Raw genomic sequence first — 72,089 nt, forward strand, 5'->3', positions numbered from 1 at the left:
GATGTTGTGGTCTGACTTGTTTGACCCCGGCGCAGCTCAAGGATGTGCTGATCACCTTTCTGATATTATTGATTTTCTCAGAGAAGAAGTTTGCTAACTCACTACATTTGCTGTCTGAGAGCATTTCACTTGGAATGTGACTTGGGGGGTTGTTAGTCTCTCTATAGTAGCAAAAAGAGTGCGTGTGTTATTTATGTTGTTGTTTATAATATTTGAAAAGAAAGTCTGTCTAGCTTTGCCTAGTTCCACACTGAAAGCACGAAGGCTGTCTTTATAGATATTATAATGGACTACAAGTTTTGTCTTCCGCCACATGCACTCAGCTTTTCTGCATTATCTCTTCATATTCTGCACCTCAGTTGAGTTTCTCCAAGGGGATTTTTGCCTGCCATTCTTCTTCCTGACTTTTACAGGAGCAATATCATCAATTGCACTCTTAACTTTCGAATTAAAGGAATCAAGGAGAAAATCAACAGAGTCCGCAGATATGCTTGGTGTTAAAGATATAGCCTTCATAAATAGCACACTAATGTTCTCATTTAAACATCTCTTTTTGACAGACACAGATCTAGTTTCAATAGTAGGAGAGATTAATATATCAAAGAAAATACAGAAATGATCAGACAGTGCTACATCCTTAATAACAGTTGATGAAATGTTTACACCCTTACTGATAATTAAATCTAAATGTGTCCACGATTGTGTGTGGGTCCATGTACATGTTGAGTCAGATCAAAAGTATTTAAAACAGCTGTGACATCTTTTGCCATAATTCTTTCTGGCTTATCTATGTGAATGTTAAAATCTCCAACAATAGCAAAACAGTCAAACTCTGAGGAAATCGTTGATAACAGTTCTGTAAAGTTCTCAACAAATGCTGGAGATTATTTTGGGGGCCTGTAAATAATGATAAATAGAATGCGTGGAGTACCTTTCAACACAATACCTAGATATTCAAAAGACGGGTAATTCCCAAATGACACTTGCTTCCATTGATAGACATCTTTAAAAAGAGCAGCTACACCTCCACCTCTCCTAGCAGTTCTGCAGGCCCTCATAAAAGTAAAGTTAGGAAGGGGCTTTTTCATTAAGGACTGTTGCACTTACCATTAGCCATTTCCACTAACCTTCCGTCGCCGCCAGTCCGTGTGGAGTTTTGAATGGATTTGATAGGGACTGCAGACGTAAGACCGGCAGTGACGTCACGGCGAGTGCATGGAAGAATCGTTTACCGGCGGCGACGTGACGACGGCGCATGTTCGAAATGTACAAAAAAATTACGTGTACTAAGTACGTCTGAACTATGTACGTCGCCGTACAACACGTCTGATACATACGTCGCCACTAAGCACGTCTGATAACCACGTCATCTCTAAGCACGTCTGATAACCACGTCGTCTCTAAGCACGTCTGATAACCACGTTGTCGCCAAATAACTACGTGTGTTTGTAACGAGTTTTACTGTTATAGGCCGATCTGATTGAACTTTATTTCCAGTAACAAATGGACACTTAATACAAATGTGAACAATAATCGGGGGTGAGTAACCTACTGAATTTAATTTCTTTAACTTTTCCGTGCAGTTCAGAACTGGTTTGAAAGTTGGCAGATTTGCTAATAGTAGTTAAAGCCACTTTTAGCTTCTGGTAGCTTTTTTTGGTAGACCACAACTGTGTTGATCCATTATTCTAGAAAGAAACATGAATGTAAAAGTTTAACAGATCTGCTGTCTTTATTTGTAATATTTTTTGTTTTTATTTATATAGCCTAATCACAGTAATTTAACTGTTCCTGTTATATTGTTTTACTGACTACTGTGGTAAATGTAGTTTGTAATCATTCAATGTGTTGTATGTACTATTATAGTACTCTTTGACCCAGTTTATCCCAAGAAGTTTGTTTCATGACTGTGTACACCTTTCATGCGTTTCAGACATTTCTCCTTACTCAACAGTGATTGTTTTCTCTGTTTATTAATTCAGTGAAGTGGAGGTATTTAACAGACGGTTTACTAGTTCACCTGCCCATTTATTCTTGATAATTACACTGCGTTCCAAATTATTATGAACATGCCATTTTTGTTTATTTTTCCAATATAGTCAATAAGTTTACAAATTCTATTTTCCCCTCAACGCTTATATGACAGTGTGGATGTTATTATATTTATGTGAAATAAAAATGTCAAAAGATGCTTTAATACTTAGAATATGCAAAATATGCTGTTCCAAATTATTATGCAGAATGCACTTTAACCATATTTATAATGATATAATCGATTAAAATGATCCAAAAACAGATATCTGTTAAATGTGCTGCATGGACACAAAACAAACATTGTCCACAAAAAAACAAACACTATGTAAAATAAATAATGTATTTAATGTTACATAATAATATATGAACATATCTTTGACATGACTTTAACTCTCCCCTTCATTAAACTTGTAAGTAAACAAGTATAGTCTTTATTCCACTTAAAGACGCTAACAGTGCATCCCTAAGTTGATGTTTTGAATTGATTCATTGTTAATGAAAGTTGATGTTTTGTTCTGTCCACCTCACAAATCTTTCATATAATGATGCACCACAGGCTCTTAAATATGACTCAGGATGATGGTGGTAATACCTTGATTTCTTTCTTATTGTATGCCCATATGAATTAAAATAGTCAGTGATGTTTTTTGCAGCATGGGATGGTGTATTATCCTTCATGAAAGTAAATTTATTTCAAAAGACGTGATGCCCTTTATATCACATTGTGAAAAAAACATATTTTTAGGAACTCTGCATATCTTCTACACTGTAAAAAAAATCTGTAAATTAACAGTGAAATTACTGTCAATTTTAACAGAAAATGTCCGTACTATTTGTGTTACGGGAGTTTTTCCGTTTATATACATTTTCGAATTGCATTATGGGACTGTGATTGCGGCTTTTGGTGGCCACGGACGTGTAACTCAACAGTTGGTGGACATGGACGTATAACTCAACATTTTAACAATTGTTTTCACTGGTAAGTACTTTTTATTTAAAAACATCACACAAAATTTCAACTAAATTATTAGCACAGAATTCGTTGAATTCGTTGTTTTAAACAATACATTGTTTGAATTTACCGTGTAAAATACAACAGTGAATTTCGTTTAATATTGTTAACACTAACCAATGTTTTTTATGTACAAACTGAACTATAAGTGATTATTTGTAATACAAATAAGCCATTCTGTGCTATTTACTTGTTTATGCCATCTCCTCATGCTCTCTGTTAATTTACAGTTTATTTGTTAGTATTTCTGACATCGGCGGGAAGTAACGTCCCCTCCCTCGCTGCACTGTGTGTGTGACAGACATTGCTGTGAACTTCTGCTCCGCTGTGTGTGTAACAGGTAATTATTTGATGGAAAATAAAATTATTATTTTCTTTGTACTATGCAATTATCATGGATTAGTGTTTAAGGGAAGTGATATTGTATACTTTCGTTTATATTATTGTATAGTTACGGTTATTCTGCTTAGACAGCTAAGGTTAGTTGCTGCAGTATCATGAGTTAGAAAACTGTGTTCGAAATAATGATAAAAAAATTACTGGCTTATTGGTGAATTTGTATGGGTAGAGAAGGCAGATTGACACATGAACTGTTTCGTCAGATACTGTCACATTAACGTTACGAGCTGCTTACGGAGAGTCGTGCAGTTCAAACTTCATATTATATGATACGTGTGTCTATAATATTGATGTTTGAGCGATGAGGCGCTGCAAGTTCTGTGATTGCCTGTTTGAACACCTCCCTCAGGGCAAAAAAAAACCATTTCCGAATGCATTTTCATAATAAATGACTTGTTCTATGTTTAACAATTTAAGCTGCAGCAAACTGTATTTGCCGCTAATGGTATTTGAAGGCGTACCCAACCGGTTGTGACTAGAAGGGATACAGCTACGGCCAAAATTCTGTGAAAGAGCGCTGTTTTCCTCACAGTCGCGACCTACCCCTACCCAACATTTTACGGGATTCAGACAGTAGCTGTATCCTATCTATCTAGAACATCTGTTTTCATATCCTACCCCAATCCTAACCCAAACATGTCGCGAGATTTGGCCGTAGATGTATCTCCTCTAGCCAGAACCTAGACGGGACACAACCATCCACGTCTTCTTTGGCGCTTGCGATGATACTGCCAGCAACATGCCCGTGGACACTGCCTCCTAGCGGTCCATAGACCTTTTGCGAGTAGAATGTGGTGGCAGAAAAACAGTGGAAAGAGCAAGACAACTCACTAGAAAAATGTCATGTTGTTCGTTTTCATCACGTTACATTTATAATTTATTTAGAAAGATTAAAGATTTAAATGGGTTATGCTGAAAAAGCAATAATATCACATATTCTATAATACCATTTATAAAATATTTTTCTATTATTTCTTTTTAACTTATATCTTATAGCCTATGTCTTCTTCCTTTCTGTCCCTACTGTTTGTTCTAAAATTATTATGTTAACATACTTACAAAATATATAAATATAGCACACACACGCACGCACGCACAAAAGCACGCACGCGCACACATACACTATAAAGTGTTGTTAATATATAGACAGGCCTATGCATATTAATTTGTATGTAAACATAATAGTTTTATAATTATTTTAGAACAAACACATAAACACGTAAGCTATAAATATAAGGAGGAAATATTATAAAACAGAACAATTATGAAATATTTAATAATGGTATTATATATAATACACAATAGTATTGCTGTTATATGTACTTTAGCTATTCATACTGTAAAAATAATTGATTTACCAATAAAGAACCATACATATACATTACATACATGCACCCATCTCAGTAGCCAAGACATTTAAACTAAACAAGAAACATAGGGGGAACAGACTTCGACAGAACACCGAATCCATAACAATCACACTAACACTGCACACCGCTACTGCAGAGCTGTCACTTTTTGCCACCAGTTGGGCTCACAAAAAATTGCCCCCACAAAAAACGTCATCTCTGTTTGCCTACACGCAAAAGGTCTATAGACAATAAAACCAGTCAATTTTTTTCATTCTCATGAGGTGAGGAATAGATGATATTGAGAGTGACAGGTAATGTCTATGATCAACTATTGTGATTGCCAAATAGAGTAGGGGGAGGCTGCAGACCTGGAGCAAGGCAGATTTATGGCCTTAGGCCATACGTCACTGTTGTTCATGGTGCATCCAGTACAGTGAGTTTGCATCATCAGATCATACTTAGCAGACCAAGTTTTAGATTGACCATAGACTATAAAAAAGATCACGATATAAGATAAACAGTGTAATGGTTCACACCATATATTAAAATGTAGATATTCACTGTTGATTCATACACAGCATACAGGAGACAATTTAACTCCAGTGGAATTTAGTGTTTTAGTGAATTTAACAATTAATAACAAACATTATTATCCACTATACTTCTCTTACCATTAACCATGGTTTTATTGTGGTAAAAGTGTAGTTATCATGTTTTTTGTGTATTGATTACTATCAGCAAAACCATGGTTTTACTACACTAGCCAAGATTTAACTATGGTTTTTAAAATTGTGGTTACCATGGTTTTACTACAGTAACCATGTCTTTTTTGTGTTAACTGGAGTAAAGCAATGGTTAATTTTCGTAAGGGCTAAGTTATGTTCATTAAAGCAATAAGCCCCAAGAAGCAGTGGGTTAGCAGTGCATTTTATAAAATCTAAGGGGCGTTGTTAGGCACGATGGGGTATTTTATCACGGCTTACAACACGTTTCAACCAATCAGAATAAAGGACCAGATTCTATAATATCGGTTGTCATAGTAATATTCAAATTTACTGTAATTTTAAATATGAAAACCTATAATGAATACACTGTAAATTCTAACAAGTTCAGTTTACTTAAAAAAAAACTAAGGAAACCGATTGCCTCATTTTTCCAAAGCAAACTTAAAAGCAAAATCAAGGTTAACTTAGTAATTAGCTATTAGTAATTATAACAAACATTTTCTGAGTAAATTTATTAATACATATCAATATAGTTTAATATGTAATTTTAAGTTAATATACTTATCAATGGTTACTAATGTTACATAAAAATTTCTATTAAGATTACCGTATTAATTCAATTAAACTAACAAGGTTTTATTTAGTACTGCTAACATTCTAAATACTAGTGCTCTGAACATGGATTTAATTAACAATTTTAAGCTATGTCAACTTAAAAAACTATGTGCAATCGGTTTCCAAAGTTTTTTTTTAAGTAAAATGAACATATTTTTTTTAAGTACAACTGATAGAGAAAACACTCAACACACATATGAAATTCTGAACTGTTTATTTTTGTAATAAACAGCTAAAAAGCTTTTCAGTGAACACATGGACACTTCTGTTCAAACAGTATCAGTCTTTCTGACTAACTTGCCTTTTTCTGTCATTCACAACAAAATTCTAAAAAGCTTTTCTGTAAGAAAAGGCACTTTAGAGAACAAAATAGGCATGTATCTGCAGAAATTTGGCTTTGTAAACAACAATTTGGAATTTTGTATAATTACAAATATTCCTTAAATACTGACTGGCTTTGGAAATGGTATGTTACTAAAAAAAAAAAAAAAGATTGTTACAAATGGTGAAACCGAGGCACACTTAGTGCAATACAAAACATGTCTAATGTTTTTTGAGTAACAGATGCTTTCAAAAGCAACACTAAAACCAAGGCACACTAAGTGCAATACAAAACATGCCTAAAATACATGAGAGCTAACTTTGGAAAGGGTCTGCTACTTAAACAACAACAAAAAACATAACTGATCCCCTTGTTACAAGAGGGCGAAACCAAGGTACACTTAGTGCAATTACAAAACATGCCTGAAATACAGACAACTGACTTAGGAAAGGGTGTTACTTAAAGAAAAAACTCTTCCCCTTGTTACAAGAGGGCGAAACCAAGGTACACTAAGTGCAATTACAAACATGCCTGAAATAACTGACTTAGGAAAGGGTGTTACTTAAAGAAAAAGCTCTTCCCCTTGTTACAAGAGGTAAAACCAAGGCACACTTAGTCCAAGTACAAAACATGAAAGGAAAGGGACAGTTACTTAAAAAACACAACTGATCCCTTTTTAACAAGTGAAGTCAAGGCACATGTGAAAAAAGTGCCATTACTAAACATGCCTAAACACATTTAAAGAGTTAACATTTTCTTAATTTTTTCATCAACCAGTTAAAGTAATATTCACCCAAAAAATTGAAAATTCTGTCATCATTTACTCACTTTCATGTTGTTACAAACCCACCTAAATTTCTTTGTTTTGATGAACACAAATGAAGATATTTTGAGAAGTGATTGTAACCAAACCATTCATGGACCCTGTTTACTTCCATAGTATTCTTTTATCCTACTATGGAAGTCAATGGGGTCCATGAACAGTTTGGTTGCAAACATTTCTCAAAATATCTTCAATTTAGCAGACCTGCCAACCTTGGAAAATTTTTTTGAGTACAGTAGCATCGGCCGAAAGGACAGAACACGGGTTTTTAACATATAATTTAACACATGCAAGCGCACATGCACGCACACACACCTCTTGGTAACTTTCAAGGTAACATGCTGCACATTGCACTTTTTTCCCCATCCTGCCATAATCTGCTTTAAAAATAATTATAAATGTGAATAAAATCATGTTTAACTAAATTTGCCATACATGGTGATTAATAACATTATTAATGTTAAATACTGTATTCTCCAAAGTTTAGCATGTCTGCACAAACACTGTTAAAGTGATATCACTGTTAAATAGTGGGAGATGGTTAACCCACAAATGACATTCTGTTATCATTTACTCAACCTCATATTGTGTCTAACCTTCATGATTTCTTTCTTGAGTGAAACACACACAAAAAAAATTTAGAATTTTTTTTTTGTTTTTCCCTGACTAGCAAAAAATACAATGAAGTGGGGACCAGACACTGTGGTTATCAACACTCTTTAAAATAACTTGTGTATCACACAATAAAGAAACTCATAAATGTTTGGATGGTCTGTTCTGTTATGTAAACTATGACTGAATTACATGTTTTAAGTTAACTATACCTTTAAGACAGTATTTTAGAGTTAACACTGCTTTAAATTCAACCATAACTGTGACAGTAGTGCTGTTAACTGTATGTCTGTCTGTAATTTATTGTAGCTTTGTTTACAGTACAGTACAGTACGGCATAGGCACCTATCACGTGGTCGCTCGAGACACGAGATATTTTCCATTTATAAAACTTTATTTGATGTGGTTTGTATATGACGTTTTATTTTATTGACAATTATCAAGAGCGCGTTATTTCAGAACGCATTTAATCCGCTTCACTCGGTTGTCAGGTGGATTCCCTTCACTGAGAGTGAACTTTCAGTTTTTATTTGACTAAAACTGGATGCTCTCCCAATGGTAAAATCAATGTACTTTTTCGTAAGCGCTCAATTATAAATGATGCTCATTTAGAAATCAGAAGTAATGTTAGCGCATCTTGCGGTCAAGTGCACGTTATGAAACGGAGCCCGCGCGACCGTCGACTTCAAAGGATTAAAGGTATAGCGGAAGATTTTCGTTTTCCGGGTGGATCACCACTGTTATTGGTCATCCCAGATGTCAATCAATCCCCCCGATTATATGTTGACGTATAACCGTCGCACGTGCTCGCCTCTACGTTCGCTTTCTGCACATGCGCACTTTCACGTGTATGTGTGTTGTGCTACGGTTTCAACCATTCATTGAAAGTCGCCTTCTCACTGTGTTTTTGTCAAAATGTCTGAGGGTCGCAAGAGAAAAAGTGTCTACGAATTGTATGACAAGAAGAGAAAGGACTATAAAGAAAGAAACAAGACCAAAATGTTTATGGGAGACTATTTCACACGCTGGCGTGAGCTAAAAGGACAGGTTGGGCTTCCCACGCGAAGTTTCTACTGGAAAGGTACATTTTGTCATGCTATTTGGAGAAATCCATTTAAAATCACTGCTGGTAAAAGTTGATGTAAGCTATGATTAGCGATGCTAGCCCTGGCACAAGTCACGAACCGCACAGACACGGTAAACATGCCGACAGAAACTTGTAAACAGAGCGAAGAGAAGAACTGAGCTCCTGCACGCTCTCTCTCTGTCTCGTGCACGCGTTTAACAGGCGTTCCCTCTCGGGAGCATTTTTTTAAAAATATCGAGGGGCTGTTCTTTTAAATAATTCGTGAAAATCTTCCGCTATACCTTTAAGCTAATGCATTATTTCATTATTTGCACATCCACCCTGACCAGTTTACCTTAGCGGGTCAGACGTCTTGACTCTCCGTTGAAAAAGATGGTCAGAAACTGCGGGTGGAGGAAGGAGATCACGCTGGATTTGGGATTCCATCGATAGCAGACTCTTGTTACTGATTGGCCATACGACTTGTCAATCATCCCCACTTTCTATGTGGTGGATGAGCCCAGTGCTATGATTGGACATATTTTTCTTTTTTCTGTTGCTTCTTTTGAGTACTTCGTGCGGCAAAGGGCGTCATCAGGTTTTTGCGTAATTTAGAGTGACAAATCGTACCACCGTACTTTGAGGTCAAAATGAGTACCTGCTATGCAAAATGCATACAGGTTGGCAGGTCTGATTTAGGCGGGTTTGTAACAACATGAAAGTGAGTAAATGATGACAGAATTTTCATTTTTGGTTGAATTATACCTTTAACGGTTAGCACCCAAGGCCAAAAGAAAAGACATTAGGTTAAAAGCTGATTTTTTAGAGTTTGGAGTTTGGGTTTCAGGTTCTTACCTCCTAAAGATAGAAATACCCTCTGAATAAATTCAAATGTATTCCTCATTGTCTTTGGGTAGTCTAAATTTAGAGCATAGATTAAAGCAAAAAGGAGACATACAGCATGTGGCAAGCTTCGGACATCGTCCATGACAAATTTTCCCTCCAGAATGATTTCCCTTATTGCGTTAACGTTCAGTGCATGTGGAGTTCTGGCAGGCATGTCTTCAGGTAGAACTGTAAGCAGGCCAACGTCAATTTGGCTGAAGTCTGCATCTACATCAGAATCCTAAATAGAGAAAATAATAAGAATGAATGTCTTTAACTTAAAACATTGATTGTATAGAATTCATATTCAGCAAAATATAGACGGTTTCAGAGGTGACAACATAAACAAGCGGCTTTCGTGGTCAACGCGTAACTTCTGATAAACTTCGGTAAGAATAAATAACAACAAAGTCCTTTAATGTAGTTTATTTATATAATAAGCAAAATAAACAACACGTAGATTACATAGGAAACCAAAACATTGGTTATTTTCGACAAGGTATTTGTTCAAGAATTCAGTTTAGCAACTAGTCAGACCATTAAAAAAACCTGAAACTGGAAGTAAAGTTCGGACCAGACGCGTATCACGTCACCACACATGTGTCCGATGAAACAGTCTATAAAGAGTGTCCAAAAGCTGTTTAAAAAAAACGCAAATCTCTTCCTTCAGCTTGAAGCATTTTGTTCACCACAGTGCACTGTGTTGGTAAGATGCACAAGAAAGTGTAATCAAGCTTCATGGCAAACATGATTGCCAAAGACATCAATAAAATAAATTGTGCAAGTTACAAAATAGAAGGACTTCTTTTGCATTCTTCCTAATTATTAATCTCACAGAACTAAAGAGAATTAATAGTTCAGATAGTTGATATAATTATTAAAATATATTCATCATTTACTAATTCTCTATCACTTAGAACTAGGGCTGCACGAAAAATCGCATGTGATTGTCATGCCCATCTCCTCAGTGAGGCCCTGTTTACACATACATGGTTATTTTTAAAAACAGAGATTTACCTTCATTTGTGCCCCTCGTTTACACGCAAACCGAGAACTCGCCTCTGAAACCGATTGTTTCTAAAAACTCTGGCCAGAGTGGAGATCTGGAAAACCTTCGGTTGCAAGGTTGCATATAAACTGAGACAAACGAATGTTTAAGCAGGCAACGTTACAGAGTATGCGCCAGAGCTCGCACCTACATCAAAAGTGCGACCTATGTTTACATGTGACTGCTACTCTGAACACTTCCAAGATCACATTTATGTTCGTGCAAACTCGTTTTGTGTGTTTGTATTTGCAAATACAGCTGCTCCATTATGTTGAGGAGCAGAGACGAGTGCTTGGAGGTCAGCAATTTTACACGTGTTTGACTTCATGCGGCGCTGCAAGAACCGACAGACGGAAGATGTCAAAGTACAGCGAGAGCGATTCGAAATTACACCTCTACGTGTGATTCCTCAACTCGCTCTCGCGGTACTTTGACGTCATCGATCACCTACTGCAACAACTCCTCCCTCCAACATGAAGAACCAGTTTGCGTCACCACCAGCGCTTCCGGTGAGTGGCTTACGTGGGCTTGAGCTTCTCTTGACGGCATATATGCACGGGTACGTGTAAATAAACAGTTTTCTGAAAACTGACATGTGTGCACGATATAATTTTTGAATCTGGAGAGGCTGAAATGTCTGTTTATGAAAATAGCCGCCCACGTGTAAACATAGCCTAAAGCCGGTTCCTTGATTAGTAGTAAATTGGCACTTTACCTGCTTTCAGATGGAGCGGCATTTACTACACAAAGCCGTAGATCACTGACAATCGGGGCAATTTCGCATTAATTATCACAGACGTATTGCCTGCAATATGTATGCGATATGGCCCAGCTTGTCAGTGAACTAGCTTTGTGTGGTACATGCAGCTCCATCTAAAAGCAGGTGATAGCAATTTACTAATCAAGGAACCGGCTTTACTGAGGAGATGCGCGTAATATCGCATAGGATTTATTGTGCAGCCCTACTTAGAACCCCTATGACTTTCTTCGTGGTAAACAAATACCGGCGCGCAGGTCGTAGCAGCAAACACACTGTGCGGTGATCATGCCGAATTTCTGACACTGTCAGAAAACTACTGTAGGCTATCTTTCGACGCAAGACCCGGAAAATGGCCGTCTTTGAACCTCTCTCATTGTACGACAAAGGACCACCGATGGAGAGCCACGATCACAGAAATCGCGACGATTGTTTCACGATGGCAATCTTTCGTCTGGGACAGCCAATAATCGTGCAGTGTATACCGGACTTTAGTCTGTCTACTGTATACTCCTTCTCATAACCTGATCCATACAATTATGAAACAAAACTTAAAGCAGAAACACCAACATTACTTACAAAGCACGTCTTGAAAAACTCATCCGAGTCATCCCCCAGGAGAACTGGAAGTCCATGAAGTACAGCGGTACGCACACAAGATACATCAGATGACTAAAAAAACAGACAGAAAATAGAGTAAGAGGGTAAAATTCATTTCATGGTTTAACAATAACAACATTTAACAAAATAAAGGAGTACCTTTAAATCAACCTGACGTAAAATTTCATCAAGTGTTCTTCCTTGAGTTCCCCCTTTCTTCCGGAAAATTTCAAGGAAACGTGCAGAGTGTTTGTCCAGTGCTGCATAGAATTCAGATCGCAGATTCTTGCCAGATATACGATTGAATTCTGCAAAGATCTAAGCACAAGCACAGAATGGTTAATTACTTAAAAAGAAACAAATTAATAAAAAGCACTTTAGGTTGTGAAGAGGAAAAGAAAACAACCCTGGCTTTCTGTGAAAAGTGCTGGCCATTTTTCCAAGATCTCAGAAACAGGAGGTTCAGAGTGAATGATTTCCTTCAATCTCAGGGCAAATGTACTGTCCATCTTTTGGCCAATGAGGCTCATGTCTCGGCTCTTCTTTTTCATTTCTTCTACAAGTTCTTTTCTTAGGCGTTCTCGACTGTCTTCATTCTCCCCGTTAGGAAGATTTGGCAAAAAATTTACTTCAAATCGTCTAGGTTTTTTAATGCTTCTCCTGAAAGCACTGCCTGCTTCTGCACCTCTCTTTCCCTCAACAGCAACATCACTACAGCCACATTTACGCAGTTTTGTTCTGTAGTTGGCCATTTTAAATTTCAGGCTGTTTTTCCATCCAGCTGATCCTGTTGAAGAACCCGGTTCAGTCAAGCAGGGGTGTGCTCTGATAAGAGCAGTAGCAACTTGAGCAAAGTTTTCATCTGATGGATATGCCTTAAAAGTGTACATGGCACCCGCAAGTGATTCCAATATGTCATGTTTAATGTCTCTTCCAACATCAAGACTTGTACCATCTTTCATAAAAGCAAGGTTACCCTGACGGAGACGATACTCAACATTAACAGAAAATTTAGGGATTTCAAAATCCTCTGGCCACTCACTCTGGCGTTCAGCAGACAACTGCTCTGATGTATCCGAACCTGAGAGAAGTACAGTGTCGGCCTGACTTGAGGAGGGAGAAGTTGATAGAGGAATTATTTTCAAATGTTGCCTTATCTGGCAAATCCTTAATATCCCTTAGGTTGCATAATGCATGATTAAAGTCAGGGTCTTCAAATTGGACATTGAAAGAATATGTGACTTGCAACTTCTCTTGAAGCACACGTTTCAAGGCATCAACATCAGCTGGTTTTTCTGAAATCACAACCTTTCGGATGTCACTGTCGTGCACAATAACGCGAAACATCATTGACATGGCTGGCTGAAATTCTAAAATAAAAAGAAAAATAAGTCAACAACACAAACGATAATAAAATAAAATACAATAAGGTCACTTAGCAGCAGATGTGATGCTTCAATGTGACAAAGAACTGGCCTCGGATATTATAGGCTGCCAAAGGGAAAGGGTCATTTAGTTCAGAAGGCAGAATTACTTGCAGTGAATGCAAACTATACAATTCATAAGAGCGCAAATGCTCGATGTACCAGGCAGTCTGGGGTTTACAGAGGAACATTATGTCAGTGTTGATTGCCATGATTTGTTTAATCTGCATGAATTCTGGCAAACCTGAACAAGATCCAACTGAAACCATCATGTCTGGGCAATACTTAATACCATCAATGGTAACACTGGATGACACTAGCACTGTACTGCAATTAGGGCTCCTTAGATGCAGATATTCCTGCACATTGTCAGGAAAGGCTGTTACAAGTGAACTACAGACCCTATCCATTTGTATTCCTGGCTTGAAAAACCCCCCTGCATCCATGTGATAGGCCATTGTCATTTGATGCTTCTTAGCCAGCATTAGGGGGACATTTTTGAAGTTTTGTGCATCACGGATCACTTTCTTAAAGAACTTATGTTTGCCCTCGAATCTCATTGTCCAAAGATTTCTCAGTGGTCCATACATTCTGATTAACTGAGGATAATGCTCTATGTAGTGATGCTTCGGACGCAGAACAAAGTTTGGGAAAACTTCTTGAAGCAAAGCTCTGTGTTCTGAGATCTTGCAATTCAAAAACTCCACAGTGTCATCAGCAAATTTGATAGACAAACTCAACTCCACAATATCTTTCAACAACATCAAAATCTCCCAGGTATGGTCATTCTCTGCTATGGTATGGCCTATCAAAAGTGGAAGGAGTCTCAATAGGGTCAAATTCTCATGGCCATTTCCCCCAATTGTTGTTTTTTTTGTGTATGATTGTGGAATAGGCTGTGGCTGATCAGTCCTGTCTGAAAACTTGTATGGAAATTGTTTAATGGCACTGTTTAAGGACTCCAGGGTAAAGTAACGTTTGCCAATTAAATTCTGTAAACACAATGCCATCTCTACAGGAACGACACCCTCCAACAGATCATGCAACAGATCTGGGGGGAAACCCCCAATGGCATGAAAGTGTTTCAAATTGTCACTCAAGGGACAGCTTCTCTTTACACCATACTGTACCACCAAAGTACTGTCCAGCAGAACATCTTGGACATGTTGTTGGTGTTTTTCTTTTGTTCTCATTTCAAACAAGCCTGACCTAACTTCCTTCACATTAATGTCCTCCCTTGTGGCAAGGCAAAATCTACATGGATGATTCACTCTAAAGCTCTCCTGAAAACCTGCTAGTGAATGGGCACCCAGATTATCTGCCATGACATGAAGAACAGATCCCCTTACACATGATCCCAACTGCTCAACAAATACTCCTTGCTGTTCAAGACATTTCAGGTCTTCAATTAGTGGATGAAGTATTTTCGAGTAGCCATGCTGCCTAACTACATTTGTTTTACAAAGAAGAGCTAGCTGAATGGTATGCAAAGAAGACACATTTTTTGCAGGCAAGTTTGCAAGAACCCAGTAGACAGCACACAATTTGTGCTTTTTTCGTGATGTTCCGAGTGGATTGGCCACTTCGAAATCATTTATGTATAGACATATTTTGTAATCATTTTCGGCAAAAAATGAATTATCCCTATAATGTGTGCCATCCCTGTAACTGCTGTATCTCCCTGAGGTCTCACCTGAAGCTAGCACCTTGTCAAGAACTTCTCTTTTTTTCAGCAATTTCTGCAACATTTCAATAATTGGGATATAGACATAACACTGATCATCTCTATCAATTTTCTACTCAACAGGCATGACAACTGGAAATTCTCTCAAGAAATATGATGTTCTCCTGTTGGTTGTGGAAAGAGGACCTCCTTCTTTTGTACACTGTAACATCACATTGCTGTCTGTGACTGCCCTGACAAGCTCTTTTACAACTGAGCTGTTTGCCTCACCACAGTGCTTAACAATAATCTGCTGTATTGTGCTACTTAACAGCGATTCAGACAGCAAATTAATTTGATTCAGCTGTTGGATCATTTCTTGTGTTGCGCTATCTGAAATATGCAAGATTGTCTGCATTTTGAGAAACAGTGAAGCCAAATTGTGTTCAAGCTTTTGCCTTGTATCATCCAAATTGTCTCGTTCCTCTGGCAAATTACACTTATCTTCACTGTCTATGCTGTCAATTGGAGGTTGAGCTGGATTTTCCTCTGTGTGACTATCCTGAGTACTTGATATAATTCCCAATTTAAAATGCTCAGGGGCGGGGCGGTTGTGGTGATGTGCCTTACTTTTATGGGCGTTAAATGTGGAGTACACATTTGTTTCAAAAACACAGTCTTTTAAAGGACACTGAACTTTTTCATTGTTCCTCAAATGAGAACGCAAATGACCAAAATAATCTGACTCATTGCATGGCTCAGTAAAGTCACAAACATGACACTTGTAACATACTGGAACAGTACTAGATTTCACAATACTTTGTTGAGAATGGATTTTTGATAAATGTACTTTCAATGCATTAAATGACTTAAAGGTACATGGACAGTCTGAATGGAGACATGGTATCGGAGCAATGCGGGAATATGTTCCATGATTTATGCGATAGTGCTTAAGTTGTGCTCTCTTTTCAGATGTAAAAGTGCAAAACTTACATTTCCACTGCATGGCAGAAGGAAATCAGCAGGTTATCTAAAGAAAGACAAATGAAGATTCATTATTCCATTAGTCAAAATTAGAAGAAGTATACTACTTTTTTAAAACAGTGTTGGCCACTTCGGATATGCATATGGCCAATAGGGTAAAAAGAAAATTAAGTATTACTTTAAAACCTTAGTCATAAGTTGGCATAATAACTTTGTGTTCATGCTATGGCCTAACAAAAACATTTTACATTACCATTAACTAACTACCTTATTTAAAGATAAATAAATGCAAATCTGTCAAGATTAGTTTATATACAATAAACGTAAAATAACAAGCAATACACAATTCTACTTATATTAATAAATACAGCCCTCTCTCTCTCTCTCTCTCTCTCTCTCTCTCTCTGTGTGTGTGTGTGGAGGAGAAATGCATGGTAAACAATGCATGAAGAAATAAAGCAGTACACCTTTAAACCTTTAAGACAACTAGTTACATATGGTTTTATTTTACAATGGGTTTACCTGTTTGCATCTATTATCTTCTTTTTTCCGCGTTGTCCTCGACCGAGGATAAACGAGTAAAATTAGCGTCTCCCTCAAAACATTGCTTGAACGCGTCAAACCGGCGCGTTTAGGGTGACGTCGATTTGGCAAGCTTTTTACTGCGTCTTTGTTGTTGCTTGGCAGTCGTAATGTTGCGCGCGCACACACACAACTGTTAATGAAGAACTACGCACCATTGCTCCGTTCATTTTATCAATCCTTTCCAAGTATACGAAATCAAAGTTTCAGAAAAGAAATAATAAACCACCATTAGGCTTATCTATAAATGCTGACGCTTCTCTGGGGAGGGGCTTTATATACAGAGTAGCGAGGCGATTGCCAATTTTTGCGCATGCTCAGTATATACAACGAACTAGAAAAAAAGCCGTTTATACAAATATTATGGTACAGTTAATGTCAGGCTTAATTGTTGGTCGGAAATGTGTTGTGTTACGTTAATTGTGATATCAGCACGCGATTTTAGAGATGTCGTTTTTCCCCATTCAAGTATATAGGACTTAGTCTTGCATGACAGTTCTTAAATTACTGTAAAAGACTGCTTATTGTGCATCATTGCTTTATTATATCAAATATGCACGTTTGTTATTCATGAAAACCTCGCGTTTCTCTACAACACCGATGAAGCATTCAAAACGCATCTGTTTGGACATCGCACATGTGTGATTGGTTTTATGTATAACGTTGCAAAACCAATCTTTATTGCAAACATGAGCAGACTATCTTGTAATATATACTTAGTTTAATTATACATTTGGTTTTTTTGCCCCTTTATATTTACTTTAAGTAAAGATTTGTTCAAATTGGGTGTATTTTTGCGCCAATTGCCCCGGTAACGTTAAATGTAACTTAGGCCTAACATCGTAATAAATTCGTCAAAACAGCATGCATGCATATAATTGTGGAAAATGTGTCGACAATAAGGACAAGCAAACAAGAAAAATACAAAATGTTGTGTTAATTACCTTAAAGTTGCAGAGGGTAACGTTAAAACTTCCTTTGAGAATCTTCCTCACGAGTCACTCCATGTGCTTCGTCCAGGTGTGGGGAAATGTGCTAAAATGCGCCTGCTCAATAGAACGTCTTGGATCTTCTTCTTCTTCTGGTGTTTTATGGCGGTTTGGCAAACCAACGAAAAGGTGCATTACCGCCACCTACTGATCTGGAGTGTGGAGTGAGCATAGATTTGGAAGAAAGAAATGCAAAAAAAAAAAAAAAAAAAAAAAAAAAATTTTTTAAAACCTAAATTCTGTTTATTATTCCTATGTTTTTCAAATATTTAAATAACACTTCTTGAATTCTTGATTGCCTACCCTCTTTTCCTAACAATACTTTTAAAGAAAAATTTTCTACTCCCATACATCGTAATTCTTGTATTAATTGAAATCTCTCCCTTTCATATGCAGAACACTCATTAATAATATGTATTACTGTTTCTAATTCTCCACACTTGTCACATTCTCCCGATTCATGTTTACCTATTTTAAATAGACTATAGTTTAATGCTGTATGTCCAATTCTTAGTCTTGAGATAATGACATCACGGCTGCGTTCAGCCCCGACAAAACGTTGCATAACGTTTATTAAACAGAAACGGTGATGCATTGAACACCCTGTTGTGATGACGCAAGAGTTGCAACTACGGTAGCTGAGAGGCCATTCTTTGTGTTCTTTTTTAAATGTTTCTAAAGCCTGATGAAATCATTATAAATGTGTGTTTAATACTGTAAAATACCCTCGATGTTACAATCACTGACCTTGCTGTCCAAAATGAAAGACAACATTCCAACTTGAACCCATTGAGAGAGCTGTCTCTTTACTATCGCGTGGTTTTATACATCTTGCCGCTGATTGGGCTGACATTTCTGACACACCCACCAAACAAGAGAAAACGCTTCTAAAACCTGTTGCATTCCGTTGCACACCGTTTCCAGCAAACATGTCGTTCAACCCGGAAACCGTAGCAAAACGTTGCGCACCGGTGTGAGATTGAACATGCCCCACGTCTTGGATCTTCTTCTTCTTCTACTTTTTAATGGCGGATCATATCTTGACGATACATACCGCCATCTACTGGATAACTACACAGGAGTGTGTAAAATGGACTTTGGCAAAAGACACCTTAAATCATAAAATCATAAAACAATAATAAAACCAAACCCCCTCCCGGGAAAAAATAAATACATTTAATAATAATACTGTATAAACCAAATAACCTAAATTATTTTACTTAATCCAGTATCATTAAGATACATAATGAGGTATCTGCATCTTTGTCCCTGAATTCCTTGCTCCTGTAAAATATTATGAATGTAATTTTCTGCATCTGAGTCTTTCCATTTCTGTCTAAATTGGTCAAATTTCTTACATTTATATAAAATATGGGTGACATCTTCCAAGACTTTACATTCAGAGCATATGCCATTACTTTTATCTATTAAGGACAATGTGGAATTAAGGCCTGTGTGGCCCAACCTCAATCTGGTTATAATAACTTCTTCATGCCTATTAAGACCCAATGAGGTAATTCTTTTGAACGTCTTGGATATTTTGAGTAAGTTTACTTAAATTGCATTAGTTATGTGAACTTTGTAGTGTAACATTTAAAGAACAATTAACCGTTTTAAGTAAACTCAACAGTTTGGTTAAAAACAAGTAAACATACTAGCATTTTTATAGTAAGGATTACTATTTGCTTTTACAGTGTATGCTTATACAATGGATCATAATGTGTGTTATTAATTGTTTAATTCAGTAAAACACTAAATTCCATTGCAGTTCAATAGGGTATATGTGCAACTTACTACCGTATTCCTGTTAAACATAGTAGATTGCTTCCAGTTCTGTATGCTCTATGCGGACACGGTCCTGTTTTCATACATGAAGACTTCAGGAGCTACCAAACACGAGAATAACCATGTGTCCAGTGAATATGCTCATTAACATCTTAAACCTAAGTAAAAGAAAATGTACTAACTTTTTTATTATACTTTATATATTTTGATCTAGGTATTTTTTTCTGACATACATTCAGAACATAACATAAATAATACTACGAATAACAATAACTCGCTACAATAGCACAAACTGGCAACCGGAAGTGATCAACCCAGTTTTCCTGTATGGTCACGTGACGTTCGACAAATACTGCATTGTCTCCTGTTGCCTGTGTATAAATCAACAGTGAATATCTACATTTATACCATGGGTATGTTAAATGCTGTATTCTGATTGGCAGTTCAAATGTCTTAAAAATAGGCACCAGAGCATTGTTTGTTGTAACCATGGTATAAGAGGAATAATTGACTCCAGTCCTTTGAATTATTTGAAAATAATGCACATCCTCGGTGTAACAGCACTCCGCTTCACGTCGTGCCGCATTACCACCTTGGGTGTGCATTATTTTCTTATAATTCAATGGCCCATCATCAATTATTCCTTACTTATACCACGGGTCTGTTGAATGCTGTATTCTGATTGGCTGAGAAATGTTCCGTGGGTGTTGATTACTTTTCTGTAAACCGCACACCTAACTCTTAAAAATAGACACCAGAACAATGTTATTGGTAACCGTGGTATAAGCAGAATAATTGACTCTGGTCCTTTGAATTATTTGACAATAATGTACACCCACGTGTGTAACGGCACTCCGCCTTGCGTCGTGTGGCATAACCACATTGGGTGTGCAATGTGTATTATGTTCTTATAATTCTACGGCCCGTCGTCTATTATTCCTTACATATTTTAATCTTTGGTGTGGATCATTACTTACACTTTTCCACTAAAAATTAGCAAATGTCAGGAAATAAGAAAATATGTTCCATATGGCATATTTTATAACATGTAAAATAGTGTACTGTGCTGTCTTTTACTGTTATTTTCAGATTTATACCAGCACCAACTTTTGGATGCCCAGATGACACACACAGAAGCCATCCAGTCTTGCTTTCTGTTAAATCTTGCTCTGTTTAGTGCTTGCTGTCATGGCCCAGTTTCTTTCTCTCTCTTTCTCTACACTCTCACACACACACGCTCACACACACATTCATACACACACACACATTGCCCGCTCTCATTACTCTCAGCCGCAGCTGTTTCCACTCTCCCTCTCCACCTGTTCCTCATCTTCTCTCATTTACCCAGGCTTTATCTATCGTGCCCTGTCTTTGTCCTTTGTCAGATTGTTAAGCTATGCAGACGTGTTCGTTTCTGTACTGGAATTATATCTACCATTTCCTGTCCTGTCCTGTCTCGTGTGTGAGGATTAGCTGTTGGAATTACCCCCCTGCGTTTTGTCATACACAGAACTGTGGCTCGAGAGAGACTTGCATTGTACCTGTGTGGTGCTGCTGGCTGGCATCGGTCTCCTCTCGCTCTCTCCGGGTGCCTTGTGAACCCCGCTGCCCTTTTCGTTCTGCTCTGCCACAGAGGACTATTGAGTTATCATTCTCCAGCCACCTGGATATTTTTCTGTTCATCTGTGTCTGTGTTGGTGCCGTTATCTTTGCCTGTGGCCGCATTAATAAACTGTGACTTTTTTCCCGCTATCCTTGCATTTGAGTCCTTCATTCCCATAACACTTGCTTGCTTCCACTATGACATTTCATTGTGGTATTTGTGAGTTCACGAGTACCTCAGTTTCGGATTATGTAAAGCATTGCAGGAGCCATAGAAACATTAGCCGGGCAATTTTTCCTTGTGGTTTTCCAAACTGTGGTAGAAGATTTTTCTCTTACAATTCTTTTAATGTGCACTTGTACAGAATTCACAAAGAGGGAAGGAAGAGTGATTCTTATGTTCGTAAGATATTTGTGCAGTTAAAGTGTTCTTGGCAGTTTTGTGGAAAAGAGTGTGAAAGCGTTAAAGGTCTTGTAGCTCACCTTAAGCACCATTTGCAAGAGGGTCTTGAAGTGACATGTCCTTACAATGGATGTACAAAGACTTTTAAAGTTACATCCTCCTTTACATCTCATTTATCACGATATCACAAGCAGTGTGATGTACTGGATATTGCTCAAAATCACATTGTTGAGACCTGTTCAGACCCTGTACCTGCTCAGTCTGTTAACGTGTCAGACACAGATATTGACCAAACAGTGCAGCAAGAAGCACACCCTGACCCAGGGCCAGCCCAGGATAAATACACTGAAAACATGGCCCTTTTTTTTTTGGTTTGCAAGCAAAGCATCTTGTCCCTGCATCTACTATCACCACAATTGTGAGTGAAATGAGAGTACTACAGGACATGCAGCATGAGTTTACTATGAGCTTGTTTTCAAGAAGTCTCCAGGAGTATGGTGTGCCTGATGAAGCTTTACAAAATCTAGGGAACCGTGTATATGAGCAAAGCCCTATGCAGAGCACACTAAATGCAATAGGTGGTACCTTAACCACACACCACAAGAGACTTCATTACTACAAGAAAGAGTTTGGTTTGGTGGAACCAGTACAAATAACTTTAGGCCGTGATGACAAGGGCATGATGAGACAGTTTCATTATGTTCCCATTTTAGAAAGCTTAAAAGCTTTCTTACAACACAAAAATGTACAGCAGCAAATTCTAAATCCTATTAATGCAGACGAGAGCATGCTTAGTGATATTAGACATGGATGTGTCCTTAAATCCAATGATCCACAAGCCCTTCAGATTATGCTGTTTCAAGACAGTTTTGAAGTTGTTAACCCTCTGGGGTCCGCCAGGCAAAAACACAAAATTCTTGCTGTGTATTACACTTTAGGTAATGTTTATGCACACAACCGCTCCACTGTTGACTCAATACAGCTTGTACTTCTTTGTTTGGAGAAAGATTGTAAGCTATTTGGACCTGAAAGAGTTTTTGAAAATCTGATGGCAGACCTGTGTGACCTGGAGTCAACAGGCATTTGTGTTGAAGGAAAAACCTTCAAAGGAAGCATTGCTTGTGTTATTGGAGACAATCTTGGATCCCACTATCTTGGGGGATTTGCTGAAAACTTTAGTTGTGCAGAATATTTTTGCAGGTTCTGCCACATAAGAAAAAAGAAGAAATCCTCTTTCTACAGCCTCTGTAAGAACTCCAGCAAGTTACAGTGAGTCGTTGCTGGAGTTAAAAAAAGACCCAGATATTCGGATGCACAATGGTGTGAAGTCCAACAGTGTTTTAAACAAACTCAAATATTTTCATGTGTGTGCGCCAGGACTTCCACCTTGCCTTGCCCATGATTAATTTGAGGGCATAGTTGACTATGATTTGGCAATGTACTTGCAGTTTCTTGTTAAAACAAGGAAGTGGTTTAGCTATGACATCCTTAACAGCCGAATTATTTCTTTTCCTGGCGAGAGTCAGAACAAAGCTAATATTCTGCCTGTTAATGGGACAAACATTGGAGGGCATGCTGCCCAAAACTGGTGGCTACTTCGATTTCTACCAGTCTTGCTACATGACAGAGTAAGAAATCCGAAGGATGATGTATGGCAACTCATACTGCTACTTAGGCAGGTGGTTGAGCTTGTGTGTGCTCCAACAGTGTCAGAATCACAGGTTGCCTATATGAAAATCCTTATTGAGGAGTACATAGAAACAAGGCATTTTCTCTTTCCAATGACTAATCTTAGACCAAAACATCATTACCTCTTGCATTATGCAGATCTCACATTGCAGTTTGGGCCATTAATTCGCACATGTACAATGCGTTTTGAAAGCAAGAACAGCTACTTTAAGAGGTGTATTAGAGCAAGTAAAAACTTCAAAAACATCACAAAATCACTTTCAGAGAGGCATCAACTGCTACAGGCACACCAAAGTAGGGGCAATATGTTCTCCCCTGAGGTTTTCATGTCTGACTCTACAAGGTTTTACCCAGAGTTGTATGATAGTCAGTTGAAGGGTACGTTGAAAGCATTTGATGTCTCAGCATCAAATTCGGTTGTGACGGACAAAATTACTGTACGAGGCACATGTTATACAAATGACATGCTTGTCATCTTGAGCTGTGACGTTGGAGAACTAATTCTTGGACTGATTGCATGCATTGTAGTCAAAGAACCAAACATGGTGCTTCTTGTTCTGAGACAGAAAAGAACATGTCTTGATCCAGATCTTGGTGTTTATGAAGTAGATGGTGATAGTCGTACTTTTCTGTGCAAAAGACTTGATGAGCTTCTTGACTACATCCCACTTAGACACTACCATAACGGCGGCAGACTGCTGGTTGCTCTAAAGCACAGTCCACTATGGAGCATGTAAGAGGGAAGATCAGATGCACACTGCCTTCACTAAAAGAAGAGCAACTGGAAACCCTGATCACAAAGTTGATGGACCTGGGGGTTACAAATGTTGAGGACTGCACATTTCTAACAGCAGCAGACTTGGATGGGATTTTGCTACCAATACAGTCCAGACGGTTGATTAGTGCATTCTGCTCAGGTATGCAATGTCTCGCAAACATACTCTTTTTTTGTCACTCTTACACACACTTTCTGTTTTTCTCCCACACACTATTTTTCTCTCTCTTAAGGGCTCACTATAGCTATGTGTACGTCCTACAACATGGCCACAATGTCGTAGGCTACTCGTCGGTTTTCATATATACTGCTGCGTCGTTGTCTGCGTCGACATGCAAACACATGCAGACCGCTGGTAGGCAGTATCCACGCGTGTAAACCTAGCTCAACCACCAAAGATGAAGAAACTTGGCTAGAAAACCAGAAACAAAAAAGAAGCAGCTTCTTGTGTATGTTTTTAGAAGACCGGCAGTGATGGAGCTAAATAGCCAGCGAGTTTTGGTACAGTTTCAGATAAATCTCTCATCAACTTGGCCCATCTTTGTTCTGACCGTCGCAAACAGAAATACCTATGACGCAGTTTTTGTTACCTGACGGGAGGGGTTATAGTGGATCAATTACAGTGCTTGTGGTGTTGAAATTTTGGCGAAGTGCACGACAGGCTATGCAGATCTACACACAGGCTATGGATAACCTACGATGTAGCTATGGCGTAGACCAGGGGTCTTCAACACTCTTCTACTAGGGCCAGATTTAAAAAACTAATTATGATGCGGGCCAAACTTTTACTCCTATTTTTACCTTTTATATATTTGTTTATTTTTACCTATTATTTATAAATTATTATACATGTTATAACTTCTGTTGTTTTTGTTACTTTTTGTTATAGGTCATATATTAAAAACATGCATTTAAAAAAAACACTTCATAAACTTGGTTGGCACCCCACGCAGCCTCTTTCCAATCTCCTTCTGGTTTATTGGCCGTCGTTTGTCATGTATAATGGAAAAGTAAAAGTAACCACGCTTTTTTAAGTCAGATAAAGATGACCGGCGGGCTGGATAAAGATGATTGGAGGGCCGCGGGCCACCAGTTAACTTGCCATGGCGTAGACCTTATCCACAACTATAACTTAAGCTTTACATAAACTTTTTCTGCCTCTCACACAGTCACTCTCTTTCACACACACAGACACTTTCTCTGTCTCTCTCTCTCTCTCTCTCTCTCTCTCTCTCTCTCTCTCTCTCACACACACACACACTCACACACACACACACACATTCTGGTTTCCATGTTTTGTAAGGACATTCCATAGGCATTTATACTGTACAAACTGTATATTCTATTCACTTCCCCAAACCCTAAACCCAACCATCACAGAAACCTTTCTGCTACCTTAGATTTTCAATAAACATCATTCTGTTTGATTTATAAGACCTCAAAATATCCCCACAAGGTCACAAAAATACTGGGGACAATTTGTCCCCACAACTGTCACGGTAGGAAATCCACTGTTTCCTCCGTGCCATGTGTGTGTGTGTTTGTTTGTTCACTCACCCTCAGCCATGTGCTCGTTAGAGCGATCCCCTTCACCTGTGTGTTGATTGTCTCGCTCCAGCTGTTCATCATTACATCACCTCCATAAATACTCACCTGACTTTCTGTTCCCTGCCAGATTCTTTCATTGTGTTTCGGCTCTGTGTTGGTTGGTTGTCTCGTGTTGTTTGGATTACAGTTTCAGTTGGATGTGTATTGTCGTCGTCTTCGTGTGGATGTTCCCGTGTTCAGCCTGGATTTCACCACTGCTCACCACTCCACCAACATCGCACTCAATACCTTCATCACCAACTTCCACCGTAGTCTTCTCCACCATTGCCAACAACAACAACACCGGACTGTGTTTACTTCCGCATTGACTCTTGATACTCTCTCTGTGTTTATTATTAATAAACATTGTTAAATATTCACCTGCATTTGCTTCCGCTCATTACGTGTCATTACAGAAGAATCTGGCCAACATGGAAGCAGCGGGAGAACAACCCATATCCTCGTTGGAAGAGTTTCTCCAGCGATCGTTGGCTAGGATGGATCATCAGGATAAAGACATTGACGATATGCGGAAGGCCGTCCATGCAATGGTGGCGAATGTGTCCGAGCTCTCCCAGCGATCTCCACACACCACGCTACCCACTGCGCCACCCACGCCGCCCGCATCATCTTCACCTCCAGGGGGTAGTTCTTTTCCAGAACCCCGGTTACCCATCCCAGAAAAATACTCCGGTGAGCCCAAGTACTGCCGTACATTTCTCTCTCATTGCTCTCTTCACTTTGCTCAACAGCCCCGGTCATTCTTCCTCGAGGAAACTAAGGTCGCGTTCACGCTCTCACTCCTGACCGGCATGATGGAGCTAAATAGCCAGCGAGTTTTGGTACAGTTTCAGATAAATCTCTCATCAACTTGGCCCATCTTTGTTCTGACCGTCGCAAACAGAAATACCTATGACGCAGTTTTTGTTACCTGACGGGAGGGGTTATAGTGGATCAATTACAGTGCTTGTGGTGTTGAAATTTTGGCGAAGTGCACGACAGGCTATGCAGATCTACACACAGGCTATGGATAACCTACGATGTAGCTATGGCGTAGACCAGGGGTCTTCAACACTCTTCTACTAGGGCCAGATTTAAAAAACTAATTATGATGCGGGCCAAACTTTTACTCCTATTTTTACCTTTTATATATTTGTTTATTTTTACCTATTATTTATAAATTATTATACATGTTATAACTTCTGTTGTTTTTGTTACTTTTTGTTATAGGTCATATATTAAAAACATGCATTTAAAAAAAACACTTCATAAACTTGGTTGGCACCCCACGCAGCCTCTTTCCAATCTCCTTCTGGTTTATTGGCCGTCGTTTGTCATGTATAATGGAAAAGTAAAAGTAACCACGCTTTTTTAAGTCAGATAAAGATGACCGGCGGGCTGGATAAAGATGATTGGAGGGCCGCGGGCCACCAGTTAACTTGCCATGGCGTAGACCTTATCCACAACTATAACTTAAGCTTTACATAAACTTTTTCTGCCTCTCACACAGTCACTCTCTTTCACACACACAGACACTTTCTCTGTCTCTCTCTCTCTCTCTCTCTCTCTCTCTCTCTCTCTCTCTCTCTCTCTCTCTCACACACACACACACTCACACACACACACACACACATTCTGGTTTCCATGTTTTGTAAGGACATTCCATAGGCATTTATACTGTACAAACTGTATATTCTATTCACTTCCCCAAACCCTAAACCCAACCATCACAGAAACCTTTCTGCTACCTTAGATTTTCAATAAACATCATTCTGTTTGATTTATAAGACCTCAAAATATCCCCACAAGGTCACAAAAATACTGGGGACAATTTGTCCCCACAACTGTCACGGTAGGAAATCCACTGTTTCCTCCGTGCCATGTGTGTGTGTGTTTGTTTGTTCACTCACCCTCAGCCATGTGCTCGTTAGAGCGATCCCCTTCACCTGTGTGTTGATTGTCTCGCTCCAGCTGTTCATCATTACATCACCTCCATAAATACTCACCTGACTTTCTGTTCCCTGCCAGATTCTTTCATTGTGTTTCGGCTCTGTGTTGGTTGGTTGTCTCGTGTTGTTTGGATTACAGTTTCAGTTGGATGTGTATTGTCGTCGTCTTCGTGTGGATGTTCCCGTGTTCAGCCTGGATTTCACCACTGCTCACCACTCCACCAACATCGCACTCAATACCTTCATCACCAACTTCCACCGTAGTCTTCTCCACCATTGCCAACAACAACAACACCGGACTGTGTTTACTTCCGCATTGACTCTTGATACTCTCTCTGTGTTTATTATTAATAAACATTGTTAAATATTCACCTGCATTTGCTTCCGCTCATTACGTGTCATTACAGAAGAATCTGGCCAACATGGAAGCAGCGGGAGAACAACCCATATCCTCGTTGGAAGAGTTTCTCCAGCGATCGTTGGCTAGGATGGATCATCAGGATAAAGACATTGACGATATGCGGAAGGCCGTCCATGCAATGGTGGCGAATGTGTCCGAGCTCTCCCAGCGATCTCCACACACCACGCTACCCACTGCGCCACCCACGCCGCCCGCATCATCTTCACCTCCAGGGGGTAGTTCTTTTCCAGAACCCCGGTTACCCATCCCAGAAAAATACTCCGGTGAGCCCAAGTACTGCCGTACATTTCTCTCTCATTGCTCTCTTCACTTTGCTCAACAGCCCCGGTCATTCTTCCTCGAGGAAACTAAGGTCGCGTTCACGCTCTCACTCCTGACCGGCAAGGCTGCCCTCTGGGGGACGGCGGTGCGGGAGAACAAGGACATCTGCTGCTCCTCGTTCACCCTGCTATCCCAGGAGATGAAGAGGGTCTTCGATCGCTCCGTCGCCGGGAAGGAGGCCGCCCGTCTCCTCACGGAGCTTCGGCAGGGGGAGCGGTCGGTTTCGGACTATTCCATCGAGTTCCGGACCCTGGCGGCGGAGTGCAGGTGGAACGAGGAGGCGCAGTGGGATCATTTCCTGCATGGGTTGGCGGATCGGATCCAGCGAGAGATCGTCACGGCGGAGCTACCCACGACGCTCAACGGGCTGGTGGATTTGGCGATCCGGGTCGATGCTCGACTATCCATTGCCGCCCGTAGGAAGTCATCCGCCACATCCCAGCCACGTACCGAGGTTTCCCATCTGCCCAGCGAAATCTCCGCCGGCAGTCTCTCAGATCCGGAGCCCATGCAGGTGGGTCGAGCTCGGTTACCCCGGGAGGAGAGGAATCGGCGGAGATCCCTTGGATTATGCATGTACTGCGGTGAGCCGGGTCATCAGTGTCAGCAATGCCCGGTAAAACACCAAGCCCGGTAGTAAGTCGGAGGCTACTATCGGGCGGGATCTCTGCCAGCAAGACCTCGACAACATCTACTCTCCTTCAGGTGAGGCTACGGTGGTCCACCAAGTCTCACACTGGTCACGCACTTCTGGATTCGGGGGCGGAGGGCAACTTCATCGACAGCTCACTTGCACATAAGCTTCAGATACCCGTTATTCCTCTCACCCACCAGATTGCGCCCTTCGCCCTCAACGGACAGCAACTTCCCACTATCAAGCACACCACCGCACCCATCACTCTCATCACTTCTGGCAATCACACAGAGACAATTTCGTTTTTTATTACTGACACTGCTCTCTCCCCCATTGTTCTCGGACATCCTTGGCTCCATTCCCATAACTCCACTGTTGACTGGAAACTGGGTTCTGTTACCAGCTGGAGCGAGGAGTGTCATAAGTCCTGTCTTGTGTCTGCCTGTCTAACTGTTTCTGAGTCTGTGTTTCAGGGGGAAGCAGTGGATTTGTCTAACGTGCCCGCGGAGTACCACGACCTGAAGGCGGTGTTCAGTAAGGCTCGGGCTGATTCTCTTCCTCCGCATCGTCCCTATGACTGTGCGATAGAGTTATTGCCAGGTACGTTTCCGCCTAAGGGCAAGTTATACTCTCTGTCAGTTCCTGAGATGGAGGCCATGGAGAAATATATTTCTGATTCTCTGGCAACGGGGTTCATTCGCCCTTCCTCTTCTCCAGCGGGGGCGGGGTTCTTTTTTGTGGGTAAGAAGGACGGATCCTTGCGACCTTGTATTGACTACCGAGGGTTGAACAACATTAAGGTAAAGAATACCTATCCTTTGCCGTTAATGTCTTCTGCCTTCGAGAGGTTGCAGGGAGCGTCCGTCTTCACTAAATTGGACTTACGTAATGCATATCATTTGGTCCGTATTAGGAAGGGGGATGAATGGAAGACTGCTTTTAACACCCCTCGTGGCCATTTTGAGTACTGCGTGATGCCTTTCGGGCTCACGAACTCGCCAGCGGTCTTCCAAGCACTCGTTAATGACGTGTTGCGAGACATGATCGATCAGTTTATATATGTTTACCTGGATGACATACTGATCTTTTCCTCGTCTCTCCAGGAACATTTGCAACACGTACGACGAGTGCTTCTGCGGTTGCTAGAGAATGGGCTTTTTGTCAAGGCGGAAAAATGCGTTTTTCATGCACAGTCTGTTTCTTTTCTAGGACACATCATTTCGACTGAGGGTGTGCGCATGGATCCTGAGAAGGTTAAGGCTGTGGTGGATTGGCCATCCCCAGAGTCTCGCAAGGCCCTGCAGAGATTTCTGGGGTTCGCCAATTTTTACCGGCGCTTCATTCGCAATTTCAGCCAACTAGCCGCACCTCTGACCGCCTTGACTTCCCCTAGTTTGACGTTCAGGTGGTCAGACGCAGCCGAGGCTGCGTTTGCCAAACTGAAAAGCTGCTTTGTTTCAGCTCCCATTCTCGTCACCCCTGATCGCTCACGTCAATTCATAGTGGAGGTCGATGCGTCAGAGGTGGGGGTAGGAGCAGTGCTTTCCCAGCGCGCATCCTCAGACGAAAAGGTTCATCCTTGCGCGTATTTTTCTCACCGTTTATCTCCTGCGGAAGTTAATTATGACATTGGCAATCGAGGGTTGTTGGCTGTCAAGCTAGCACTGGAGGAATGGCGTCACTGGCTTGAGGGGTCGGGTGTACCCTTCATTGTTTGGACGGACCATAAGAATCTCGAGTACATTAGAACCGCCAAAAGACTTAACTCCAGGCAGGCTCGGTGGGCACTTTTTTTCGGACGTTTCGATTTTACATTATCTTACCGGCCGGGTTCCAAAAACATCAAACCCGATGCTTTATCCCGTCTTTTTGAGCGTTCCGATCGCACTGCTACTCCCGAGCCCATTTTACTGGAGACCATCATTATCTCCGCGCTCAGATGGGAGGTCGAATCGAAGGTTTTGACAGCCTTAGAAGGGGTAACGCCCCCGGCTCGGTGCCCACCGAATCGTTTGTTTGTGCCGGAGAAGTTACGGTCTGACGTCCTCCAGTGGGGTCATTCTTCCAGTGTTGCTTGTCACCCAGGGGTTAGTAGAACTAGGTTCCTAGTCAAGCAACGATTTTGGTGGCCTGGTATGGCTCGTGACGTCCACGACTTCGTCTTGGCTTGTTCGGTTTGTGCCACTGGTAAGACTTCCAATCGACCTCCTGATGGGTTACTCTTACCGTTGTCTGTCCCTTCGAGACCCTGGTCCCATATATCGCTAGATTTCATTACCGCCCTCCCACCCTCTAAGGGTAATACGGTGATTTTAACCGTAGTGGACCGGTTCTCGAAGGCGACTCATTTCATTCCCTTGCCCAAATTACCATCAGCCAAGGAAACAGCGGTAGCTGTCATTGACCACGTCTTCCGGATACATGGCCTCCCGACAGACGTGGTCTCTGACAGGGGTCTCCAATTTGTGTCCAAATTTTGGCGAGAATTTTGTAAACTGCTAGGAGCGACTGTTAGTCTTTCATCCGGGTTCCATCCCCAGAGCAATGGTCAAACCGAACGAGCCAACCAGGATGTCGAAAGGGTGTTACGATGTTTGGTTTCCAAGTATCCTTCGTCCTGGTGTCAGCAACTCTCAATTGTGGAGTACACACACAATTCTCTGCCAGTGTCATCTACGGGCATGTCTCCATTTAAGTGTAGTTTAGGGTACCAACCACCTAATTTTGTCAGTACGGAATCCGAGGTGTCGGTCCCCTCCGCACACGCACTAGTCCAGAGGTGTCACCGTACCTGGACCAGAGCTCGTAGAGCTTTGGCCGATTGCCACCGGTCAAAGCCTCCCCGTTACGTCGTCGGTCAAAGAGTGTGGCTTTCAACCCAGAATATTCCGATGCGTTCCGTTTCGAATAAGCTTGCTCCCAAATTTATTGGCCCGTTTTCTGTTACCAAAATCATTAATCCGGTAACAGTGCGTCTGAGCCTTCCACCGGCGTACAGGAGGGTTCATCCCGTCTTTCATGTTTCCAAAATTAAACCGGTGATTTCATCCCGTCTTAACCCGCCCACCCCGGTTCCCCCCCGCCTCGTATCGTTAATGGGGAGACCACTTATTCGGTTAACCGTATTCTGGACTCTAGACGGAGGGGACGCGGATTTCAGTATTTGGTGGATTGGGAAGGTTGCGGTCCGGAGGAGAGAAGGTGGGTTCCTGCTCGGGACATACTGGATCACCGCCTTATAATGGAATTCAATCTACAGGTAAAGCAGGCTGGGAACGTCAAGGGGCGTTCCTAGGGGAGGGGGTACTGTCACGGTAGGAAATCCAGTGTTTCCTCCGTGTCATGTGTGTGTGTGTTTGTTTGTTCACTCACCCTCAGCCATGTGCTCGTTAGAGCGATCCCCTTCACCTGTGTGTTGATTGTCTCGCTCCAGCTGTTCATCATTACATCACCTCCATAAACACTCACCTGACTTTCTGTTCCCTGCCAGATTCTTTCATTGTGTTTCGGCTCTGTGTTGGTTGGTTGTCTCGTGTTGTTTGGATTACAGTTTCAGTTGGATGTGTATTGTCGTCGTCTTCGTGTGGATGTTCCCGTGTTCAGCCTGGATTTCACCACTGCTCACCACTCCACCAACGTCGCACTCAATACCTTCATCACCAACTTGTTCCGGTGTTCATGGCCTGCCGTCTACGATCCTCGTGTTTTATAATTATTTTTGTGATTTTAGCTCTTTTTTCTCAACATGCCTTTTCACTACTTGTCTATGACAAAAAAACACTTTTGGATATTAGAGACGCAGTTGTTTTCGGATTAAAAACGGACCTAGGGGGGAAATTTTCCAGTTTTCCTCCCCCTCTATCTATCCCGGAAAACCCAGGTCAGTTACCTTGTGTCTTTACCGGGAGAAAACGACGTCGGAGGCGCGGAAAGCGAGGCGGCGTTCTCGTCAGATGGAAACTACACCTGGCGTCTCTGGCTGTGACTCATTGCTCGGGTTCCGCGCGGCGCTGCGGGTTTGATCGGGACTGCGGTCTGACCAGATGCACCACGGTACCACGGTGCCGCTGGCTTCGGCATGTTGTGCCCGCTTGTAACTCGGCCTCATCTCATATACACCTGCCGCGGTTTCGCAGTGGCGGTGTGGATTATTCAAATCTCCAGCCTTTACGACGTGTCTCTTGGTCGGCTTGCGATCCTACTGTGGTAAGGATGGGGCTTATAAATTCCAGATCAGCGGGAAACAAGGCTGTTATACTTAATGACTTTTTTATTTCACATGGATTGGACTTTCTATTTGTGACGGAGACGTGGCTAAATGTTGGGGATCTTAGTCCCTTTTCTGAACTGGTGCCACCAAACTGCTCCTTTTTAAACACTCCCCGTGTCACCGGCTGGGGTGGAGGCATTGCATCGGTCTTTAAGAATCTTTTTGGCTGCCGGTCACAATCGGCTGCTGCCTATTCCAGCTTTGAACTCCAGTTATTACAGTTCGACCAGGCAAACCCTGTGCTGTGTGCATTAGTCTACAGACCTCCAAAGTTCAACAAAGACTTTATACCTCATTTCACGGAATTTCTAGGTGGGATTATGACAAGGTATGACAGACTTTTAATTCTTGGGGATTTCAATATCCATGTGTGCTGTCCCACAAACTCATTAGTTAAGGAGTTTTTTAATTTAATGGATTCTTTTAACCTAATTCAGCACGTTACTGTCCCAACCCATAAACTCGGTCACACTTTGGATCTTGTTTTATCATATGGCCTTTCTGTATGTGACATTGAAATATCCGACACTGTGTTTTCCGACCATAAGTCAGTAGTATTTGATATTTCTCTACCCTCTATCACTGTTAAATCAACTGCTGCTGGTCGACGACTTCGTACAGTAAATGCAGATACGATAACAGATTTTTGCACTCTCTTTACGGATGCTGTTCCTAGTGTTTTGTATGTTGATGATCCATCTGCAACATTGGATGTGGAGGAGTTGCTGGTTCAGTTTAACTCCTCATGTACCAACATATTAGATTCTGTTGCTCCCTTGAAAGAAAAGCGTGCTAAATCAGCATCAAAACCCTGGTTAAATGACTCCACTCGTGTTCACCGTCAGGCTTGCAGGCGTGCGGAGCGCAGGTGGAGGAAGGACAAGCTCCAGATCTCACATGACATTTATAAGGACTCATTAGTCAATTACCAAAACTGTGTACTCCAAGCTAGGCCCACCTATCTCTCTGAGTTTATTGAGACAAACCGGCATAAACCCAGAGTTTTGTTTGACACACTAAATGCTGTGGTAAATCCTCCAGTCTCAAACTGTTTAGTTGCCACCACACAAAATTGTGAACATTTTTTAACTTATTTTATGGACAAAATTGATGTGATATGTAAGGGTCCAAATATGACCCCATCCATCCGTTTGGCCCAACGGCGGAATCCAAACGAGGATTATAGCGCGTTCTGTCTTTTCCGGCGCTTGCAGATGACGTTTTGGCATTATGCAATTTTGTATTATTATCTGACTCCAAGATAATGTTAATATAAATCGGATTGAGAATTACTTTTAACAGTTACAGAATTTGGGTGGATGTTTGGTCATTCTTGTTTAGCCCTACTTGTTATTGCATCCGTTCATTCGGCTACTCATGTCGCTTTGGACTCACGCACCGGCCGTTTATTAATATTTAATAATCATGCGGGCCCACGATCACAACCGAATCAGGCTTGGTCGCTGCTAGAGGTTAGACCATATGTTCAGAAGGCCGCTCTTACACGTGCTCATCTCTGAACATACTTTATTTAGTCCCCATAGAGGTGCAACTTAATTATTACAATATTTATTTCTAAACAGAGGCTCACGACCACTATCATAAAACAAACTGACCGTCTTCTCCAATGATAGCTTTGTATAATCGTGTCATAATTTAATATGCAACTTAGATAGATTAATATTGAAATAACCAGAGGCTGAGGCTCATCTGATTTAGAGTGGTCAGACAACATTTACTTGTTACTCTAAACAGGAAATTAGCCTCCACGCATCTAATTTAACTTAAACTAACGCCAAGTGCTAGTCGGATCTCCAAAATCCTCCGCTGATGTACTACTATGCCATCTAGTCTGGGATTTTGGTCCGTAATACTAGCCTGATTTTCAGACATTGCGGTAACAAGGATACATCGTAATTTACTAATCATGTCAATAACTTTCGTAGCAACACAGAATAATCCAAACACAATTTATTAACCAGGTAGGTAAAACATAATTCAGAAGCCAATTTACATTCCAATTCAAATACGAAACAAACGAAAAACCATTGCATACCTGGTAAGGAGATGAAGATCTGGTTACAGATTCCTCAAAGTAAAATAAAAATACATGATGCTGTGCCAGGACAGCATCATGGGGGTGCATTTCTCGATATTGAAAGTCCCGCCGAACCATTTTACATCATTCCCTTAAATATCCAGAGAGACAAAGCATATAGGAGTTTGCTACTGATTGGTTGTTGTAAAATTCAGGGGTGTTGCCTAATATACATACAGTGGGTGATTGGTCAACATCTCTAAGGTAGGAGTTGTCTCCCAACATTAGGTTACGTTTACTTGTTTATTGTCACAGATTAACATTGAATCCTGTTGTTGTATGGAGATGTGGTGTTTGAAAATCAAGTGTAACTCTCCAGGGAGTCTCCTGTATTCGAGATAAAGTTCTGGTTCCCGAGAGGGGTGTTTTGGGGGTCTTGGTCCCCTGCCGTGAGTCCTGGAGGAAAACTTGTTGTGTTGCAAAAAAGTTATCTTTTGATGTCCTTGCTGCCTCAGGCACCTACAGGGCACACACACTGCACTCTCGGGCATCCATGCTGTGTTCCCAGGAAGGGCTGACCTTTTGGTCAGGATCAATCAAAATTCTTACAGTATTTCCCCGCTTGGCCCCGCAGGTGAATTGTAATAGGGTACCTGCGGGGTCAGACAAAGCAAAGATTTTTTTTATTTTTTTTATTTTTTTATTTTTTTTTATTTAGAGTCTTTGGAACACCGATATCTGCAGTGGGGTGAGGGCACAGGTATCTGCAGTGGGGTGAGGACACAGGTATCTGCAGTGGGCTGAGGGCAAGGGCAGCGTGTGTGGATTCCTGTGTACATCAGAAAAGGTGCCTGATGTGCAGTACTGGAACATGGTGAAGGTGAAGATCAGGGCACTGCCAATGGCACACCCTCGGAACACCCAGTCCCACCAGGTGTATGTGTAAAAGGAGCAAGTGGTACGATAGGGTCAAATATATCTGATCTGTAAAATTACCATCATTCTTTCCCACTGTTGTATTTGGAGTTTAGCTGAATTAAAAAGGTACTTGGTCTCTGGATATTCAAGGAGAGGATGCAAAAGATCAGGTTAAAACAATAAAAACATAACATTAAGGTATGCATATTATAAAAATAAAACCCAGAATATTCTAAAATAACCTTCAAGTATGCATATTATAGATTATATGAAAATAAAAACAGAGATTGTTAAAATGATCTTCAGGTATGCATATTATAGATTGTATAAAAATAAAACCCAGAAAATGTTAAAATAACCTTCAGGTATGCATATATTGGGTCATGTGAAAATAAAAAACTGAAAATGTAAAATTTGGTTATGCATACTATAGGGTGTATCTATAACAGTGATAGTATTATACTGCTATAATAGATTTAGGTATGGACATTGTAGTCCATATATAATAATAATAATAATAATAGTAGACACATAGAGTTGTAATCATAACCTGCACACATCTATATTTAATTTTTCAAAAATACTCTTAATTTTCTCACATAAACAACTTGTAGGCCTAAGATAAACTTAGAATATGTTCAGAACATGTTGAGTTCATGAGTACAAGTGAAGATTCAGAATCTGTTAGATTTCTATGTGTATGTGTACAGGTATGTGCCTTTGTGTAGATGTATATGTATGCGTGTAATGTATAGGCATGTGTATAAGTATGTTTAGTCCATAAATTTAAAGATTCAGAATCTCGGACTTCTATGTGTTAATGTGTATGGGCAGGTGTAGAGATATGTAAATATGTGTATAGGTGTATGTGATCTGTTGACTAAGTCACATTTAAATATTTAGGAGTGGAGTAAATTGTTTGATTGATCAGTAGAAATGCCCGCACTTCAAGTTCAATCATTTTGACAATGTTTGTGCTGTTGTTAGTGATAGGTTGAAAATCATGGGCCCTGATTTACAAGTATCCCAACAACAGTAAGATTATTGTTTAGGTATTTGAGATTTTAATAGTAAGTATGTGTTGTGTGGTGTGTTGCATGGTGTTTAGGTCTGGATAGTCTTTACGTCTATACCAGATATGTTGCAAGATTGCGTTGGAAAATGTGTGTGTGTGTATATACGTATGCATGTATGTATGTGTGTGACTGTGTGACTGGGAGATGGGTGGATTTTATCTCTAACAATTAGTGTTGCAAATTTCGAGGCCATCGCTATTCATGATGGTATAGTGTAGTGAGGTGTAAAATGGCCTTTGAATTTTCTTCACACCCAGATCCCAGACTTTTAGGTTGTGTTTCTGCAAAGTTTGTTGTCCTTGATGTGGCCAGACATCTCTGGCCAGGATTTACAGCTTTCAACCTGATAAAGGACAAACAGAGAAGCAATTTAGTTTTTAACCCTTTATGCAATTTGCATTAAGACATGTGGTACAATTTCTCCTTTTGGTGATCAGTCATTAGGGAATAGATGTACCATTGTCATATTACTTTGCAAATTTATTTTCAGAGATTAAATTAGTTTTAAATCCTTTGGTCAGAGTTTTTTTTTATTGACTACTGCTATTGCAGTGTAGTCCGACAGCATATTACTTTAAGCTGTGATAGCATTTAAAACCCTTGCTGTCTGCTGTGAGCATTCAAACTCCATTTCTGCTGGAGAACTTTCCCATAAGCTCAAATGGCTTCATTTTAAGTTGCTCAGTTCAGTCAGACCTGTGGGCAATTCATCAGCTCATCACACCTTTGACTGCTTCAGATCTCTGACCCAAAAGGACTCTTTTGCTTGATGTGTTCAGCATTTATCATAGGTTTAGTTACCAAATGATTAAAATAGACCTCTGTATTGGATTAAAAAATGGGTTAAAGATTTCCAGTGAAGGAGTTTTGGTTCACTATCATGAGTGTCACATTAATTTTTTGTGTTAAAACATGGCAGCACGTGACAGCGTACTCCGCTCCTTGACAAACTGGGTGGTGGACCAATTCTGTGAGTTTGGCCAGTGCAAGTTACTCCATATAGTACATGTAATACACCACATTTTACCATCTGAGGCCTGTTTGGCCATGACAATATAATGGATATTGCAACTTGATCACAATGTAGATTATATTATATTAAAAACAGTATTAATTAAAAATACATTCGTTACTGATCTCTTAAGGATTACCAGACTGATGTTTGTGTGTCTGAATTTGCAAGATGTTCCTGTATCAATATATTTGAATGTGAAAAGGTGTCAGCCCTGGACAGACTGGTGTGAGGCACAGATTTTCATTGGTCCATGCTAATGTATTCCTACAACAGTTTCAAGACTAAAAATTGTGTGGCCTTTCACATCTCTATAAAGCTGTACAAAACTGTCTTTAAACAATTTTCACAGACTCATAGGGAAAGACTAAGCCAAGAACTTTTAACAGTCCTGGTTTTTATCAAGTTCTTAAAGAACACTGAGATTGATTTACAGAAGGAAAATATAGTTACAGACAATTGTCTCTCTTAAAAACAATGTGCTCTCTTGGGAACAATGGCCCGTTATCTGAGTGGGGGGTAAGCCCTTTCATCTCAGTTGGGTGTCTCACAGTGAGAGATAAGACCATTTGTGTTGGCCTAGAAAAACATTATATTTTCCTGCAACAATTTTAGGTTTTGCTTAATTGTATCTCATCAATGGAGGAATACTACATTGAATTAGAGGTTTGTAATTGTAATATGACTTACTGAGTCCATTCTATTCTCATTCAGTCCAGAGTGATCTTTTAGAAGGCTCACTCACAACAACTCATTTAAAATCATTTCCCTACTTGCTTAATGTCCAGCATTCAGTTACATTTCTCTATGCATTGGGGATTTTTAAATCCAACAAAACGCTGCCTTCAATCATTCATACATTTCCTTCATTTCCTTAATTCTCCAGCTTGATTACAATATTACCTTAATTCATCAAATATAGATTGTACACTGATGTTTGCAGCATTTAAAAATCTTACTATCTGTGTGCTTTTCACATATCAATTGTCCAAGTCCTCCCTTCACATGCAAACACATTCATTGCATTGTAGTTTAAATCATCCAACATCATTTTTCAATTGTTAATGTTTTTTAGCTGTTTTCCAGGTTGTGCATTTACTGTCACAACATAAACAATTGTGTAAAATTTGGTGATTTAAATTTAGATTCTAGATGTTTTCCTTGTTTGAGAATCAGAACAAATTTTGTATGATTTAACTCCAATGTGAGACGATCTTTTGTTTTCCGTAGGCACGTAAACAAAAGATCTTAACAGAGCAAAGCAATTCATTCTTCATTTAACATCACACAGCATTTCCTAATAATGTGGTTTCATTTCATTCTTAAAGCCCCACCGGATTTGATTTCCAGTCTAACATTAGGTATATTTACAACCTATTTCATAAATGTGGGATGTTCAAAACATTCCCTTAAACATTTTTAAAAGGCAAAGAAAAGATTGACTTACCACATCAGCTGAAGAAATAGAAGAAGTTCAAACCTTTAGCTCCATGAAAAGACTCTTATTCTCCAGGGATCGAATCAGTCGTACTTTGTACATTTTGATAAGATTTCCACTGGTTGAATATCACGTCCCGGGAATCACCACTTTGTAAGGGAGGTGAATTTTATATCCCCCATCCATCCGTTTGGCCCAACGGCGGAATCCAAACGAGGATTATAGCGCGTTCTGTCTTTTCCGGCGCTTGCAGATGACGTTTTGGCATTATGCAATTTTGTATTATTATCTGACTCCAAGATAATGTTAATATAAATCGGATTGAGAATTACTTTTAACAGTTACAGAATTTGGGTGGATGTTTGGTCATTCTTGTTTAGCCCTACTTGTTATTGCATCCGTTCATTCGGCTACTCATGTCGCTTTGGACTCACGCACCGGCCGTTTATTAATATTTAATAATCATGCGGGCCCACGATCACAACCGAATCAGGCTTGGTCGCTGCTAGAGGTTAGACCATATGTTCAGAAGGCCGCTCTTACACGTGCTCATCTCTGAACATACTTTATTTAGTCCCCATAGAGGTGCAACTTAATTATTACAATATTTATTTCTAAACAGAGGCTCACGACCACTATCATAAAACAAACTGACCGTCTTCTCCAATGATAGCTTTGTATAATCGTGTCATAATTTAATATGCAACTTAGATAGATTAATATTGAAATAACCAGAGGCTGAGGCTCATCTGATTTAGAGTGGTCAGACAACATTTACTTGTTACTCTAAACAGGAAATTAGCCTCCACGCATCTAATTTAACTTAAACTAACGCCAAGTGCTAGTCGGATCTCCAAAATCCTCCGCTGATGTACTACTATGCCATCTAGTCTGGGATTTTGGTCCGTAATACTAGCCTGATTTTCAGACATTGCGGTAACAAGGATACATCGTAATTTACTAATCATGTCAATAACTTTCGTAGCAACACAGAATAATCCAAACACAATTTATTAACCAGGTAGGTAAAACATAATTCAGAAGCCAATTTACATTCCAATTCAAATACGAAACAAACGAAAAACCATTGCATACCTGGTAAGGAGATGAAGATCTGGTTACAGATTCCTCAAAGTAAAATAAAAATACATGATGCTGTGCCAGGACAGCATCATGGGGGTGCATTTCTCGATATTGAAAGTCCCGCCGAACCATTTTACATCATTCCCTTAAATATCCAGAGAGACAAAGCATATAGGAGTTTGCTACTGATTGGTTGTTGTAAAATTCAGGGGTGTTGCCTAATATACATACAGTGGGTGATTGGTCAACATCTCTAAGGTAGGAGTTGTCTCCCAACATTAGGTTACGTTTACTTGTTTATTGTCACAGATTAACATTGAATCCTGTTGTTGTATGGAGATGTGGTGTTTGAAAATCAAGTGTAACTCTCCAGGGAGTCTCCTGTATTCGAGATAAAGTTCTGGTTCCCGAGAGGGGTGTTTTGGGGGTCTTGGTCCCCTGCCGTGAGTCCTGGAGGAAAACTTGTTGTGTTGCAAAAAAGTTATCTTTTGATGTCCTTGCTGCCTCAGGCACCTACAGGGCACACACACTGCACTCTCGGGCATCCATGCTGTGTTCCCAGGAAGGGCTGACCTTTTGGTCAGGATCAATCAAAATTCTTACAGATACGATCCTCTATTCAGCGTCCTGTCTATCCTTCTGTCCCATATACCTGCTCAGTTGTTTTAAACCAATTTGAGCCTGTATCTCTAACACCATTAAAGATAATTGTTAAAAATTTGAAGTTTACCTCCTGCTCACTGGATATTGTTCCCACCCGTATTTTTAAGCAGGCCTTTCCTGTCATTGGTCCGAGTGTCTTGGCCATAATAAATAACTCCTTGAGGTCGGGGTTAGTTCCAAACTATTTTAAACATGCAATAGTTAAACATCTGATTAAAAAATCCAATCTGGATCCTATGGTGTGTTCTAACTTTAGACCAATCTCAAATCTGCCTTTCTTCTCCAAAGTTCTGGAAAAGGTTGTTCTGTCCCAGCTACAGAAATTTGTAGAAAAAAACTCTTTGCTTGAGGTATTTCAGTCAGGTTTTAGAGCCAAGCACAGCACAGAAACAGCTCTTCTACGAGTGTATAATGATATCTTACTAACTGTTGATACTGGTGTTTCTGCTATTTTATTTTTATTAGATCTGAGTGCAGCATTTGATACCATTGACCACAATATATTGATCTCCCGTCTTGAGAGTTATGTTGGGATACATGGAGTAGCCCTTCAGTGGTTCAAATCTTATCTGTCAAACAGGACTTTTATTGTACAAATAGGGGAATCTTCCTCCTCTAAAGGTCATGTTAAATATGGGGTCCCCCAAGGATCTGTCCTTGCTCCATTGCTCTTCTCTATTTACATGCTGCCTCTGGGGTTGATTTTTAGAAAATATAATGTATCTTTCCATTGCTATGCGGATGATACACAGTTTTACTTACCTTTTAATTATGTGAAATCTGCTGCTACTGAGTGTCTTGAGGAAATGAAGGTTTGGATGTCTCACAACTTTTTAAAACTCAACGAAAATAAGTCTGAAATCATTGTTTTTGGGCAGAGTGACAAAGTAAATTTGGGACCACTGGATTTGTATAACAAACCAGTGGTAAGAAATTTGGGTGTCTACTTTGACAATGCTCTTAAGTTCGACAAGCAAATAAATGCTGTCGTAAAATCTTGTTTTTTTCATCTGAGACTCTTAGCAAAGGCCAAATCCTTTTTATCTTCTAGAGATCTGGAGAAAACTATTCATTCATTTATTTTTTCTCGACTAGAGTACTGTAATTCACTTTATATAGGAGTAAGTCAGTCAGCGTTATCACGACTGCAGGCTGTTCAAAATGCAGCAGCCAGGATGTTGACTGGCACACGAAAACATGACCATATCACCCCTATTCTTTGCTCTCTTAGCTGGCTGCCTGTACATTTTCAGATTGAGTATAAAATCTTAGTGATGGTTTTTAAATCTCTAAATGGGCTGGCACCCTCTTATCTTTCTGACCTTTTAAAGCACCACAATCCCACTAGATCCCTTAGGTCCTCTGATAAGCTGCTTCTCTCTATCCCCAGGTCTCGACTAAAACTTAGAGGGGACCGGGCTTTCTCGGTCATTGGTCCGAAACTGTGGAATTCTTTACCTTACCAAACTAGGGCTGTAAAGTCAGTGTCTGTTTTCAAAAAGGAGTTAAAATCCTATTTATTATCTAAAGCCTTTACCTCCTCTTGAAACCTTTTTTAGTGCAGTGTTGTCTTTTACACATCATGTTTAACATTTTATAATCTTAAATTATACATTTATTTATTTTTTATTTATATTTGTTATTGTTTTTCTTTCCTTAAAATGTATTGATGATGACGTTCTTAAAATTGCCTTTGTACAGCACCTTGGACAGCGCCACGCTGTAATTTGTGTGCTCTATAAATAAATAAAAAAAAAAAAAAAAAAAACTTCCACCGTAGTCTTCGCCACCATTGCGAACAACAACAACACCGGACTGTGTTTACTTCCGCATTGACTCTTGATACTCTCTCTGTGTTTATTATTAATAAACATTGTTAAATATTCACCTGCATTTGCTTCCGCTCATTACGTGTCATTACAACAACGTGATAATTACCATGTACAGATACACTTATGTTTGCTGTGGTGCAATCAATGTTAACCTTTCAATATTTACTCTTTTTAATTGTATTTTTATTGTATTTTTCCACTTAGAATCTCAGAGCACGGTGGTTGAGTCATATGCTCCTAACATCTCTAGTTTTACTGAGCATGTGACACCAGCTGTGACACCAACCGTAACACCAACTGTTACTCCACAGAAGTTTCAAGTCCCATGGCAAAAGTTCCCGGTTAAATTAATGAACGCACTGAAGGAGAAGAGAAGACCACTTCCAAGAGACAGAAGACATATGATCAGGATCATCATTGAGGACTTGATGGCTATTGATACCAGACCAGGAAGAGGCAAGTTGAAGCAAATTGCACAACAATTAGTGGAAAAACATCCTGATTCCTTCATGGATAAATGTGGCACAAATGTTGTGGGTCAAGGTTTTGCATCCCTTGTTATGCAAATGGAGAACAGAGTTGAAAATGTTAGACGACAGTATGCTTTGTGCACATCCACTGTAGAGGGGCCAAAGAAGAAATCCAGATTATCTGACCGTTATGGTTGTAGTCAGTGGGAACCAGAGTCACCGAATGACTGTTGCAACCATGAGGAGAAAAATAAAATGCTGCAAGAAGCATTTAAAGGAAAACATCTACCTGAGAGTGACATAAAAAGATTCATGTCTGATACATACTATGCCCAGCGTATCACTCTAAATAATGAAGAAAAGGTAATTAAAGTCATGGAACAATGGCCTCTTCGAAGCCACCTATTTACTAGATCACACAGAGAAACTGGTAGGGTTTCCTGTCCAGACTAAATTGCTGAACCAACTTGAGGAGAAAGGCAAGGCCATCACTGAGTTTCTTACAAACAAGGGAATCCAAGTGACTACAGACCCATTAAAACTCCTCCAGGGCCTAATGGAGTACCTCGCAGAGGAGCCAAAGGTGCTGCTTCTAAACAAAGATGTAAGTGCACAGCATTATATCTTATTTGTTTAGTCTTAAAGGCGCTCTAAGCGAATAATGTGCGACGTCACTTCCTGTTGATGTTTGAACTGTTTTCAAACAGACAGAGCGTAGCTAACTCCTCCCCCTCCCCCTCCCTTCCGTGCTTTCATGAACGCGCCCAACCCCCACCCCCAAATCCTTCTTGTCGTTTATTGGCTGGAATACTTTGTTTTGTTTTGTGCTGGCTAGGTTTGGCCATTTGTTGATATGGCTGTTTGTGAAGCCTGGGCTGTCTACAGAGATCGCGTTTTTTTACAGTTTGATCAGGAGACAGGCAGCAAGCAGATAGTGAGGAGATGTTTCCGGTATGTAACAAAAAATGTTTTATGGTCTAAAACGCTTCAATTCGCTTAGAGCACCTTTAACCCTTTGGTGTTATTGGGGATGTTTTCATTCAATGTGGGTGTAGGTGTCTTAAAGAGCACCTATTTAATTGCTAAAAACAACGTTATTTTGTATATTTGGTATAATACAATGTGTTCAGCTGGTTTATGGTTAAAAAAATACAATATTTCTCATATCACATCCTTTCGCGGTTTTACATTGCGATTGCGGTTCAATTTCGATTAATCGCTGAGCCTTAAATCTTATATTTACACATATTTTAAGAAAATGTTTGGAAATTAAAAAAACAACAACAATATACCGTGGGCAAATTTTTGAAAACATCCACTAAATTAAATGGCTGTAAAATTTATCAGATTATTATTATTATTTATTATTTTAATAAATCTGTTAATCAACCTTAGTACTGATCAAAACTACTAAATCTTTACAAAAAATCCATGATTTTAACTCTTAAACTCTATTAAGTGATGTCACTGATTTGGGGGACAACACAAAATTACTGATTTTCAATATAAAAAGTGATGGTGGACTGGATTTTTTTATTGGCATTGATGCATTTTCAGTTTTTGTGCCCCCCCCCCATATATGGTTTGAGGTTGTTTTTGCCCCATTGACTTTCATTATAATGACATTTAATTAAGCTCTGTATTAAAAACAGGCCTATCAAAGGGTTAATTGTGCCACATGGTGATCAATAGTAAAAATGACACATTTTACATCTTTGCAAAAGGAAAACTCACCAACAATCAAGAATGCATGATAATTAGGTGTCATGGCTCTGCAATCAAAAATCGTTATAATGGAAGTCAATGGGGCAAAAACATCCTCAAACAATAAATGAGGAAGAAAAATGAATATCTGATGCTGGAGAAAAGCTAAATATGTACTAAAGCTAATGTTTTTACTAATCTTTGAAATGCCCAAGACTGTGAAAAATGTAAAAATCCAGTCCACAATCACTTAATATATTGAAAATCAGTCATTTTGTGTGTGTTTTCCCCAAATCAGTGACATCCCTTATAAACATGGCAATTAAATTGTATTTATAAAGATTTGATAGTTTTGATCAGTACTGAGGTTGATTAACAGATTTATGCAAATAATAATAATAATAATAATAAAAATAAAAATTATCTGATATATTTTTTACAGCCGTTTAATTTATTGGATGTTTTTATCCACTAGCAACATGAAAGGATAGTAAATTTAAAAAAGTTAATTAACAATCAATGGAGCTGAATATTGTCTTACTTCTAAAATCTTCCTATGCACAACATTTAGCAATCCCTACATTGACATTATACCCTTTGCCTTAATCTGTCTTAATCTTTCACAGGATGCTTTATCAGATCTACCAAGCACCCCATGCATTCAAGTACTAGGTAAGGAAGAGCATATATCATAGTTGTATGTAAGGATATGCATGTCTACTCCTAAACAAGTTTTGCATGTTTGTTTCATTGCAGATGATGGAAGGTACAGCATATCGGTAGATGAAATTACAGTAAACCACAACATCAGCTGTCCTTTGATTGCGGTCAGCTACATGTTTAGCCTCTTTTATGTGCTAAACATTATGTACCCCAAGGGAGCAGCACTTACTCTGGAGTTTATCCAAAGGTATGTTTTGATGAAATTTAAGTTCACTTAATTTTTCCAGGCCAAGTAATGTGAGACATTTTGTTATGTTTACAACAGGAGTCTGCTCGGTATAAATCCTGATCGTGGGTCCAAAGCGGAAAAAAAGGGATCCAAACAGTACAGCATTCCACCTAAACTCCTTAAATTTCTTTCAGACCTTAATGACTTCCAAAATCCTTGGAAGATTTAAAGGTAATAAAGCAAACTTTTTTCATGATATTGTTTCTCTCATCACCTAAATTGTTCTACAATACCACCAAGTATTGTTGTCAAAAGTACTTACACTTTAGGCTATTTGCTAAAATCTGGTATTATTAACCCTTGTGGGATGTTCAAATTCACAACCCTTTCGGGTTGTTCATGGAAACACTAAATTAAACATCTGTAAAATTTATAATATGTTAATCAACCTCAGTACTGATCAAAAATACCAAATGTTTACAAATACTACATGATTTTAACTCTTTAATTGGCAAGTTCATAAGTCATGTCACCGATTTGGAAAAAAACCCCAAAATGACAGATTGTGGACGGGATTTTTTACCTTTTTCACAGTCTTGGGCTTGTCAAAGATTAGTAAAAACAATGGCTTTGAAGCATTTTTAGTTTTTGTGCAGCATTAGATTTTTTCCCCTACCTAATTAGTTGTTCATGGCTTTTCTGCCCAGTTGACTTCCATTATAATGACATTTTTTGATTGCAAAGCTATGACACCATTCATGCATTCTGGACTGTTTTTCTTTTTGCGAAGAGGTAAAATTTGTCATATTTACTCTTGATCACCATGTGGCACCATTAACCCCTTTGTAGGCCTGTGCAAAAAGCTTAAAGGCACTCTAAGCGAATTCACACATTTTAGGCCATAAAACATTTTTTGTTTCATACAGTAAACATCTCCTCACTATCTGCTAGCTGCCTGTCCCCTGAACACACTGTAAAACAATGTTGGCCTCTGTAGACAGCCCTGGCTCCACAAACTGCAATAAAAACAAAGTGGTCAAACTTACCACTACGAAACATAAAAAAGTGTTTCAGCCAATAAACGAGAAGGATTTGGGAGTGGGGGTTGGGTGCGTTCATGACTCGTTCAGAAAGCACGAAAGGGAGGGGGAGGGGAGAAGTTTCTAACACTTCAAACGTCAACAAGAAGTGACGTCACACAGATTCGCCTAGAGTGCCTTTAATTTCTGGCTTGTATATTGAGTTAGGAAAAATAATTTTTTGTCCACAAAAACGTCTCGGTTACATATGTAACCCTCGTTCCCTGAAGTAAGGGAACGGAGACGTCACGTCGTGACCGACGATTTGGGAACGGGTCTCCAGGACCAATCTACTTCGAGAAACTTCTAAAAGGCCAATGAACTTGGCATGCAGGTATTTGCATCTGCCGGCGCCGCCCCGCCGCGCGAGTATTTAACGAGAGGCAGGTGCGAATATCAAATCACTATTTTTGCTGAGAAAGCCGAGCATCAGTGCCCGGCCGGTATCAGCAGTGGAACAGCAAACTGTGGCGACGAGACGTGACGTCTCCGTTCCCTTCCGAACGAGGGTTACATATGTAACCGAGACGTTCCCTTTCAGTCGGTCACTACGACGTCACGTCGTGACCGATGAATTGGGAATCCCTACCAAAGCGCCACTGAAGCTGACCCTTCCAGTGCCTGCGTAAACCCTCCGACTCTCCTCTTTTAGGGAACGGAAATGGGGTTGAAGCAGAGGCCGGTCACTACTTGTTCCTTAACCCACGATAGTGACTAGGCGAACTGGGAAGCGAACTCGTCAGGCGGAACTAAGATCGCTGCGGAAAGAAAACCCTCTAGGGGTCTACCACTAAGTTGATGGATAAAAAGACACGAGGTCTATAAAAAATACACTCTCTTAGCAACACTAGAGAGGCGCGGAACGAACTCCGCTAAGGGAAACGTGGTAAATCAGAAACTTTCCACGGAAATACTCACAAAGAAACCACTAGGGGGCGCAATGTGGGCGCTAGCCTCACCCAGGTTCTAAAGGATACATCTAGTGAGAGGCTGGCAGCCGATGCTCCGCAACATCGGCCACCAAGCGGTGGAGGAGACAAAAAACAGTTTTTTGTAACGTTTTTGCCTTAACTGCCTTCCATAATGGTGCGGTCGTGCAGCAACGAAAAGAAAGGCTCCAAGCCGACACAGGAGCCGTTCCTCGATGTTCTCACTGATCTGACGAGAGAAATCGAGAGGATACCGGCTCAACACGAACACTGTAGAATCTAGTGAATGTATTAGGTGTCGCCCAGCCAGCAGCTCTACAAATATCTGAAAGTGAGGAACCACGAGCCAAAGCCCAAGATGAAGCCACGCTTCTAGTTGAATGGGCTCTCAAACCAAAAGGGCAAGGAATGCCCTGTTTCTCATACGCCAGGGCGATTGTGTCTACAATCCAGTGAGACATCCTCTGTTTAGTGACAGCTTTCCCTTTCTGCTGACCACCATGACAGATAAAGAGCTGTTCTGAGGTCTGAAAGCTTTGAGTACGATCCACATACACACGTAGTGCACGTACAGGACATAACAAAGCCATGGCTGGGTCTGCCTCCTCCGAAGGCAGCGCTTGTAAGTTCACCACCTGATCTCTGAAGGGAGTGGTGGGAACTTTAGGCACGTAGCCCGGCCGGGGTCTCAGTGTAACGCTGGACTTAGCCAGACCAAACTGTAGGCACGAATCGTTGACCGAAAATGCATGAAGATCCCCTATCCTTTTAACAGAAGCCAATGCGAGGAGCGTCAAAGTTTTCATAGTGAGTCCCAAGGAGGCATAGAGGGAGGGCGCGAAGGATTCAGTCTCCGCGCACCTCTTAAAAACCTAATGACCAGATCGTGCTGACCCACAGATCTACCGTCTATGGGTGCGTGATGCGCGGATATTGCCGCAATATCTACTTTAATAGATAGCGGTGCTGGAGATATGAAAGCACAATACTGATCGAGCATTCTCGGGGGTCCTCTCGTTGAGAGGTACACCACACAACAAACCGGTTCCATTTCAGCGTATAGGCCTGTCTTGTGGACGGCGCTCGCGCTGCAGCGATGGTGTTAGATACCGCCTGGGGTAAATCACCTAGAACCTCCGCGCCCCGTCCAGAGACCACACATGGAGGTTCCACAGATCGGGACGGGGGTGCCATAATGTGCCCCCTTCTTGAGACAGAAGGTCCCTCTTCAGGGGAATACTCCAGGGAGGGGCTGTCGCGAGGAGAGTGAGCTCCGGAAACCAACTCCTGGTGGCCCAATATGGAGCAACTAAAAGAATTTTCTCCTCGTCCTCCCTGACTTTGCACAATGTCTGTGCAATGAGGCTCACTGGGCGAAATGCGTATTTGCGAAGACCTCTCGGCCAGCTGTATGCCAATGCATCCACACCGAGTGTTCCCTCGTTCAGTGAATAAAATAGGCGACAGTGGGTTGTTTCTGGAGATGCAAACAGATCTATCTGCGCTCTGCCGAAACGTCTCCATCTCAGCTGGACCGACTGAGGGTGGAGTCGCCATTCGCCGGGGCGCGCTGCTTGTGAAAGCGGGTTTGCCGCTACGTTGAACGACCCCGGGATGTGAATGGCACGAAGAGACCTCAGATTCTTCTGACTCCAAAAGAGGAGATGGCGGGCGAGATGCGACATGTGACGAGAGCGCACTCCGCCTTGGCGATTAATATACGCAACAGTCGCAATGTTGTCTGTGCGAACTAATACATCTTTGCCTCTCAACTCGCTGCTGAAGCGGACGAGCGCAAGATATACAGCCCACAGTTCTCGGCAATTTATGTGCCAATGCAGCTGAGGTGATGTCCACACTCCTGAAGCTGCAAGCTCGCCGTACGTGGCTCCCCACCCCGTGTTGGAGGCATCTGTGCATACTACTGCATGTCTGGAGACCTGTCTCAGTGGCACCCCCGCCCTGAGAAAAGCTGGGTCTGACCACGGGGTGAAAGTGAGACGGCATTTCGGTGTGATCATAACACGGTGAAAGCCGGTGAGCCACGCTCTCCTCAGGACTCGGTCGTGAAGCCAATGCTGAAGCGGTCTCATATGCAGCAAACCGAGCGGTGTCACCGCCGCGGCTGCAGCCATATGCCCCAGGAGTTTCTGAAATTGTTTCAGAGGAACCGCAGTCTTGCCCGAAAACATATTCAAGCAAGCCAGAATCGACTGAACGCGCGCCTGCATGAGACGTGCTGAAAGATTGACAGAGTCCAGTCCTTTACCGAGAAAAGAGATCCTCTGCATGGGGCAGTTTGCTCTTCTCCCAGTTGACCTGAAGACCGAGACGGGCGAGGTGTTTGAGCACCCAATCTAGGTGAGTGCAAAGCATTTGACGTGACTGTGCTATAATGAGCCAATCGTCGAGATATGCCAAGATGCGAACACCGCTCTCTCTGAGGGGCTTTAAAGCCCCCTCTGCGACTTTCGTGAAGATGCTGGGAGAGAGAGAGCCCGAATGGTAAGACTTTGTACTGATATGCTCGACCCTCGAACGCAAAGCGGAGAAACAGCCTGTGTCGGAGAAGTATTGAGACATCCAGGATCGGTCGCAACCCGCCGCTTTACTTGGGTACGATAAAGTAAGGGCTGTAAAACCCTGACCTCATCTCGGCTGAAGGGACCGGCTCGATCATGTCCTTCGCCAATAGGACAGCAATTCCTGCACGTAGTACGTGCACGTTGGGCGCTTCCACCGTAATGAAGCGTACAAATTTGGGAGGAGCCGGGTAAACTGAATTGCGTAGCCAAGAGAGATCGTGCGTTAAAGCCTGTGCGACGGGCTGGAAAGCTGTTTCCAAGCCTCCAGACACCGAATGAGAGGGATTAACAACACGATCAGTGTACCTGCGGCGAGCGGAGCAGGGGTGAACGCGAATGAATGCTCTTTGGCCCCATCGACAAAAGTGTTGTGTAATGCAACACTCACCTGGCTCCGGTGATGGGTGGCAGAGCTGGAGAGACTCCACAGTATGGGTCCCAGGCCGCTGTGACACACCCGCTGGCGATAGAGGAGGGGAAGGACGTTGGGTTATGAGCCGGTCCGTAGCTCCCATGTACCTCTGGAGACCTGGTGAAGAGAGGAAGAATTCGCTCTATGTGTGGTTCTGTGGGTGCTGGCTGAAAAACCGGGGAACAGAAATAAAAACCAAGGAGTGGCCCTTCACCATCTCCTGAAGAGCGATCCCCTCCATCTCCAGGTCGCCCGTCTCAGGGCCGCTTAGACATCATTTTCTACATCTTGGCGGGCTGAGTGGGCGGGGCGAACTGCTAACGGGCCGGTCCTCAAGAGCTGCCAGAATGAAGGAATGAAAAAGGCCGTAGCAGGACGCCCCCGGCGAGGGGCAGGCTGAGGCGCCGACGTAGCGGACAGGGCAGCTGTGATCCGACGTGGCATGATGGCCTCAGTCTGCTCTTGGGCGGCCGAGAACTTGTATGAGGCTCTCAGCCGCGTCGCCGAAATGGCTGGTCTAAGAAACCAGAGCAATCAGAAGACGATTCTTGTCGACCTCCTTCATGCCCGCAAAACACAGCCAGAGGTGACGTTCCTGGACCACCATGGGTGAACATCGCACGTCCGACGGCCTGTGTGGTGGCCTTGGTCGCACATGGTGCCAGGTCAGAGACCGCACAGTGTCTGAAAAACTGCCGAATCGTGACCTCTCTTGTGCAGGTCCCTCAGTGCCTTAGCCTGGTGTACCTGCAGAAACGCCATGGCGTGCAGGGCAGAAGCCGCCTCCCCACAAGGCTCATGGCCCGTGAGGGAAGGGTGGCTGGTCCCTTGGGATGCCAACGTTACCCTTTAGCGGCTCCACCGTCAAGAGAGGTGAGAGGAGATGGCTGAACGGTCGGTTACGGGAGGAAAACTGGTTTTCCACAACCGCGTCAACCATCATGAACCTCGGGAAAGAAAGGTACAGGTGGGGGCTGTCTTTGCGGCCCCCAGTACCAATCAGAGGCGCGACGGATCGATGGGGGAGGAGCTCTCCACTCCAGTTGATCGTCTATGCAGCCCGAGCGAACATGGCCGCCATCTTGGAGTCGAACACAGGCTCCGAAACCCTACCCGCAGGAGGGAGCGGATCCGAGTCGGCATCCAAAATAGACGGCCCCCTCTGCGACGCTGCGACAGACACAGAATCCTCGTGAGGACCGATAGAGAACAAAAGCGTCATAGAACACGCGCTAACAGTCTCCAAAGGGCCCTCTGGCTATGGATCAGGGTGCTGAGAGCCACTGGACGAACCAGCAGACCGATTCAGCACTGTTATACGGAGATTCGTCTTTCCGGAGTTTTGCCACCGCACCTTTAACGAGGCTCCGCAACAGAAGGGGGGGGGGTGACGTTCCCGGAGGCACGAAACCCATCTCCGCAAATCCAAGAGGGTCATGTTCACGCATGCGCAACACTAACCCTCCACGACACTGCATCAGTGTGCACAGGCACGAGAGACAACGATCGCGGCCAAGAATTCATATATCTGCCACATCCGGAACTGCACGGACGAAATGACATCTTTAAAAAGACGCACTCGCCATGCCACGAGAGAATGGCTGTCTTTAAAAGGACACAAATTCAACTCGTGCTGCTCTTTTAAGGAAATCACTCTTAAATGCTGTGCTGAATTGATGAAGCACATAGGGGAGTGCCACGCACACACTCAAGTTCAAGTTCAAAACCGAAAGTAAAGAGGTGGAAATCCGCGAGCCTCCGCTGAAGTGCTCTTTCTCCAACAACACCAGCACGCAGCGTATCCAACGAGCAGAGAGAGCTTCTCAATAGCAGATGATCTGTCGGCTTTCGAAGCGAAAAATAGTGATTTGATATTCGCACCTGCCTCTCGTTACATACTCGCGCGGCGGGGCGGCGCCGGCAGATGCAAATACCTGCATGCCAAGTTCATTGGCGTTTTAGAAGTTTCTTGAAGTAGATTGGTGGGTTGGGGTCCCAACAGAGGAGGTGGCGGACGTGGAAATGGTGGTTTTGGCAGGGGACCATCAGTGTCACACAACCCATCACTGCCTGATTGGATGGCGCCTGTGCACCCAACATGGGGCCAGGGTAGTGGTGCGGAGGAATGACGAGGCACACAGGGAACCACCATGAGAGGAATGGCTGAGCCTTTCATGGACATAGTGGTGAATAACACACCACTAAAAGCTCTGGTGGACACTGGAGCTACATATTCCACTGTTACTAAAGGCAACATACAGCTAAAAGATCTAAGTAATAAAACAGTGGGTGTGATGGGTTTCTCTGGTGAAATTGAAAAGTGGCCATTAACAAAACATTTACCAACCACAATTGCTAATCAGTCTGTTTCACATGCATTTTTGTATTCCTCCAATGCACCAGTTGATGATTGATAGGGACCTAGAAATTGCAATGACCTGTCAATCTTGTAATGTGCTCCCGGATGGACGGGGCACAAATGAATGGCAGAGACAAAGCCTTATGTCTGACCCATGACCAGAAACTGTGAGAGACGTGTTGTCATTTTTGGGCCCTGTAAACTTCGGCAAACAAAACATAAAGTATTTACCAATATATATTACGGTGTCCTAGAGAAAGCTTACCAAAATCCTGGCCAGCCAAACATAGAATTGTGTCCATGAGGGTGTAAACGTGACTGACCTGATCACAGAGGGGATGCCACATGATTGTATTCAGAAAAATAAAACCACAAAACAAACAAGGGGCCAATTGAATCAGACATAATTTGTTTGCAGCACCATTGCCAACTCCCACAACAACCATTAAACTATTTACGGATTGCTGTTGTTTTAGATCATCAGATGGTATGCTAAAGGCAGGCTTTGCCGTGGTGGAGCAAGTTGAGGGTGCTTTTGTAACAGGAGTGAGTGGCAGGTTGGAAGGTAAATAGTAAGCACGGAGAGCTGAAATGACAGCTGTTATCAAAGCCTTACACTACGCTGGTGAAGAGAGGGTGATTGTTTATTGTGACTGTGCATATGTGATTGGTGAAGTATATATGGAACTGCCATATGGCAGATAGGTGGGTTTGAAACCAGGAAAGGCCGGCCTATAACAAATGCTAGCGAAGCCTGAGACATGCTACAGGCTGTGAAGGTACCTAATGAAGTGGCTGTTGTCAACTGTCTAATAAACCACTTATATCCCCAACCATGGTTTCCCAAGACAAAGTTAGATCTGACAAACTGACAAACACGCAATGGAATTGACATACAGTTTCGGGGCTGCTGGTCACCCCAATGACAGAGCAAAGCTGAAATAATGAACCTGACCTTGACATCAAAACTTGACTTGACAAAATCTGTGAAAAGACAAAAATAACATGGCTTGACGCATTGCCAATTGCATTAATGTCTATTCGCTTTTCTGTTAACAGGATCACTGGTTTGACAACATTTGAATTGCTTACAGGTCGTCAGTTTCCGGGTCCGAGGAATGCCCTGGTGAAGGACCGTGTCCTGCCACTAACAAATGCTGTTTATTTTGACAAACTAACTGCTCTGATTGAACATTTTTCCTGCCAGGCTACCAAAACACATGACGGTGACAGTGACCAAACCCACAGTACAGCTGATTGGGTGAGAGTAAAGGTGTTAAGGAGGAAGTGGAACGAGCCCAGATGGTCCAAACCGCTAAGAGTGATTGCCAGGTCGTCGCATTGTGTGTAGATCCAAGGAAAAGGAGACACCTGGTTCCATGTTTCTTCTTGTGTTGCATGTGATTTTCCTTCCAGGTCAATGACAGACACAGGTGTGGACCTGAGGACTCAGGTCCAAGAGAGGGAGAGTGTTGAAAGTGAAAGTGAACCTGCTGGAGAGCAGAGAGAACAGACGGGAAGTGAACCACCATTGCCCAGCAACGGAACCTTTAGCACACTGTGTAAGTGCAGATTGTGCCTACGGAGCAGGTATAGCCGTACAGTTCAAAGCGAAGTACGGTACACAAAAGGTTGTAAGACAAAACAAACACACAGGTGAATGTGCAGTTACCCATGAGGACGACGGCAGATTGATCTTTCATTTAATAACCAAACAAAACTGTACTGATTTACCAACATATGAGAATTTTACCAACAGCCTCAGATGCATGAGAGATTGGTGTGAGGAAAAAGAAATAACAAGTGTATCTACTCCCCGGCTGGGGTGTGGGTTAGATAAATTGGACTTCCATAAGGTGGTGGAAATCCTGACAGAAGTGTTCAGGGACCTGAACATCACAATTACTGTTTATTCATTATAACCTGGGTAACTACATACCATATTGGCATATGAATTTTGACCTTTGAATTTCTTAAGTTTCTTATATAATCTTACATTTCAATGTTTCCTTTTGAATTTAATTTCTAAGTTTCTTATACAATTCTACAGTATTAATTTCACATTTCATTTTTCTTTTCCTTTTTGAATTTACGATTGTTATTTGAGTATTAGCCAATAGGCATAAGTGTATTTTTTCCACAGAGATGAAGCTATATGGAAATTGGAAGGTTCTGTGGGCCCTAGGGGCTATAACTGCAATTGTAATCACCATAATATTTGGCATAAACAATGGAGGTATTCTGAAAATTGACAAAAGGTCCAAAACAACACCACAAGATCCGTGTTTAAAGAGATATGGGGGAATTTAATTAAATTACACAAAAAAAATTGAACGATATCATACACCTTGGATTTGGCCATACTGGTCACTTGTGGATGTTGTTGTATCCCCTGTCTCAGATCCCTGTGTAACAGGCTTATAGTGTCTGCAATAGAGAAAAAAGAAAATCCACCCCCATACAGCATGCCGCTATTAGGCCTACAGAACCTGGAGGATGATGAGGAGGAACAAGTGTGACCTCTTTCAGAGGTCAAGAGAGGGAATTGTGGGATTTTAAGGTTATATGTTTGTAAATAGTTTACTTAGAAGTGTTTTCAATAATCATTATAGCATGCTGAAGTAAAAGATTGTTTGTGTTTGTCTAAGAGAGTGGAAAGTTACCAGCTTTTGTGTGTGTGTAAAAAGCTGCAAGGAGGATTAGCTAGGAATTTACGCCTGGCAATGATCAAGATAAGAGCGAGGCCTGAGGGGGGAAAGCAAACAGGCAACCATGTTATTAACCAATGCTTTAATATTCACAGGATAAAATATGCAATGTATTTCTTACTTAATCAATATTAATCATTGAATAATTGATGTAATAAATATAAGATGTTGTCTTTGATAAATGTGTATTAACCAATGAAATGAAGGTTGCATACAGAATAACCTAATGGGGGCATGGCAGCTCAACCTTGAAGAACAGAATCTCCTGTGCTTGTTCTTTGTGTGTGTGTGTGTGTGTGTGTGTGTGTGTTTTCTTCCCTAACAGATGGTTTTTAATAATGATTAAAGTGTTTGCTTAGAAGTAGTATTGCAGTAAAAGATTTAATATGTGTTTATCTATCTAAAGAAGTTAATGTGTGCCTTATTCATATAACCAATTTTACGAATAATGAAATGATGTCACGATATTGAAATATGTTTTACATAATAATCACTTTTATCTTACAGCTTATGTTTTTTATGAATAAATGAATGTTTTATTAATGATTTGTTTTTAAGAAATCATTATAACATGCTATGTGAAGTCAACCATATGTGAAGTGGAGGAGTACTAGGGAGGAAGTGACGGACTGCATGGCTCTCAGGGATGAGCGGAGAACAGTTTGTTTTTTCTTTGTCTGTGTGTGTTTATCTTCGCCTGCAGGCTGAAACTGGGTATGGTGAGGGAGTCAGATTCACGAGGAAAAGCAGCCTTTGTGGGTGGAGATTCTAAGAAGAACAACGACGTTATATACTCTATAAATAATTGTTTCCCCAAATGCTGGGGGTTAGTCGATTGCCGATTGTGGCCTTGAGACTACCCAGCGCGCTGTAAAACTTTTTCATATCTGATCAATAAATAGTTTAATTTTAATACTGTGCCTTTCCTCTAATTATGAACATGCAATGGACGCCTTAAAGTCCAACAACCCCAAGCACAAACGTCAAATTAAACATGTTTAGACAATAGGTCAATGTTTTGGTCTTTTACTTTGATGTTTTATATATATGTCATGTCCACAAAGCTTCACACTGGTCTAATTTAAAACCATTAAAGTAAGACTGATAAGTTAACTGCTAGTTGGCCACGTTCTTAAGACATCAATGCCTTGTTTTTGTTGTTAACCACCCGACAGCTTGAAAACAAATAGCTTCACTAGGATAGGGAATGTGTTGAAAGAGAGCACCAAGATTGCAGCATTTAGGTGTCACATATTAAATTAAAATGTATTTGTGATGTAGGCTACTCTAATTGCCGTGTATGCCTTTGATGCTGCATTTGAATGATTATATAGTGATGTTAATTAAAAAACTGCGTTGTGTCATGCATTCAGGTTCAATATTTGGTTGAATATGGTGATAACTATTGGTGTTTATGCCTAATGATGATGATATGTGTTCATTGAAGGTAAAATTAGTTCATTTGAAATCTCTAATTACATAATATGTTCTTTTAAGGCTTCAACAATTAGCCTACATTAGCATTTTAAGAAATATTACTGCTAATATGCTCAGTGAGGTTCAAAATTGATATAAATCTTGCTAAATGTGCCACTGAAGCTTTTAAGGGTTCCAGTATGTGAACCACATTAACAGTTGCGGTGAAACTTCCGTGTCATAAGCGGTTAAATCATCGCAGCGGAAGTTAATACCATTAGATATCTACACCTACGTAAACAGTCTGGTGGTGGGAAACATGGCAGCAGATATATCTAGGTCAGTCAGTCAGCCTTTCAAAATATAGTTTATGAAATGTAGTTTATGTAGTCCAACTGTATAAACATTTTGTGAAGCGGAGTTTGTTTTGTTTTCAGTCTTAATTTCCAGTTTCCCCATATATGTCATTTGCTATCAGGGTATGATCTTGTAGCTTAAATTGACACTTATGAGAAATTAGACAATCCTGTCTCAATAAAAACCGCAAAGATATAAGTCATCTTGCAACATTGCAATATTCCATGCAATTGTATTGGAAAGTGCCTGTGTATGTTGATTTGTTGGTAGCTATTAAAAATAATTTAACACATTTCACGCAGACACAGACTGCTTATTTGCCCTTACGAAAATTAACAATGGTTTTACAACAGTTAAAACCAAAAAACATGGTTACTAAAGTAAAACCATGCTAACCACAAAATAACGATTGTTTTAACAAACATGGTTTTAAAAAAACATATAATGGTTAGTGTAGTATAACCATGATTTTGCTGAAAAAAACATGGTTACACTTATATAATATATAACATATTTACAATATAATGGTCTAATTTGCAACCTATAGCTTAAACGTATGTACATATGAAAAGTTTCGTTGCAAAACGAGATAAATCAGTTTTTTTCATTGTTCAGAAATCAGTTTTTTTGGTTGTGCATTCCAATTAATATCAATTCAACTGCAGTTGGTTTGTTTTGATTTAAACCTTCATAACTTAAAAAATACAGCTTAGTAGCACCATAAAACAAAATAATAACATGATAACATAATAATAAACATGTTTTGACAAAAATGTTTAAAAAAATTGATTTATCTCGTTTTGCAACGAAACTCTTCATATATTGAATATATATTATTATTATTATTTAAATATGTATTTTGAAAGTGTGAGAAAACAGTGTGATTTGTGCAATTTTCCCCCAACCTTACTTTCACGTCTTTAATAGTTTTTGGCACATAGCCTATGTGCATAGCACATTTAAAAGAACACATTTTAACCACATCAACTGTCATCTAATGTTCAAATTTTGCCTTCTTTATTTTCAGCCAGTTGGACCATATTGCAGATGCCCTGGGTATATTGGCAGCTGAAATTGTAAGACCTGAAGCTGAGGTTGATCGAGTTGTCATCAGCTTAGAGAACATATGCAGTGCCTTGACAATTGTAGCTGCTATTGCAGAATTACCTAATGAAGAGCATGATTTTCATTTATTGCAAATGATAATTCAGATGGTGGAGCACTGCAGATTTAGCACTGTGATGTCAAGGGAGCAGCTGCTATTTCTTCTAGAAAACAACTTTAGAGTTGGTGACATAGCACAAATTTTTTGTGTTAGCAAAAGAACTGTTCATAGGAGAATGTCTGAATATGGACTGTCTGTGCGACAGACTTATTCAGACATCACAGATGAAGACCTCCAGCAAGTAATCTCTGACTTCATTGCTCATTACCCAAACGCAGGTATAAGGACTGTGACTGGACATCTTAATTCTCAAGGGATAAGGTAATTAAGAGATCATGTAATTTTCACATATTGTAGGGGAGAGTGTGGTAAGTTGTCACACTTTTGACACTGTCTAACATTTACTGAGCACCATAGAACACAATGGTATCATCTCATCCCAAATTACAAAAAAGAAGTCTTGGGCACATATGTAGTCACTCTCCTCTACATTTCACAAAAATTGAGACTAAGTTTTATTTAAAGTGTACAATATTTTCTTGTAGGATGAATGAATTTCAAAACAGATATTGTTAGTTAATACAGAAATACATCCATGCATGCAAGAAAACATGGGAAGCTGCTTTTTTAAAACTTAGTTGTGTTTTGATGGACCTCTTAGCATTTTTGGTGAAAAGGATAATGTGCAAGATTATATTGTTATTTTATGTTATATTACGTTATGCTATGTTTTACTGGCAATTATCATTCATATGCTACCTAACATTTCCTTTTGAAGAGTTCAGCAGTTCCGGGTGCGGCTTAATCTAAAAGCTGTTGATCCTGTTGGAAATTTTATTCGCGGGCTTCAACTTAACACTCTGGAGTCGGCTGCGGCGCGGGCGCCGCAAACTCTTTAATTTTCAATCACTCCCCAAAGATACTTACAGTAGATAACTCTGCTGATTTTGGACATACAGATATGATTTATACATCATTTAAAACGTTAAAGTGTCTAGTTTTTTTCTGTCCACTCCCAATAAAAACAGAATGTTGTGCGTTTCGCAAAATTAAGAAAATAAACATGATGCGCATTTTGTTCTCTCTCCCTCAGTGAAGTCCTTTCAGAAACACGTCAGAAAAATTAACTGTAACTTAACGAATACTTGTCATACAAACAAAAGATAAATGTCTACATAATGCTTCGAATGTCTGCTTTTAAATGATGTAAGTGAAATCGAAAACAAATATTGTAATTCGTTGTTAACTGTATCAGAAAAGAGAGATGTACCGTCTTTCTTCTGTTGCTTCATTATCTATAATGAGCCACGCCCCACTCCATTGAAGAGAAGAGCAGAGATCATCCATATTCATTAGTCAACCCCACAGTCAATGGACATTCCGTCTCTGCAGCCATTCACTGCTGTGTTGAGTTTTAATCCGAGTGCTGGAAACATGACATCTACTTGTTTACTCGTGACTGTAACTAAAGTTATCTCAAGACGCGAGTGTGACTCGATCGACGTCCAAACGCACACACAAACACACAATGCCTCATATTTGAAGCGCTTTGTGGTATCATTATAAAAGATGCGATTGCACACATCACATAACTGTTTACCCGCGCCTAAATCTCCAGACAGACGCGAGTGTGTGTGCTTCGTCTGTGTGAGGCGATGTCCAAATGCACACACAAACACACGATGCCTCATATTTGACGCGCTTTGTGGTGTTCTTATTAAAGATGCAAGTGTGTGTGCTTCGTCTGTGTGACGCGATGTCCAAATGCACACACAAAGACACGATGCCTCGTTTGACGCGCTTTTTGGTATTCTTATAAAAGACGATTGCAAACATCACATCTACTTGGTTACTCTCGCCTAGTAAATAAAAGTTATCTCCATGCGCTTATGTTTTCTTTGTGCTTCCGTCAGACACGATCAAGGGCCAAACGCATACACAAACACACAATGCCTCATATTTGACGCACTTTGTATTAAGACGCATCTAAACACATCTAAAACCCAGTTTATTCGCGTATATCTCTGCACAGTAAGTTTATTTAACGCAGGATCATGCATGTGAAGGCATTTCTTTTGTGTTGCTTTCACAAACAAACACGTAACAATAATGGCATCTTCACATTCCTGCCTAAAGGCTCATTATGCAGCTCATTATGCAATTGTTTTGTTCTTCAGCTGTCAATCACAGATTATTCAAGAGCTTCCAGCCTCCTTGCATATTGCCTTCCTAACCAAAAAGTGACTTTGAAATTGTAAATCAATATATTGTGTTATGTGAAGGAGTAAGCAGAATGATTTTCACATCATTTTAAAGAAAAAACTCTAGACTACTAGATCCTGTTTTGAAAAGTCTCGGGAAAACATGTTTAGAATGTTTTGTGGACTTATATCAGTCACTTAATTTTTTTTCTTTTTCAAAAACCACGCATAAACATTTTTCTCTCAAAAATACAAACATGTACATACATGTTAATCATATAATATAGTAGCCCAGTTTGTGCTGAATGCAGTGTTATAAGACTTTTGCCATTATTATGTTTTTAAGCAACTGAAAAAAGCACAAATGTCAGGGCAGGTCAAAACTTCTCCAGGGCCCTAAAAACCCCTTAGACCCCAGAGGGTTAACATTGTCCCAAGAGTGCCATACTCTGTTCCGGGTCCTCTCTCCCTGTGGCAAATAGATGGTAACCATAAACTGATAAGGTTAGACTTTTATTTATTCTGTTTATTAACAAAAAGTTATTCATTTTCTTTGTAGCTTAAGAGAATTACTCAGATAACAATGAAAATACTTTCTGTAATGTTTTTATTTTTTTTAGCAGGGCAGGGCATTTATGCAGTTTACTGTGTACAGTGTTTCTGTTTCTAGCATTATCTGACATTATGCGTAAGAAATATTGACCAGAGAGTCTTATAGTGGTTCTCCTCTAGTGGATGCCTTTCCAAATTTTTTGAATAATGCATTTACTAATTTGCAAATGATGGATGATTTTAGAAAATCACTAAAGTGACTGACAAGATCAGTAGTTTTACAAAACTTTAATGGCAACACTTACTTGTCTGCTTGTTGTACTATCAGATAATTTTGTAAATCTTTATAGATGGAGAATTGTCATACATGGAGGCATAGATGGATTCAGTAGGCGTATAATGTATCTTCAAGCCAATACAAACAACAGGACATCAACTGTGTTCCAGTGTTTCCTTGCTGCTGTCAGTTCACATGGTTTGCCTCACCGTGTACGTAGTGACAAGGGAGGAGAAAATGTTGAGGTGGCTAGATACATGCTTGAACATCCAGAAAGGGGCTCAGGTGAGTTGTCATGATCCAATTCGTGTGTCCTTGATGTGCTATGTACATATCCAAAATCATAATATACAATACATCTTAACAAAATATATCAACTGTATAAGGTTTTATTAAAGGTCACATAGCATGAAAAATTTACTTTGTTCATGTTTTAGTGAAATAATTGGGTTCCCAGTGCTTCTATCAACCTAAAAATGCAACAAACATTCGGATCTTATTATACCACCCCTTAAAGGCAGAGTACACAATATCTGAAAATCGCTTTGGAAGAGGGAGTTGGGCCGACTACTAATACACCCTTGTAGCTAATTTAACATGCTATAATAAATTATCTGTGGGGCATTCTGAGTTTAAACTTAATGGGGCGGTTTCCCGGACAGAGATTAGACTAGTCCTAGACTTAAACACTTTTAAGAGCTCTCCAAACTGAAAACAACTTGCACTGACATATCTTAAAATACATCAGTACCCTTTGTTTTACCTCAAAATGCACACAGGTAATGTTTTTAGTAAGGCATGTTTGTTAAAACTAGTTATATTTCCTAATTAAACTAAGGCATAGTCCTGGATTAAGCTAATCCTGGTCCGGGAAACCGCCCCAATATATGTATTCCGGGGACACCAAAGATTTATTTTACATCTTAAAAATGTTTTGTGACGTGGGACCTTTAACAAAGTTCAGGAGGAACACGTTCAAACAAATCTACCCAATCACCTTGTAATTGTGGCCAGCTGTGAACAATTAGCATACCAATTGGCCACCTGATCTGCATTAAGGGAAACCTATATAAACTGGCAATGGATTCATTCTTGTTCTTCTGAAAGAGGTGCTGGTGGCTGTCTTTTTTGACATCGAGAAGGCTTATGACATGCTATGGAAGGAGGGCCTCATGATACAGTTGAAGAAGCTTGGGTTGGGAGGGAAGCTATTTAACTGGATACTGAGCTTTCTATTTGGGCGTACAATCCAGGTGAGGGTGGGGGCAGAAATATCTACTGTGATTGAGGTGGAGAACGGTACACCCCAGGGTAGTGTTATTAGCCCTGTGTTGTTTAATATCATGGTAAATGAGGTATTTAAGAGTGTAAGCCCAGACATAGAGGTCTCATTATATGCAGATGATGGGGCATTGTGGAGGAGGGGAAGGAACATAAATTTTGTGGTGAATAAGATCCAACAAGCAATTGAGGCAGTTGTGGGATGGGCTGGGGACTGGGGATTTAGATTCTCAGTAGCAAAAACATACTGTGAATTTTTTACAAATAGGAAAATTGCTGATAATGTTAAATTATACATGTATGGGGAGCCACTTGAAAGGGTAGAGGTTGCCAGGTACTTGGGGCTTTGGTTTGACAGAAAGCTTACATGGAAAGTGCATATTGATAAATTAGAGACAAAATGCAAGAGAATATTAAATGTTATTAGGTGTCTGACAGGGATAGAGTGGGGGGCAAGTCGATCCTCCTTAATGACATTATACTATGCTCTGTTGCGGTCAGCAATGGATTATGGTTGCTTTGTCTATGGATCTGCGTCTGACTCTCGACTCATGAAGCTGGAGAGAATACAGTCACGAGCGCTGAGGCTTTGTTGTGGAGCACTTCAATCCTCCCCAATAGAGAGTTTACATGTGGAGCTGGGAGAAATGCCATTGGCATTAAGAAGGGAAAAACTATCATTAGCTTACTGGTCAAATCTGGAGGGCCATAATCAAGGGAATCCTGCTAAAAAGGTGACGGAGCCCTGCTGGGAGTATGAGACCAAGAAAGGCAAGGGATTTGGGTGGAGGGTGAGGGAATGGGTACAGGAAGTGGGATTGAAAGAGGGAATGGTTAGCCCAACAGTAGCTTTATCGCCAGTACCACCTTGGTTATTTACCCTGCCATTAGTGGACATGAATATATTAGAGTATGCACAGGAAGAACAAGAAAAGCAGTATGTGGGTAGGTTTGCAATAGAATATATTTTGAGTACATATGCAAGACATGTCCAGGTTTACACAGATGGGTCAAAGGATCCTGTATCGGGGAAAACTGCAGCTGCCATGGTGGTGAAGGGTATGGATGTTAGTGCCTCCTGGAGGTTGACAGATGAGGTGTCTGTGTACACCACTGAGATTATTGCCATCATAAAAGCACTAGAGTGGATTGAAGAGACAGGACAAGAGACGGTGCTAATTTGCACTGACTCCGCAGCAGTGCTGAGCAGTATACAGTCATATAGATCCTGTAGAATGGATCTAATAAATGAATTGTATATATGTTTATATAGGCTGGAGCAGAGAGGTGTATCTGTATGTTTCATGTGGATTCCAGCTCATGTGGGGATATGGGGCAATGAAAAGGCAGATGGTCTAGCCAAAAAGGCTCTAGAGAGACCAGACCAACAGGTCAGTATTAAGTTTGGGAGGGGGGAGGTAAAAGTTTTTATTAGAAGAGCCCTGATGAAGAAGTGGCAGACCCAGTGGAGTTTAAGTTCCAAAGGGAGGCACATGTATAATATCCATACAGAGGTTGGGAGAGAAGCTAAAGTGGGAGGAGGCAGAAGGGATGAAGTTGTTATTGCTAGGCTTAGAATTGGGCATACACTGCTGAATAGCACTCAGTGTAGGGTTGGTAGAGTAGAGACAGGATATTGCATGTGGTGTCCAGATCAAGAGGAGACGGTGAAGCATGTATTGCTTGTTTGTCCTAAATATCAGAGTCACAGGGAGCAGTGGAAAGAGCAATTACAAAGAGCAGGATGCTCAGATTTTAGTTTGGCTGCAGTTCTGGGACCTGGAGTAAAGTCAGGGGAACTGATTAGATTCCTTAAGAGTGCAGGGTTGTATGTGAGAATATGAGGTGTTTTTTTTTTTTTTTTTTTTTTTTTTCTCAGTATGTATATGTGTGTGTGTGTGAATATTTCCCCTTTAAATACTTGGAAATATTTAAAAGAATGGACGTCTTAACCTGCATTGCAATACATTGACCTGTGGGTGGCGGTATGCACCAGTAGGTGTAACCCGCCAAAAATTGAAAGAAGAAGAAGAAGATTCTTGTTCTTCGATAGTTTCAGCATCCCTCCACCACCTCTCGTATAGTCAGCTTTCTAACCAGAACAGGGGCGTGTGCTATGGGTTTAGGCCAACAGCCAAGCGCTCCCCAGACAGCACGCCAACTATCCACTTCAATAACTCTGACTAGTTTGTAAGTGTTAACTCGTAAACTATAACAATCTGTTTGGAGATGTGGAGCACATATTGGTGGACATATCGAAAAATAATTACAAGTATAAAACAATAATGTTGTTTGACATTTTGTTTTATTAAAAAATGGTTGCTGTGATAGGACAGCTCTGCCTAATGATTCTGTGTATTACTACACATCACCCTTAGTAACCACCCTCACCTACCGTAAAAAAACATTTTGTTTCTGTTTAAAGTTTATCAAGGAATCAAATGATTTGGTTAATTTGCTTTAATATTTGAATCATGTGATAACCAGGGCTGGAAATTAAATATCAATTTTCCCAATATCAAAATTTTCACACTCTAGAATTTTTTTTACCTTAGCACAAATGTATTGCATGTAGGTGGAAACACAAAAATTGTAATGTTATTGCCTTTTTTTAAACCATTTGAGTTATCTAAAATCACCCACTTCCTAGTCTCAGCCTCAGACGTCACGGCCACAGACTGTTGGCTGAACGTCTGATGTTTTTCGTACACTTTTCTGGAAACCCTGTGAGAGTGTCAAAGTCGTCTTTGATTGGTTAAAATAAACCGGATTTCCAGGAGACGTGAGTGTCGCGATTAGTTTTGGTCCCTGGAAAACAAAGCTTTGATTTTCCATTGACCATGATCAGCTAAACATTGTCTGAAACGTGACTAGATGAAACAAACTGTGATTGGTTGTTTGACATGTCGGTCAAACAGCTTGTGGGCGGGCTTTGTCCAGAAAAAGCAGCAAAAAACACCAGGGGCTCTATCTTGCACCCAGCGCAATTGACTTTGTCAGTGACGCATGTATCATTCGTATTTTGCCCCGGCGCACAGCGGGTTTTTCCCGTCACAGAAGCACGTCGGCAAACTAGGGAATGAACTTGCGCTCCCTGGGTGGTTCAGCGCAAAAAAAGAGGCGTGTTCCGGCGCAAACCATCCCTGATGCTATTTTGCAGTTTCAAAAAACAATTGCGCCACTGACCAGAAAAAAAAAGTTTAAAGTCAGTGGCGCGTTGCGCGTTGTTCATTATGCTATTTTAAGGGCGCATGCTTGACCATAATGTATAGGTTGCACAACGCGCATACACTTTGCTTATCTAATCTACACAGATGCAACAGTTATTTTTGCAAATCATAAATTGTTACACTTAAAAATATTAATACACGAGATAAGGGGAATCATAGTGGTGAGCATTGTGGTGATAGTTTTTATTTATTCTCATGCAAATAACGATTAAAATATTTTCATAACTTTGTTGTGTGGCTGTATTACGTTTATTTTATGTAAATAATAATTAAAATGTTTTCATAAGAAACCTTAATGTATATGAACTTGATTTGTAAGAGTACTTTGGGGTTGGACCTTGCTTGCGTTTCTTGGGTCCGATTTCAAAGCCCCCAAACCCTTTCAGCGGTGAGGGTGGACGCAGCGATGTCCTCTGCTGGCGTCAAGTCCTGAGGCAGATCCACCTCCCGTTACACGGCGTGCCCGATTTATGCTGGCAAGCGTGGGATTCTCCCGTACAAGGACGTCGGTCTCCTCGGCTGTGAACCGCTCCTGGCGTGCGCCTGGTAAATCCGTCATAATAATAGCAACCCGCCATGGAACTTGCGCCCTTGCGTTTAAAGGGAATGTTGGCTAGCGTTCTGATTGGTTTATTTGACGTTACGCCCAAACCACACCTATGAATAATGAACCTACTTCAGACCAACCCCTTATTGATTTGCGCCCGGCGCAAGAGTTATTTCTCACGCCGGGAAAATAGCAACAGCGCCCAAGATCCGCCCACAAACTCACTTGCGCGTTGCGCTTCGCACTTGCGTTTCAGATCGTTAAAATAGGGCCCCGGTCTGGCTACGCGAGACTACCCACTTTCAAATCTATTCTGGATGTATGTATGCTGCAAAGACTTTGTTCAGATTTATTGTGGCAAGCTCCTCCCCACTAACAAACTGTCTGTCTGTCTTCCTTTATCTTTCCTGTTTGTTCGACTGATCTACGTCAGAGAGAAGAAGCCATATCACTGGGAAAAGTGTACACAACCAAAGAATTGAAAGGCTTTGGCGTGATGTGTGGTGTATTGTTGTTTGCAATTATTACACCACCTTCCGGTACCTTGAAAGTATTGGTGTATTGGTGTACTGGATCCTGATCAAGACCTTCATTTAATAGTCTTGCACTATGTCTTTCTGCCAAGACTGAACTGGCATCTCCATCAGTTCACCCAGATGTGGGACAGGCATCCACTTTCAACTGAGGGAAACAGGTCTCCACAGCAGTTGTGGATGGCTGGACTCCTTTTAGGGCAGCAAGATGATCCTGAACAGGTGTTACGATTTTCCTTGTTACACATCAGACTTTGTTCAGACGAACTCCTTCATATTTACATTATCTGGTTCATTTTTCGATAGATTGATGCTACACACTGGGGCATTGACTGGGGTGGGCCAGTGGCAGCACCTGATACAGACATTGCTGAGATTCCAGCAGCTCCTGTGGACCTGCTTCAGAGAGTTAATGGGCATTTAAGAACTGCAATTGACCCCTTTATGACTAGTGAGGTGTTTGGTGCAGATATTTACCTTAAAGCCATGTCTGAGATCCAAGTCTTTATGGCTGCACAAACCTAGGTATGTAAGCGTTACTCTTATTTTTTACCTTTTACAGTTTTTTTTTATGTTTTAATACGGTAGTCGTGACCCTGCCATCTAAATGAATGTTTTGTGCTGTATGTGTCATACATTTGAATTTGTTTTTGTGTGTTTTAGTTTGTGGTTATTGTGCATGGAGCATTGTTTTGACAGCCCACAATGTGCTTACCTGACATGGCCATGTCTTTCCCTCTTAACTTATTAATTTTTGTCTAGCAGTGCACTCAACTGACCTGTCTTTTTTTTGGTTCTTTATTCCCCATGTTGTACCTCATCTGGTGCTCTTGTTTCGGTGTTATGCTGTATTTCTCTAGCCTTGTCCAGTTTAGTAATTATGATGCTTCTAGTCCTGTAATTGTATAGTTCTACCTTAGTCTTGTATTTTCTCCTGAAGATCTAATTTCTCACTGTGTCCAGTAAGTTTGCCAGTGGTCTTACTTTCCCTCTCTATTTGTCTCTGTAGGCTGTAGCCTATTGCACATGCCATCTGCCCTTGTCTCTCGTCCACTGGATTTCCTCCACATGTACTCTTGTTCCTATGGGTCCACCTTGGCTGTTATTTCTGCTGTTTCAATATTTATGCCTGGTGTCCTTAGCCATGTAGATTGGCTTCCTGAAACAAACCATGTCTCTGACTTCAATTTTAAACAATACATTGCAAAAAAATGTCATTATTCTCTTACATATCTGTGCATCAAATTTGATGAGTATAATTAAATTTTAAATTTGTTATTTTACAATTTTAAATAAATATTATTATTTTAAATATTGAGTAGATTGTGGTCCCTTACAGTCTTGTGTTACGTCCAAGGACGTATTTATTCATTTTTATAGTATTATGATGATTATTTTTTCCGTCAACCTTTTTGATTTACTTTATGAAAGTGTGGGTGTGGTTGTGTGCTCTGTGTTGTTGTTGTTGTTGTTGTTTTGCTTGCTTTCTGGCGCGCTCTCTCTGTCTTTACTCACTCTCAGGCCTAATCATCAGCACCTGTAACTCATTTGTGATTGTGCCTGAGATGGAGAGTATAAGAGTGCAGTCCAGTGTTTGCAGAGCGAGACACGCTTCTCCAGACTGAAAGCTGTATTGATATAGTAATTGTGAGTTAGTGATGGCTAACTGAGTTTAGCAGTGGCTGGTGTTCAGTGATCTTGATCTTACTACAACTAAAATGAAGCAAAAGGTATTGTTTTTTTTTTTGTTAACCTGTTACTGTTGTGAGCGCCTCTTTCCTTTAATACTGTTTTATCTGGGTTTTTTTTGTATAGCTAGGGAGTTGAGGGAAGTTTGTTTATTTATTTTTGTTTAACCTCTCTTAGGTTAGTTAGGACTCCTCCCAAAAGTAGTTGGTGTGTGTTTTATTTATTATTTTTAGGCCTTGCTCTCCCCTGCCCCATTGTTCCCTAATACCCTGTTCTGTCCCTTAATTCTGAATAAAGCCTTTTCTTGTATTATACCATCTGGTGTTGTCTTCACTCTGGGACAGAGGATTGAAGTGTGTTCTCGCCTTTATTTCTTGTTATCTCCCCTCCAGACCTTAGACGTTAGGGGAATGTAAAACTTGTAATGTGTGTTTATATTTAAAACTAAAAGAAATGTTTGTATGAAAAGTTCTGTCACATTTCATAAAGTTTGAGTTGGCCCACGTGATTTTCGGTTGACGAGTTTCAGAAAAGGTCACGTGATTTCCGGTATCGATACTCACTGAATTTTGCGTTGCATTGTGGGCATTTTTAGGGAACGAAGGTTCCAGTGCACTGGAAGGATTTTGCGGTTGTGACAGCCTTTAAAATGGCCGACTTCATGATCCGTTAGCAACTATGAAACACACCCAGCACGGTTAAGTGTATGCCTCTGCTGCCGATCAACTTGAATAGTCTTGCTTCTCAACCATCCTGATTGTTCATGTTGCATTGACTGTGTTTGTCTTATTGTTTGTTATTGGCCTCTTCGTAGAAAGCAGTCTTAATTCATGAGACGCTTGTGTATTTTGATTTATTAATTAATTATAAAATAAGTTAATATATTGGACGATATGAAATATTTGTTAAGTAGGTTAAAATAAAAAGCAGAATAAAAATATTTAAATATATCCCGTTGGTCTAAGTATAGATTGACATCAATGTTGTGCCAATCAATTTGAAAAGACAGTTCTTGACCACGCCCCTACATATAAAAAGGCGGATTTGCGCCAAAATCAACATTTCCGTTTGTGGTTTCTGCATGGGAGAGAATGTCTTCAGAGCATCAAAGGTAAATTAGTTTTTAATAGCATTAGTGCTATAACTCTCTTTTATTATATAAAGTGTTAATTTTTTAAATACGAGACAGCCGAGTCGAAAGAAGTTAATACAAGCTGGGTGTAACATTAATAATGATGTGGGATTTTGTCGTTGCCTACAGTAAATGATGATTCACTTAACGTTACACGGAATCTTTAAGTGATAATTTTCACAAGTTATTTTATTTCAGAGACATTTGACATTAATAATCACATTAATTTTTAAATATCATTTTCGCGAAATAAAGTTGGCAATTAGATTAATTAAAGTAACCCCTATACTAATCAAATTACATTCAGATGCAAAAATATATTTTTTTGAATACCTTAATCTAAAGTGGCAGATGTCTAAATTTAAGTTTATTCTTTTTAAAATATGAAACTCATCCTGCCAGTAGATGGGGCAAGTCACAATAGTGTGATATTAAAAGGATAGTTCGGCCATAAATGATATTAAACCCATGATGATAAATGTCCAAAAAATGTGCATCCATCCTTCACAAAATAAATCCAAACGGCTCCAGGATGATAAATAAAGGTCTTCTGAGGGTAATCCGCGCGGTGGTGTTTTAGAAATATCCATATTTAAAACTCTATAAAGGAAAATAACTACTTTCCGGTAGCGCCGCCATCTTAGACTCCTCTGTATTCAGGGGAGAGTATTAGTGTAGCGTATTACGCACTTTTCTTAGTGACGTATGACAAATTCGGAGGGCGGGGGCACAGAGCAGTAGCAGAGTAACTTCCGTAGGCTGCGTAAGCTCTCATCCTGAATGCGGATGGCGGCGCTACCGGAAGGTTGTAAATTACGTTAATAAAGTTTTAAATATGGATATTTCTACAACAACACCGCGCGGATTACCCTCAGAAGACCTTTGTTTATCATCCTGGAGCCATTTGGATTTAATTTGTGAAGGATGGACGCACTTTTTTTGGACTTGAAGGTCGTGGACCCCGTAACATTTCATTTAATTAACTGAAAGATCTAAAACATTTTCTAAAATATCCGAAAATGTGCTTGTCTGAAAAACGATGGACATATGCAACTCGGACAGCTTGGGGGTGAGTTAATCATGGGTTTAATACACTGATCTATATAAATGACTGGATTGCGCATGACGTCACACTTGTTAAGCCACCGTGCCGCCATGTTGGTATACCCAAACATTCCATTAA

The 72,089-nt window shown here is 40.6% G+C and overlaps 2 long non-coding RNA genes across 2 annotated transcripts; one reads left to right on the forward strand and one right to left on the reverse strand.

Moving 5' to 3' along the window:
- The first annotated feature begins 3,221 nt into the window (after nt 1-3,221).
- LOC135718496 (uncharacterized) lies at nt 3,222-46,673 on the forward strand. Its single transcript, XR_010520853.2, has 4 exons — nt 3,222-3,386; nt 46,189-46,234; nt 46,319-46,472; nt 46,551-46,673. It is a non-coding gene; the product is annotated as an uncharacterized lncRNA (long non-coding RNA).
- Nucleotides 13,464-17,921, reverse strand: LOC135718524 (uncharacterized). The gene is made up of 3 exons (XR_010520881.2): nt 17,848-17,921; nt 16,331-16,367; nt 13,464-13,620 (listed from the first exon to the last, which is right to left on the reverse strand). It is a non-coding gene; the product is annotated as an uncharacterized lncRNA (long non-coding RNA).
- Nucleotides 46,674-72,089: the final 25,416 nt, after the last annotated feature.

The sequence above is a fragment of the Paramisgurnus dabryanus genome, chromosome 10 (genome assembly GCF_030506205.2).
Source record: "Paramisgurnus dabryanus chromosome 10, PD_genome_1.1, whole genome shotgun sequence".
In the NCBI taxonomy this organism is placed as follows: domain Eukaryota; kingdom Metazoa; phylum Chordata; class Actinopteri; order Cypriniformes; family Cobitidae; genus Paramisgurnus; species Paramisgurnus dabryanus.